The sequence below is a fragment of the Cervus canadensis genome, chromosome 6 (genome assembly GCF_019320065.1).
Source record: "Cervus canadensis isolate Bull #8, Minnesota chromosome 6, ASM1932006v1, whole genome shotgun sequence".
Lineage (NCBI taxonomy): Eukaryota > Metazoa > Chordata > Mammalia > Artiodactyla > Cervidae > Cervus > Cervus canadensis.
Window position 1 is genome coordinate 90,733,546 of NC_057391.1, and position 72,089 is coordinate 90,805,634.

The following is a 72,089-nucleotide window of genomic DNA, read 5'->3' on the forward strand; positions in this document are numbered from 1 at the left end:
TTTACTACAATAGATTTGCATAAAATCTAAAAAAAGAGGAATTGGCTTATCATGTTCAAGTTCAAATCTGTGGACTTGGTATTTCTCATCATTTTTAAATCTTCTTCTTCCACATCTCTCAGCAAATATATTCAGATTAGTTCAGTTCAGAAGAGTTCTTATTACGATCACTTGCAAGCATTTTTGTTGTGGCTTCTGTGTGACTGGAAATTTTTTCCCACATGCGTTGACTAACTGATTGTTGATTACATAAGACATCTATCAAGTTTTGTACCTTTGTTACTTACATAGATAAAACTGAATTTACATCTTAGTTCCATTAGATTGATTCTCCTGAATTTCCCAGAAAGAAATTCTTGTCAAATACAAGAAATTCTTACCAAATACAAATACTTTTATATTTTCCTGCTATTAACCCATAAATATTATTTCCATTTCATTTTTATTGCTAGACAGCCCATAAAAGTATTGCATAACAGTGGACATCCTTTGTGGTGATTTTTGTGAAATAGCTACTGTGTGAATGCTGACTTTTATAATTATATTGAAATGCTTTCTACTTTTTTCTTTGTCCTGGAAAGATGGTAAAGCATGAGAGTTTCATGCAGTGTCAAACGTTGAAAGAATGTGTCTCTCAAACTGCCAGTCTAGCAATGCCAAAGGGCTTATGGCGCCTGCCACAGTGCCTTCCTTCAGCATTTTTCTTCCCCCAGGATGGCCTTCCCTGGATGGCTCCCATGCTTGTGGTCCTCTAAGCTAACCTCTGCATTGCTTCCTTAAAAAATCATTCATAGATGGCTGTTTCCCTCACCCAGTCCAAGACGAGAGCACTTCCTGCATGGGCTGAAACACCTTATAAATAGATCTAACAATGCAATTAGCACATACATCTGAAATTGTCTGCCCATCCCCTCCTAAACCATAGCCTCTTCAAGAGAAAGCAATTCATATTATTACTAATTTTTGTCTCTAAGAATTGGTTTTACTGACAATTCCAAGGGATGCATTCTAGCAGAATGACTAAATGAAAAACTACATATACCCACTTTATACTACTGAGCTACAAATTTCCAGGGACAACCATAGTGCCTGGCAAAAGGTATTTTTGAACTGTTTCTTGAGCAAAACAGTACCCTGATGATGCTATATTAGAATTATGGTCAGTCATACATACTACATTCTGCTTGGTGTATTCCCACTTTAGGAGTTATCATTTCTCCTTGCTTACATAGCTTTTATCTCAGTATGATGATTTATTTCACTTTGCATAATGTCCTTAAGGTCCACCCAAGTTGTTGCAAATGACAGGCTTCCTTTCTATGGCTTAGTAACATTCCACTGTGTATATATGTGTGTGTGTGTGTGTGTGTATGTTTGTGTGTATCACACCTTCTTTACCAATTCATCTACTGATGGGTACTTTAAGATGCTTCCATATCTTGCCTATTATAAACAATGCTGCAATGAACATAAGGATTCATATAGCTTTTCTAATTAGCCTTTTTGATTTGTTCAGCTAAATATTCAGGGTAGACTTACCGGATCATATAGGGGTCCTAGTTTCAACTTTTTAAGCACCATCCATTCTGCTTTCCATGGTGGTTGCACCAATTTACATTCCCACCAACAGCGTCTGAGGGTTCCCTTTTTCCACACCCTTGATAGCACTTGTTTCCTGTCCTTTTAATGACAGCCATTCTGACAGATGAGCGATGATATCTCATTATAGTTTTGGCTTGCATTTCCCTGATGATTAGTGATGATAAGCATCTTTTTATGTATGTGCTGGTCATCTGTATGTCTTCCTTGGAAAAATGTCTAGTCACAGCTTCTGCCCATTTTCTTTTAATCAAATTCTGTTTGCTATTCTATTGATAAACTATGATTTTGGTTTTATAGATAAGAAAGAGACTCAGAAAGTCTTTGTGAATTAGAGACTTTAGAATTGAACCTAGAGCTTTTTCTGACTTCAAACCTGGGCCCTGGAACCTGTCTGTTCTATATTCATCCACTGTAGTACATTTTCCACTAAATCAATGACTGTTGGAGTTCACATTATAAATGCGGCCAGAGATTGCACTCCTAGAGTGCAGTCTAGAGAAAACCTCTTAAGTCCTTGAAATGTGCGAATTCACAAATCAAAGGGAAAAAAGTATCATGTTATTCTTTGGGATTGTATAGAAATACCATCTACTACACTTCAAGCAAAAATCTAAAAAGCAGATTAAGTCAAGTTCATTTGAGCTTAACCACACAAAAGACTTTCATTTATAAGGCTAAATGATTGTCTCAAATAGTTTAAGAGAATTTCTATGTTAAAATAATCTCTTTTAATCTTAAATACTTGTGCAATTATTGGAATAAACTTGACTGAATTTTTTTTTTAAAGCTTATACTGCAAATTCATATTATATATTTTAAAACCACTATTCTAACTCTGAGAGATCCCAGACTTATCCTGGCCATTCAGAATCGATGTCACATTGGAGTTGGAGAAAGTGTCAGGCAAAGGAAACTTGCTCCCTCAACCGATCATGCTCTGCTTTTATCTAAATTACCAGTAGGAGTGAAATGTTCTTATTTCAGCTGATTTTCATATTCTGATATTCTCAATTTAAGCTCATGTCTTATCTGCAACCTGATTTTAGAACAAGCTGAATTTTCTGCCAATTAACTTAAAAATCCCTAATAGCCATTAGTTTTCAAATTTATTTCATTTTTCCGTGTTTAATTTGGTACTGAATAAGATTTTCTCGTGAACTTCTGTAGCACCTATTAGGCACTGAAAGAGCTTTGTTGAAATTTTAAAAATTTGGTCATTTATTTTATCTCACCTATTCTTTTATTAGAAATAAGAATAATATTGCTTTTGAGGCCATTTCACATCATTTTACCTCCATTCTTCCTCTGTTTTACATGTGCTACTTTTTTTTATTATACTTCACGTCTATACTCAGACTGCAAGTAATATCCTGTCTACTTTGTTATTGCCCTTGTCCTGGCAGAGAATCCTCTTTAGGAACAAAGGATGTGTCTCACTGGACCCTACTTATATCCAGTCCCAACTAACTTTGTCTCTCTTAGTGGACCTGGGCAACAATGTTTGTTGTTATGGGTTAGCCTCTAAGTCATGTTTCACTCCTTTGTGACACCATGGACTGTAGCCTGCCTAGCTCCTCTGCCCATGAGTGGGTTGCCATTTCCTTATCCTGGGGATCTTCCTGACCCCAGGATCAAACCCACATCTCCTGCATTGGCAGGTGAATTCTGTACTACTGTGACACTTGGGAGCTTGGGGAAAACAAGGCCCAGGGAAATGCAGGGTATCTTTAAGTATATAAAAGGCTGTCATGCAATAGATGAAATAGCCTCATCCCATGGTTCTGGAGATCTGACCAGGATAGAATTTAGAGGGAAGTAGTTTTTATTTGATTATATGGAAGAAAATATGAACTGTAAAAAATACAATGTTCTGCCTCTGGAAATTAAATTTGTCATCACTAATGTTTTCAGCCACTTGGAAAGACTACTTTTCAGAGTTCTTTGCATTTAAGGAACAGATGAGTCTGAACAGGGCTTCTGCTCTGCTCTTGTTCCCGCTTGTCCGTGTTTCTCTCTCATTTTCTCTGTCTGCAGATTAAATCTCCCCAGCCGTATGGACTATGGCTGCTTGCAAGCTTAGGCATAATGATCCAATGGAGAAAGCCTTTCTTTTTTCCTCGGTGTCTGTATTTCTTCCATGTAAAACTTTCAAGCCCTGACTGATTCTTGAGCTCACTTCTGGAATCAGTTGTTATGAATGGTGGTAGCCTGCCAGGCTCCTTTGTCCATGGGATTCTCCAGACAAGAATACTGCAGTGGGTTGCCATTTCCTTCTCCAACTGATGGTAGATAGAGTAGTTAATGGTTTTCCTGGTGGCTCAGTTGGGAAAGAATGTGCCTGCAATGCAGGAGACCTGTGTTCAACCCACATATCAGGGAAATCTCCTGGAGGAGGAAATGGCAACCCCCTCCAGTATTCTTGCCTGGGAAATCCCAGGGACAGAGGAGTCTGGTGGGCTACGTCCACGGGGTCTGTGTCTACTGCAGCTCCTGCATTGCAGGCAGAGTCTTTACTGCTGAGGCACCAAGGAAGCCCAATTTCTCCTTACGAACTGTCAAATGCTCACTTGTTCTCTCGGACACCAGTAATTCAGAAGCACTAAGAGCATCTGATTTGAAACAATTATAATATCGCTTAAAACACTCTGAGCCTGAGAACGAGTCCCCATCTTTGTTTTACCTGAATTCCCTTGATAAACGCTTTCCAGTTTGTACTGCTCTGGGTGCCAGACACAGGCTGGGTGTAGACGCAAGCCTGAGTGTCTTTCTGTCCAACTCTGAGCTTCTGCTTTGTTGGCATCCATTGATTGACCCTGGGCCAAATTAGGGAAAACAATATGCAAGCCATCTGATTATTTTTGTTTGCTCCACTAGGAAATACAGCACTTTGCTTTCAAATGAACAAATGATTAATCAAGACATGACACTATTTGTGAGAGTTTAGGGCTCTGGTTGACATTTAGCAGATTGAGAACTGAACATCACACAGCGTGATAAAGCTTGACTTGAAGGTCTCAGGGTTTCTGGTAAGTGGCCAGGTTGAAAGAAGGGCAAAGTGGTTGAGGAAGCTCAGAAGAAATCTGTGAGTCGTATTCAGCACAGCAGGTTCTGGACTGGTTTTTTTCTTCCTTTCTTTCTTTTTTTTTGCAGGCTGTTAAAGGGAAACCTTTTTGAAGAAAGTTTAATTAGCTTTTGCTCAAAAGTACCAAAATGTGTATTTAAGATACGCAAGAGAGCTACCATATTTGTTAATGGTATCAAAGTTATCAAGGAAATATTGGCCATAGGGAATACAGGGTGGATTATTTATTTTAATGGTTGATAATGGTATCAAAAAATACGGAGAGTATTGTGAACATGAAATCCACTTACACATGAAGACACATAACCTATTTACTGCACTTGGACCTATTTCTTAATAAAAGAAACTGTTAATCCATTAAAAGAATACTTTTTACTTGGCAATTGATAAATACATAAACCCTCTTAGGTTCTTATTCTTGTCATTCATTAATATTTTTAAATTCATGCATTTTAAAATTTTATTTTATATCTACATGTATTGATTCTTTTTCAAATTTGTTTCCTATCTAGGTTGTTATAGAATACTGAACAGAGTTCCTTGTACCCTACAGTAGGTCTTTGTTGGTTATCTATTTTAATATAACAGTCAACCCCACACATTTGTTGGAAATGGGGGCTGGAGTTATGGGGAATGGAGTAAGTATGATGTCCTTGGAGATTAGCATTATTATTTACGTCTTTGTTTAAATAAAAAAAAAGCCCCAATAATACTTTATCCTTCAAGAAAGGCAGAAACAGAAAGGCAAGATGGTGATTTTGCTGGAAAGGTTTTAGATCATTATTTTAGAAGGCACATAAAAGTCATCTAGGACTCTGTCTATATAAGCAATATTTTTGTACAATTCTATTTTTCAAAGTAATAGTCTCAATATCCTTCAGGTACTATGAGATTCCCACAGGGGCTTCAATGTTCCACTTTCTCATAGGGGTGAGCCTCTCAAAATGACTTTGCAATGCTTTCAAGAGAAGGCTTCACACAGACCCTTATAAATGCTTCGTCTCGATACTATATACTGATCTGATCTGAGTTACTCAAGCTTCACCCTTTTATTGCCGGGTAACATGGAAGTCTCTGGAGGTGTGGCTTCTGTTAGGTTTGGACATACTTCATACCAAAGCTGCCAAACATAGTTGTAGTGATCCTAGTGTTTAGTTCTACCGGCATGCATGAGAAGAAAAGCTTGATTCACAGCCTTTGAAATGTGAAGGTTTCAGGGGAATAAAATGGCTCATGCCAGACCCTCTGGCCTGTAGTTGACCTCAGTTTAAGCAAACAGGTTATATATAACTCATGGCATAATATTTGTGATTGGATACCGATAATGAAATGTTCTATATTCTTTTTTTGGAATTCCATATAATGTTAAAAGTTTGGTAAGGAATCGTAAACTTGCCCTTAATTGGAAATTCCTGAAAAGTTGAAGAATTCTAATATTTAGTCACACACTCAATTTACCTGAAGATTTTATCATAATTGCAAGCAATGCACACACTGAATTTAGAGCCTTTCTAGAGGGTATATGAGGGTAATTACAGATACACGCACACACACAATTTTACAGTGTCTGCTTTTTTTCTCTCTGGCTCACCATCATATTTGTGAAAGTTTCTGAATTACTATGTGTAGTTTATTCTTTGTGCTGTATACTGTTCCATTTTGTACACATATACCAAAATATACTTATCTCATCTACTATTGATGAGTACCTGGGAAGTGTACAGTCTGTGCTGCTCGTGTATTTTCTTGGTGAGCATCTGTTCGCATTTCTGTTGGGCATCTACTTAGGAATGGTGTTGTTGGGTTTTAGCTTGAGCATATGTTCAGCATTAGTAGTTCTGTCAACAGGCCACTTAGACCACTCAAACTTCCATGTTAGATGGTGAATTTCCAGGGTGTCTAAATTGCTCTTGCTTAATCTCCTTACTGATTCAATAGATGCATCTGGGTCCCATCACTTCATGGCAAATAAATGGGAAAATAGTGAAAACAGTGACAGACTTTAATTTTGGGGGGCTCCAAAATCACTGCAGATGGTGACCGCAGCCATGAAATTAAAAGACACTTGCTAAAAAAAAAATAAATAAAATAAAAGACACTTGCTCCTTGGAAGAAAAGTTATGACCAACCTAGACAGTATGTTAAAAAGCAGAGACATTACTTTGCCAACAAAGGTCCGTCTGGTCAAGGCTATGGTTTTTCCAATGGTCATGTATGGATGTGAGAGCTGGACTATAAAGAACCCTGAGTGCTGAAGAATTGATGCTTTTGAACTGTGATGTTGGAGAAGATTCTTGAGAGATTGAAGGCAGGAGGAGAAGGGGATGATAGTGGATAAGATGGTCGGATGGCCTCACTGACTCAATGGGCATGGGTTTGAGTAAACTCTAGGAGTTGGTGATGGACAGGGAGACCTGGTGTACTGCAGTCCATGGGGTCGCAAACAGTCGGACAGGACTGACTGACTGAGCTGAACTGAACCATAATCCCAAAGATTATAGGAAAAAAGCAAGATCAAACCAGTCCATCCTAAAGGAAATTAACCCTGAATATTTACTGGAAGGACTGGTGAGAAAACCACAACTCCAATACTTCGGCCACCTGTTGCAAATAGTTGGCTCACTGGAAAAGGCCATGAGGTTTGGAAAGATTGAGGGCAGGAGGAGAAAGGGGTGACAGTGGATGAGCTGTTGGGATGGCATCACCGACTCAGTGGACCTGAGTCTGAGCAGGCTCTGGGAGATGGTGAAGGAAGGGGAGCCTGGCGTGCTGCGGTCCATGGGCTGCAGCTGTTGTTCAGTCACTTAGTCATGTCTTGACTTTTTGTGCAGAGTTGCAGTCAGACAGAAACTAGTGACTGAACAACAACAAAAGGAAAAAAAAAATCATCTTTCTGGGCTTTCTCCTTCTGTTTCATAAAGACCTGAAATGCAAAAAGCAATGAATTAGTGCACTTACTTAAGGGAATTAAACACTGTGTTTATATAGGAATATTGCTAACTTTTGATCTTTCACCTTTCTTCGTTAATTTCTCTTCTTGTTTTTTTTTTTCCATGTTGTTTTGAAAATTCAACTGAATGCTTATTTTGTGAGTCAATATGTGAGAGTCTTTTGACATTAAAATATTAATTATTTAATTAAACTTTTTGAGTAGGCATACCACTGAAATCCATCAGGCATTTTGATTGTGGTGAAATTACTCATTCTTGGGCTGGGCACAGGCTTTCATGTGAGGATTTTATACTGAGAGGCATTTGAAGGATCATTTGATGTGGCAGAAACTCCTTCATTTTTAAACTACCTGAACTCCTGTCTGCCTATTGCCCTGAGTTCCTGAGTAATTTGGAAGGCAGAATGTGTGGTCTTCACTGAAAGAGAGAGGTTTCACAGGCCCCAGGAGATTGGATGCTTCCTCCATACCATGGATGAAGGTGATGAAATAGACATTTCTTGATGGCATCGGCATGGTGTCATTGATTTCCCTGAAACCAGTTATGAGGCCACAAAAGCTTGATAAAAACAATAAAGAGAAGGGAGTGGCGCTATTAGTTTAGAGAGGATGCTGAAATCATCTCTCCATGTAAAGCATTGCACAACTAGTAAGAGCTTCTTTGGAAGGTAAGGGATTACAAGCAAGAATTGTAAATACCTTTTTGCAGCAGTACAATATTATGCCATTATGAACATCTCAATTTTATAACAAGGCTTGTGTGTGTGTGCTCAAATGCTTCAGTAGTGTCTGACACTTTGCAACTCTATCAACTGTAGCCCACCAGGCTCTTTAGTCCATGAGATTCTTCAGGCAAGAATACTGGAGTGAGTTGCCTGCCCTCCTCCAAGGGGTCTTCCCAACCCAGGGATCAAACTAGCGTCTCCTGCATTGCAGGTGGATTCTTTACTGAGCCACCTAGTAAGCTGTTTATAGCAAGGTTATTTATCCTCAAATTCACTTTCTAGCCAAAAAGTAAGGCTAAAATAATTTTAGCTTTGGGGGGGTTTGTATGAAAAAAGAACAAGAAAACAAAATAAAAATAATTTACCAAATCAATAATTGGCTCTCAAATTATTTTCTAACAGCTTTTTTCAGTTGAATTTTAACAAAAAATAAGTTAGTCTATTATGTAATATATTTATGAATTCTATTTCTCATTGGGATAATAGTTCTTTCTTTTTCAGATGTTCAATAATACTAAATTAGTATAGAATCTAAATGTTGGGAATTAATATAATCTATACATATTGAGAAATTTGAATTTTCATGAATCATTGAATCATTTAACAATTAGTGAATACATATTAAGTGCTTGGTATTGAAATTTGCAAAGATAAGATCTGATTCCTATACTCATGTGGTAGGAAAAAGATACTAAATAATTTACAAGAAAGTAAGAGAGTCCTATTGAAGTATAAATAAAGAAACATTCAAATAACTACAATGGGCTGTGAATAACAAAGAAACATTTCCAAAAAAATGATGATGTTTGAGCTGAATTCTAAAGGAAGAGTAGAATTTTTCTACTCTAATGATGATGTTTGGAAGATTATTTCAGGTAAAGGATTAAGACATAGTCTTCTGAAAAAGAATGACTTATAGAAGGAACCAAAAGTGGTTAATATGGCTGAAAATGAATGGACAAGTAATGACAGATGAGATTCAAACAGTAATTAGTAACCAGGCTGTGAGGGGCTTAAAATGTCACACTGACAAATTTAAATTTTATTCAATAAACAAGGAGAAATAATTAATGGATTTTTAAGTAGGGGTTATCAGCTGTGTTCTATATCATTTTTAGAAGGAAACATAAAACTTTGGTGTTAAGTGATGACTAGCTTGTAGGAATGAGAAATAACACAAGGGGAAATGTCAGGAGGCAAGCGTGGTCCTTCAGATGAATGATGCTGGAAGGCCAGTCATTCTAGATGTAAGGAATACAAGGGCCACAGAAGTCCCACCAGAAGAGCTACTACTCTCGTAGTTCACCCCGGAATCAGAATCCTGAGGCAAAGAGCTACACTTTCCTAGTAAGCTTATATTCTCATCTTTACGTTCCAGCAACGCTGCAGGACTTACACTGCCCAGGCTCACGCCAGCAGCAAAGAGGCCAACTAGGTCGAGAAGTTCTCCAATCACTAAACACCTTGGACCAACAGTTCTCACATGGTAACAGGTATCAGAACCCCCTACAGGGGTTGTCATAAGCAGGTTGCTTGACTACACCCCCAGAATTTCTGACTCAGTAGATCTGGGATAGAGTCTGGTGATGCATCTTATTAACAAATGCCCAGGAGAAGCAGATGCTCTTAGTCCCGAGAACGAGAACATACTGAGAATGACTGGTAGACAAAACTGTGGAGAATGGGAAGCTATAAATTGAAGAAAAAAGCATACACTTCAGCGAAAATGTAGGGATATGTTAGAACATTCCTTGCAGACTTCTTAATAGAAGAACCAAAAGATGAAATAGCATAAATATCCAAAGTTATAGGTTTAACTCATGAAACAGCATGTCTACGGCTGCACAGTCATCAAAAACGATGCAGAATAATAGTTAAAGAAATGGCACATTGGTAGAGTGTAAGCTAGAATTGAAACTATAATTCCTTTGAAAAAAATGTATCTCTGCTTGTATATATACATGTGAAAGCTTGTATAGAACAAAAGGCTAGAAAGATAATGCCCCCCATGTTAGCAGTGGTCATCTCTGAGTCATAAAATATATGACGTATATTTATCCTCCTTAGGTTTGATACATATCTTCCTAGAATGTTAATAAGTACAACTAACTTTAGGCTCACAAAGGTATTTTTAATACTGATACGGGTATGCATTTGCATTGATATAAAATGAAGGAAATCAAAGGCAAACAACTGACCTTGCAGTCACTAAACTCAGGGGAAGTAGAAAAGTCATTCTGATAGATCAGATTTTGCCTCAAAGGAGTGACTAGGTAAGCTTACTCTTTGCAACTTTAAGGACACAGAAAGACCTGAGACAAAATGGAACCCATTTGACATGAACTCACCTTCTATCTAGACAGCAGAATGAAATCCCCAGGGATAACCTTTGGCAAGACAATGAGAACCACACGCTAAGGCTGAGTAGCTTAGGTTCATGTCCAGAGGAAATGGAAACAGTTCAGGAAGGGCCTAAAGCCACAAGAAATGGGAAACCAGAATCCCTGAAGGAGAAGAGAGAGTCATGAGAGAGAGAAAAGGGCAAGCCACGAAATCCTGGGGGAGAATTAAGGTCCTTGTGGCACTTCAAATTGTGTTAGCTTGACTTTCTCACAAGATTGAATTTAGCTGCCAAAAATGAATCTACTTTTTTTTTTCCTTTTTTTCAAAATAGTATTAAATTTATTTCAACAGGCTGTCCGAGTTATTCCGCTTTGTTACAAGCTGATGAAAATCCATCATCAGCCAATGACAGACCCTTGCCTTTCCCTCACTCCAATTTAAGGTCTGAGCACAATCAGTTGCAGCATTCATGGCAAAAGCCAGGCGCGTCTCGGGCAAGTCTCCCTCTCCTGAGATTAAAACTTGCCGTCTGCTTCTACAGCCCAGAGCCAGCCGTCAGGGAATTTGTTCTCTTGTCACCTTTCCCAGGGGAGAACCATTCCTTCCATCAGGGAGGTATGTCAGTGACCGTGAAGGCAGACACACTCTGGCCCTGATCGCACCTGTCCCCACAGGCTAATCAGAACCAGACTTGATCTGAACTTGACCTAAAGGTCGCAGGGAAGAGTGGTGATGGCCTGTGACTCATTACCTGGACTGTGCCTTTCCTTGTATGCAGTGGAGACTTCAGGAGGGATCATTTCCAGAAATGTACACCCTTCACCTCCCTGCCACGGTCACCATATGGCATTTGCAGTCTGCTCTACCGGAATCTGTAACAGAACGCAGTGCTTGGCACTTACCTTGAAAAACCTTGGGTGAGTTGAAATGCAGATAATCTATGCCCACGGAATCAAGTCTCTGGAAGGAGGACCAGGCAATCTGGAAACTGGAAAGACTTCTCAAGTGATTCTGATGCAACTAAATTTTAAATACCATTGACAAAATGACAAAGAATTTGAGTGTCCAGTTGAGATAGTTCTGCAATTTTTTTGTTTTCAGAGTTTGGAAAAAACTCTTCTCTCAGAACCTCAGCTTAATCATCTATAAAATCAGGGCCATAATACCTGAACTCCTATAACAATTGTGAAATTCAACTTTTTCTCTCTTTTTCAAACCCACAGCAAATCAATATGCATCAGTTATTATTATTTATTGTGATAATAATAACATGTATATAACAGTGTGGCAAAAAGATGAGATAGGTTTTGGAGTCAAACTGAATTCAAATTGCAAATTTAATATCTGTGCCTTCCAACAGGGATCAGGACTATTCCTTTTAAGAAAATGCGTTGATTGAATGCCTAATGTGTGACAGGTACTGGTCTAAGCCCTGGGCAGATGGTGATGAATGGGATATGACGTGAAAGTCAGTCAATGGTGTCGACTCTTTGAGACCTCATGGACTGTATAGTCCATGGGATTCTCCAGGCCAGAGTACTGGAGTGGGTAGCCTTTCCCTTCTCCAGGAGATCATCCCAACCCAGGGATCGAACCCTGGTCTCCTGCTTGGCAGGCAGATTCTTTAGCAACTGAGCTGTCAGGGAAGCCCTGATGAAGGGGGTACATAAAATGTTTACTTAATCTCTTAATCCCAGCGAGTGAGGAAGCAAGCAACTCACAAAACATACACAGAGACACACACAGATTTTGAAAAGCCTAGGGAGATAATAAAGCAGATGTTTACTAGAAGGCACTAACTAGATGGGAGATAACTTTGGGTGAAGTAGATCAGAACATTCACTAAGGATGTCACATTAGGGCAGATCTCCAATGATAAGGAGGAAGTGGCCGCATGGAAGGAAGTCTTTGTCACACTCTCAGCACAGCTTATCACTAGTGACCTTAATCCTGACCACTTGGTGAGTTTCCGCACCTGGCCAGGTTTCTGCTGTGGAAAGTTACTGTATTCCCCCATTTGTATTCTGCACAAGTGAGTGACTATGTTTGGTCCACTTTCCTCTCAAGATGTTATCCTAGAAGAAATCTCACTCAAATGACACACAGGCAAGAACAGTCCAACAAGAAAAGGGGTGAATGTAAACCCGGAGGAAAAAATCTCCCATCCTGAATTACACTTTGCATGCTCTGAAATTTGCCTAAGATAAGCATGTTGACTTTATTATCATCATCAAACCTCAGACAAGCTATTTCCTGACCTTATTGAGGATTGTTAAAGTGGAAATCCTTGTCACTCTTAAGGCTGCTTTATTTCTGCCCCTTGATTCCCCTGAAATAAGATGTTTCTCCCACGCAGCTGAGCACTTACTCAGGATGTAGTCAAACATACCACAAGTCTGGTCTTTCCCACAGAGGCATGGCCCTCAGATCAGACATCCAGATGTCACTTGCATGCATGGCCAAAGCCAGGTGAGACAGACACAGTTAAGAAACGATGAGTAAAATTCACACCGAGTAAAACCTAACCCTGAATGTGCTTCTACCTGTTCTCTCATAGTTCCAACCCAGCCCTATAATTTTGCAAAATTTTGAATAGCTTTCCCCCTAATTATTGAATTATGTTTTAAAGGTACTAGATTAATGGTTCTCAAGCTTTATTTCCTGGAGGACTAGTTAAAACATAGATTCCAGAGCTTCTGATTCACTCGTTCTGGGGTGCAGTGCAAGAAATTACATTTCCGGCAAGTTCTCCACCAAAGTGGGTGCTGCTGGTTCAAGAATTATACTAAGATAAGCACCGTCCTAGATAAACCATTTGCTTCTAAGCCTTTTTATTTAAAAAAAGAAAAGAAACTTCTGGTTTGGGCATTTTCATGAGCTTAACTTTTCAGAGGCTATAGCTTTCTTAAAAGATATGTGTGACTGGATGGTGTTGGGAAACAGGAGTGGGGGAAAGGCAGGAGCTGGTCTCAGTCTAGGACAAGTCTTAGGGCTGATCCAGCATCTGAATTCACTGTGGGCTGAGCTAGAGCCTAGGTTGTGGGGGCTTCAGGAAAGACTAAAGTGTGAATGTTGCAGGAAGGGGCACCCCTTCCAGGGCCCAAGAGTGAGCTCTTGTTTAACACTCAGACATGAATTATCCGAGGAGACACGGGCTGACAAAGCTAGAGACTCTATTGGGAAGGGGCACGTGGGTGGAGAGCAGAGGATCAGGGAAGCCAGCAAGAGTACTCTGCCATGTGGCTCGCAGTCTTGAGTTCTGTGGCGTTGGGATTCGTTTCTGGGTTTGCCTGGGCCGATCACTCTGACTCAAGCCCCTTCCTGACAGTGCTCATGTTGCTCAGCCAAGATGTCAGCGAGAAGGATTCTGGGAGGTGATCAGACATGTAGCATCTCCTTCTGGCCTTTCCCAAACTCTTCTGGCTGGTGGTGGCTTGTTAGTTCCATGTTCCTTACCAGGGCCTCCTGTCGTTGAAAAACTCACACAAATGATTACTCGGGTGCTTGGCCAGGGTGATCGGTTTCAGTCAATGGGCTTCCCCTACCACCAAGGAGTCATTGTGACCTCTGCTCACTTCTTCACCAAAGCCCTTCAATCAGAGGAGTCCTCTCTATACCCAGGGGAGAGGAGCATCTTTATCTCTAAAGACAAAGACACAAGAAGCATCCAGACAGACCTTGTAAGTTTTCCCCAGTTTACCACAATGACCTCTGCCCCTTACCCTGTCCTATTCCTCCAAATCTGCACCCTTTGCCAAGCTGAGCATCAGTACCCAGGTCTGTTTCTTTGAGTTTTTCTTTCTTAATGGAAACCCCCACATCACACAAAACATGCATCAGATAAATTTCTGTGCCTTTCCCCCATTAATCTGTCTCATTTCAATTTTCAGATCCAAACTAAGTACCCTCAGAGGATAGAGGGAAACTTTTCTTTCCCAGCTATTACAAACACTTTGCTCTCTCGGCTCCAGCCTGTTTCCTCCATGCTCCCAAATGTGTGGCTCTCCAGAGTATCCCCCAGTATTGCTTTCTGTACAGAGATGCAGGCTTCAATCCAGGGATGAAGGCTGATCAACACTTGAATGGGTGGTGACCGTTTCATGTGTGCTTGTTGCTTGGTGTTTAAGGTTGCGCAAATAGACACTGAATTCCTACAACCCTAACAAGAAGCAATAGATTTTAATCAAGTATTAATAAACTCATGTTTAAAAATCATCCTACTCTGGCTCAACATAGACTAACGTCAGAATTCTTAGGTGATGGTATTATTTTTACATATATCTCCTGACAAAACAAAATGAGTGTGTGCATGTGTATGTTCATTCATTTCCGACTCTTTGTGACTCCATGGACTGTAGCCTGCCAGGTTCCTCTGACCATGAGATTCTCCAGGCAAGAATACTGGAGTGGGTTGCCATTTCTTTCTCCAGGAGATCTTCCTGACTCAGACATTAAATCCACGTCTCCTGTGTCTCTTGCTTTGGCAGGCAGGTTCTTTACTACTGAGCCACCCGGGAAGCCCGGCAAAAGAAAACAAATGTTATCTATTCCTACAGACTACTTCTGTCCACTGCTGGCTTCACTCTGTACAATGATTGAGCATTTTAATCATCTGCTTTAATTTAAAATAGATAGTTGATGAGAAACTTTTAAATAACATATTAGGCAAACTGATTGATTTTTAAAAATAAGAAAAGCATTTCAAGTTCTGAATAACTTGTGATATGTAAATACTCCCCCCATCCAGCAAATATATTTAACCATTCATTTGGATGAAGGATTTATTTTGTGTTTTTTAATTGCATTCATGTTTATAATTTGCCTCCCAAAGATTTTTTTTTTTTTTGCCTATTAAAAAAGAAGCTGTTTTATATGCCAGCCAATATGACCTGTGTGTGACCACAAATCTCTCCCTTGAGAAGGAGCTGACCTCTGCTGTTCTTTCTTCTTCTTCATTTTTATCCTGAAAGCAGGTGTCACAACTGTCACTACTCGGCCACAGTAGACCGTGCTAATTAAAACTTATAAATTACATCCATGTGCCATTGCCTCTCTCCTGTGAGGCAATCCTATTTGTTTGTTATGCTACAGGGGAGTAGGGTTAAAGAGGGCCACCGATTTTGCATAAACACAGACCTAAATGTTTGAAGGCCAGAGAGCATGTACTGCACATCTTTGTATTCCCCACTATGTTTTTTCATAACTGGGAGAACGTGTGCATTGATACTTGTTGAATGATCTGAATCGTCAAGGGAAGGATCTTTGAACACACTGGACAGCGCAGTTTAGAGAGCAAAAGAGGTCAGCCATAAGAACACAGGAAACAAACAAACAAAAAAATTTAAAAATTTAAAAAAATAAAAAAAAAGAACACAGGAAACACGTAATCCCTGATAATTTGGGGAAGAAAAATTTGATCACACATTTTTCGCATTGCCGCCAACATTGCACTGCGCTGTGGACCCTCCTTCAGCACTTTGCTTTAAGCTGAGAAACAGTAGTCTAACTGAGGCAAGAGCCCTGTGCATGGTTAGTAGTTGAGACCAGTTAGTGCATTTCCTCTCCAACTGAACAAATCCAAAGCACAGAAATCCCATTGTGCGCCAAAGCATTGGCCAGGGACTGATGGTCTTTAAGATGCAGGGAATTGAACTATTTAGCTATCTTTTCTGACCTATTCTGACCAGCCAACCAACCAATACATGGACTGATATCGTTTTACCAAGGAGTCATATCAACCTACTGAATGTTATCTAATAGTAATCCTTAGAGGTACTGCAAATGACCAATTGAGTCTTAAAGGTTGACATGGTTGAAAAAGTAGATAACTCTCCTCTTAGTGCCAGTAAGTATGATAAACCTGTTCTAGCACAGACAATACTTAGCTTTGTTTCCCAAACTGCTTTCAACGTAACACTTGCTTGGAAACAGGACAATGGAAGACAAATGTTGAACCTTAAAAAATATCAACTTTTTATTATAAAATTTGTAAGTGATTTGCAAGTGATTGCTAAAAAATGATATTCCATGGCCTAAGATTGATGTTATGTCTGAATCTTTTGTGACCCCATGGACTGTGGACCACCAGGCTCCTCTGTCCATGGGATTTCCCAGGCAAAAAATACTGGATGGTTTGTCATTTCCTTCTCCAGGGGACCTTCCTGAATCAGGGATCAAACCTGCATCTCTCCTGCCTTGGCAGATGGGTTCTTTACCACTGAGCCACCAGCAAAGCCCCATGGTTGTGATACACACTGGAAAAACATAAGTGTAAGTACTACAATTCGACTTTTGCTGGAACTGAAAGGGAAAAAGGGCTTGCGCCACTTGTACTAACCAAATCCAGGCAAATGTGAAGGTTCAGAGAGTTTGCCTGCTTCCATTTGGATTTAATTATAATTTATTTGAGAATCAACTCTTTTTCCTGCTCAGATATTTTTCAATGCTTGTTAAGTTAATCTTTTAAGAAAGGATTAACAGATGTTGATAGAAGTATTCCATCAAGGCTAATTTTGAAACAATATCTATCATATTTGACAAGATTCGTATCAGTTGAAGTCCTCTATCAAATCTTCAAATCTAGTGATAATAAGCTACAAAAGCCACTAGTATAACCCACTTGATTTAGCAAATTCTTCATTATACCACAGCATATTTTTAAAAGTTCATGCAGTGTAGTAGACTGTGTTCTGAGCTGGGCTAAGAACTATTTACAGAAAGAAAGGTGAATCGCTCGAGCTCTTTCGAAGCCTCTACAACTTCATTCAAAAAATGAGAAGGATAAGAGCTACTCTAAGTTCATTGGCTTATTTTAAGAAATTAATAGATTAGAACACTTGAAATATTGGATGAGATTTATGAAACTATGCAAGTTTTGGATAATCTAATATTATAGTTTTTGTAACACTATAAAACTAGAGAATTTTCTCATCTATGAAAACATACATTTTGTAAATTTTTACTCTATTTCTTACATACATAAAATTTCCTTGCAATTATACTTCTCCATTTAAACATCAAGCATCCCTGATGCTCTTGACAAGTCAGTGTAAATGAAGCAGTAAGACTTGGCTTCATGAAAGCTGAATTACTGAAATTGCCCTTTATTGCAGAAACCACATAAAGCTTGATGCTCTAAATATTGTAAACATCCTGATGACTTCGGAAAATATAACACTGAATCTATTTACCCCACCAAATAAAAGCATCAATACATTGTTTTCACAATGATCACATTCACACCAAAGTGCAAAATGTCCATGGAACTTTATGTACTTTTTTGCAACTTCCCATGAGTCTATGATTACTTCCAAATAGAAAGTTTAGAAATAGAACAAAAACAAAAGCAAAAACTCAGGTGCTTAAAAGAGTGTACCATCGTGAAATAAAGATCAGTATAAACTGGTGAAAATTTTAAATTATTTAATATTTTAATGAGGTACAATTATATTGGGGCTTCCCAGGTGGCTCAGTGGTGAATTCACCTGCCATGCAGGAGATGCAGGTTCAATTTCTGGGTTGGAAAGATCCTGTGGAGAAAGAAATGGCAACACACTCCAGTATTTTTGCCTGGGAAATCCCATGGACAGAGGAGCCTGGTAGGCTGCGGTCCCTGGGGTCACAAAAGAGTCAGACATAACTTAACGACTAAACAACAACAACAGTATTGGAAAATGTCCTAAGTTGAAGACTTTTGGAACTTCTTTCAATTAGAATTCAAGAATGATGACATAATTACCAGGTTATGCACTGATGCTTCCAGGAATGAGGTGTCAGATTAAGGCCTTTTGTCTTGTGGAATATAAACTTTTATAAGGAGCTGTTGCTCATATTTGTCTTATTTAGTTCTCAAATGTTTCATTTGGATTCATTCTTGAGCTTTGGAGTCAAAGGAGAAAGAAATACTCTTGTTACTCTTGCTCTTTAGCTAGTCTTTTTTTTTTTTTTGGTCTTAAAATGCCTATTCCCTTAGTTGTATCCTCTTGACTGACAGTGATGAGGGTGAAAAGTGGTTACTATACTCTTCATGATTAATTATGGTCCTTGAGATACTTGAGAATAGAATAAAGCCTTAGTTTGTTTTGGCACAATTCCTAGTATAAAAGGATACTAAATGTAACTTTTCCTAATTTTTTCAGTTTAGTATGAAAAACAAAACATTAAATACCCAGTACTCACTCATTTCAAAGAACGATGTTAGCCCATCTAGGCATAGGATCGAGTTGCTACTACTGTTATTATCATCATTGCTGTTAATAGGTTGTCACCCTTTTAAAAGATTTAATAGATCATTAAAGTCTGGTTTTGCAACCCTTTGCTCACCTTCCATGCTGAAAATATTAAAAAGGATGGCTAGAGCTGGAAAATCCAAAGAATAACTACACTGGGGCAAGTTACAGTTCATACACGACAAGGCTAAGGGCTATGTTTTTCATGAACCAGATATTAGGCAGATGAAGGCAGACTCGGGACTGCCAGAGGAGTGATGCTTAAAACTGGCTAGCCAGAAAATCCCTCCCATGTCATAAGAACTCCAAAAAAAAGCCTCTAGAGTTCTATCAATAAACCATGAAAGAGGGTGTCAGTACACTGACACTATCAGCTCTGTACCAATCATATAAAATATCTCCTTCTCTCATCTGTATTTACCCTCTACCTAAGTTCAAGCTGGTTTTAGAAAAGGCAGAGGAACCAGAGATCAAATTGCCAACATCCGCTGGATCATTGAAAAAGCAAGAGAGTTCCAGAAAAACATCTATTTCTGCTTTATTGACTATGCCAAAGCCTTTGACTGTGTGGATCACAACAAACTGTGAAAAATTCTGAAAGAGATGGGAATACCAGACCACCTGGCCTGCCTCTTGAGAAACCTGTATGCAGGTCAGGAAACAACCGTTAGAACTGGACGTGGAACAGCAGACTGGTTCCAAATAGGAAAAGGAGTATGTCAAGGCTGTATATTGTCACCCTGCTTATTTAACTTATATGCAGAGTACATCATGAGAAACACTGGGCTGGAGGAAGCACAAGCTGGAATCAAGATTGCTGGGAGAAGTATCAATAACATCAGATATGCAGATGAAACTACCCTTATGGCAGAAAGTGAAGAAGAACTAAAAAGCCCCTTGATGAAAGTGAAAAAGGAGAGTGAAAAATTTGGCTTAAAGCTCAACATTCAGAAAACTAAGATCATGGCATCTGATCCTGTCACTTCACAGCAAATAAATGGGGAAACAGTGGAAATAGTGGCTGACTTTATTTTTATGGGCTCCAAAATCACTGCAGATGGTGACTGCAGCCATGAAATTAAAAGACACTTACTCCTTGGAAGGAAAGTTATGACCAACCTAGACAGCATATTAAAAGCAGAGACATTACTTTGCCAACAAAGATCCGTCTAGTCAAGACTATGGTTTTTCCAGCAGTCATGTATGGGTATGAGAGTTGGACTGTGAAGAAAGCTGAGTGCCGAAGAATTGATGCTTTTGAACTGTGGTGTTGGATTAGACTCTTGAGCATCCCTTGGACTGCAAGGAGATGCAACCAGTCCATCCTAAAGGAGATCAGTCCTGGGTGTTCATTGGAGGGACTGATGTTGAAGCTGCAACTCCAATACTTTGATCACCTGATGTGGAGACCTGACTCATTTGAAAAGACCCTAATGCTGGGAAAGATTGAGGGCAAGGGGAGAAGGGGATGACAGAGGATGAAATGGTTGGGTGGCATCACCGACTCAATGGACATGGGTTTGGGTGGACTTCGGGAGTTGGTGATGGACAGGGAGGCTTGACGTGCTGCGATTCATGGGGTTGCAAAGAGTTGGACACGACTGAGTGACTGAAATGAACTGAACTGAACTGAATGCTGTGGGACCCAAAGGGAGTTGAAAGTGAAAGTGTCTCAGTCGTGTCTGACTCTTTGAGACCCCAAGGACTATACATACAGTCCATGGAATTCTCCAGGCCAGAATACTGGAATGGGTAGCCTTTTCCTTCTCCAGGAGATCTTCCCAACCCAGGGATCAAACCCAGGTCTCCCGCCTTGCAGGCGGATTCTTTACCAGCTGAGCCACATGGAAATCCCAAGAATACTGGAGTGGGTAGCCTATCCTTTCTTGAGCAGATCTTCCTGATCTAGGAATGAAACCAGGGTCTCCTGCATTAAAGTCGGATTTCTTACAAACTGAGCTCTCAGGAAAGTGCAAAAGAGAGTTAGGGAGTGAAATAAAAGATAAAATGAGGGCAGGGAAAGGAAACCAATCACGCATGTGATGCAGTGTACATTTCCAAGGCACTGTACACAGGCACATAGAAGGCACTGCACAGATTTGAATTGAATGCATTCTTTCTTTATCCCTTAAAAAGAAAAATCTTGGCCATGAACAGGACATGTGAGATCTTAGTTCCCCAACCAAGGATCAAACCCTTACCCCTTGCTTTGGATGTGTGGAATCTTAATCACTGAACCACCAGCAAAGTCCCCTTCATCCATTTTTTTCTTTCAATCTTATATATCTGTGCTTTGCCTCTATGCAACATTTTATCATCAATGTTATTTTCTCATCTTGATCTTTTTTTTTTTTTTTTACTTTAGTGGAAAGAAACACTCTTGTGATATCATTGAGTCCTCGTGGAGTATCAGTACCTGTCCACCTGACTATCTAAACTGGATGCAGTTTCACAAAGACTGGAAACCTCATGAGAAGACTGAGTGTCAACGGGAAGAATTGAATCAATGAACTGAGAGTTGGGATGAAAGATACTAAGGGAATCCAGGTGCCTGAAGCTACAGATGGACCCTGGCAAACCTGAAACCTGACTTTGCAGTTAACCACATTTCAGACCTTCCTTATTACGAATGGTCTTTAACTTATTTTGGCCTCAGTTCGTGCATCATATGATGCTGTGAGACGTAAAGTGTTCATATGAATGAACAGCGTAGTTACTGGTTTGGGGTGCCCTTTCTGCACCCTGTCATCCTGGTCTTCAGCTCATCTTTTCAGAACCCACATATTAATGGTATATTACTGATGGAGAGGAGAAAATGTACATTCTGTATATTAGTATTTGTGAAGCCTGACAGATACTGAAAGCTCCTTGAGAAACGAGATATTTCAGAAGAATCACGTCAACTTAAGGTCATACCGTTCCCTAGAGGCTCAGGTAGTAAAGAACCCTCCTACCAATGCAGGAGATGCAAGAGATAAGGGTTCAGTCCCTGGGTTGGGAAGATCCCCTGGGGAAGGAAATGGCAACCTGCTCCAGTATTCTTTCCTGGAAAATTCCAGGAAAGGAATTTGGTGGGAGCCAGGTGGGCTGCAGTCCATAACAAAGAGTTAGAGATGAAGGAACACCCATGCCTGAGGGGGATTCCATGGTCCAAGGACACCTTTCAGAAAGTTAGGAAAGAAACAGACGTGTCCATAATAATCATTCTCTCTTTTTCATCTTCCCTCTTAAGACAGGCATTGCGGTGCTTTTTGGTTTGTTTTTTGGTTTTGATTTCTTAATTCTTTTCTCTGGGAAAAAGAATTTGACCAACAAATTCTCCAGGAGATGTAATAATGATGGAATCGTATTGTGAAATATGATCCTGCCCAGTATGCTTGAGCTTAATTACAAAGAAAAGGTTTCCAAGATGACAGTTTCAAGTTTAAGTCACATACTTTGAGCCATTTGAAGGCGGCTGGGGAAGAGCTACAGAGGAAGAGGGCTTTTCATCCACCCTAGTCATCGGGATTGTAGTCCCATGCTTTGACCTCTGGTAAATGAAAATGAAAGTGAAGTCACTCCGTCGTGTCCGACTCTTTGCAACCCAGTTGACTGCAGCCCACCAGGCTTCTCCATCCATGGGATTCTCCAGGCAAGAATACTGGAGTGGGTTGCCATTTCCTTCTCCAGGGGATCTTTCTGACCCAGGGATCGAACCCAGGTCTCCCAAATTGCAGGCAGACGCTTTAACCTCTGAGCCACCAGGGAAGCCCCTTACGTGACCTCTGGTAAGGCCGGTCCCAAAAAGAACAAAAGACTTAGTGTTCTAGCATCAAACAGGCCTCCTCCACTTAGCAAATACTCACCTGGGTTAATCAATCTAAATCTCAGTTTCCTCATCTGCCAAGTGTCTATTACTTTCTTCAAGGAAATAATTAAAAATGAAAGATCTTAGCCTTTCCTCACACACAGTAAATTCGTGATAGATGTTAGCTGTTTTCTCAAAATCAGCAGCATTCAAAGGGCCATGGGAAGAGGGGCCCAAGGGAGACTAGAACTGCATTTTCATGGAGAAAATGGGAGAAGACATCGGGCAGTCAGGAGGAAAAAATCTAGGAGGTATGAGAGTGACCCGGGAAACACCGCATTCCTTCACCTGAGGTCTTCCACCTCACCCAGTCTCTGACCGCGGCAAATGTAAGAGGACTTTTGCCTGGCTCAAATCATTTGTATCTTTCTGCAGGATTAACTCGAGGGAGGACACAATGCCACTTACCACCAGGAAAGGTGTACCTGTGGAATCCTCAGAAATTAGGGAGGTTGCACAAATTAGTATGTGCACCAAACAGGTTCCCATGACATCCTAGGAAAGAATAATTGGGCACAGGCTGTGGGCAAGCTGGATGGACTGACAGTGACAATGGATTCTCGCAAGTTCGATATGTATTTCATCTGGGCTCATGGATAATTTAAGGATAAGCTTTTGAAAGTTACTTTTCTAAAATAAAAAAATATATGTATTGTAAAAAATATGGAAATGCTTTACAAAACATAAAGGCAAGTAAGAAGTTAGATTTGGAGATGGAAAGCCAGCAGGATCGTAGACAGTACTGTTTGTCTCGACTTTCTCTGCCCTGGTTTAGTTGAGTTTCTTTCTCTGGCACACAAGACTGCCATCCCATAGCCCCTGGGTTCCTGTCTCCTCTACTCAGGGACAGGCTGCTTCCAGGTTTCAATTCCAGTTTCCCAAGAGAAAGACTGGGAGAGGCTCAATTTACATTTCATGTCCACTCCTATCTTCAGATTCAGAGATTTGTGTGTGTGCCTGTGTGTGTACAAAGTTGCCACAGACCCAACTTCATGGAAGCAGTTCTGTAAGAGAAAGAACCTTTGTGAGTTGGGCATATGAGATTCTCTATTGCAGCACTCCACACATCACTTAGGGATATTTTGTCATATTGTAAGCATGAAGCCTCGCATTACCACTTAGAATAGACATGAAAGTCAAGCACAGACTCAGCTATGTTTGGTCCATATTAATTTTGCATCGCTTTCCATAAGTACACAATATATCTAAACTACCCTACTAAATTAATTACCTGTGATGCAAGATTGTCTTGTCAAACCTGTTCAGACTTTTGTTTTTCTTTCTGTCTCAACCAATTTCTGTGCTGCAGTTATTATTTTTTACATAATAAGAAAATGATTAATTGAGAAAGCATGAAAAGCAGTTTATTTTAACTTTAAATAGCTTTAAATCCATACATAGGAATGAGCTATTTGATCATTTGATTTCCTGAACTAGAAGGCTCATTTTTTATTTTAAGCTGCTTCGATTTGTATCCAAAAAGAATGGTATTAGCCCGTCTGTAAGAAAGCCTCTTTTCCAAAGCCACTTAAACTACTAGCGTGCTTTTACGAGCAGTGTTCATAGTAAAGACAACCTCAGGGTCATTCACCTCACCCTGATGTGGTTCCATAAATGCACATGTAGCTGTTATGTTTGGAACCCTAGAGCTTGTTTTAGTGAATCCATTTTGGTCTCTTATTTGCAATAACACCACTGCATATGGCACTCAGGCTTTCGTGTGATTCTATGTGTGCCATTGTTGAGATTCACTGACTTTCTTTGTTCTGCCAGTTAAGTTAGAAACTTCCCAAGCAAAGATTGGACAAGATTACCCAAGATGATTCATGTGTAGTGCAATGGTTTGAGATGGAGCAGTTTTTGTAACTTGTGAAGGCTAAGCATATTTCCAGCCATGACAGATGCATTCCAAAGAGCGGTTCATGTTTTATTCTGGCAGTGACTTTTAGTGTATTAACTCAGCAGTCTCAGTTGTCTGAGACCCTCCAACAGCTGTGAGAAGCTGGAGAATCCTAGAGACAGAACAGAGTATGCATGAAGCACCACTTCAGAATGTATTTATGGACTTTCAACTTTCACATTCTTCTCTACTTGATAACTCTAGTGTCCTTTTGTTTTTCTTCTTCCGACTTTAGGTTCTCTAGTTGGTTTATGTCTAAGGGACAGGAAGTCTGAAATTTGAAACCCACCCGGTTCACTGTCCTTTCCCTTCAGTGACTGTGAGAGGAAGCTAGAAATTTCAGTAACACCATGTTTCAATTATTTTTCTTTTAGACCACATGGGCAGAGACTGGTCACCACTGTTTTACAGGATGTTGCTGTGTCTTCTTGGTAGGGGTCCACTGCCCTTCAAAGAGAGAGATTTGGATTCTTTTGACTCTTAAAAAAAAAGGAAAAAATGTTAGCCACACACACAAAGAAAACACCACACAGGGATACATGTCTGGGTGAGAACTTTTGAATGAGGCAAGCTCTCCAGTTAAATTCTCTTGCTGAAGAAGGGAATATCTCATTTCATGTGAGTTCAAGAAGCTCAGCTGCCTAAATTATGAAAGATATAGACCCACAGTCCCTTATCCAACAATCCTGAGGTCAGAGGTAATCCCTAATTCAAAGCTATTCAGATCGCATGTACTGCATGTTGCACAATATACCAGGTAGATCTGAGCAGAGCTACAGTAAAGCACATTCATGATTTCCTCCTAATGTGACTAATAAGGGTAGCTAAAGATTAAAGCTACTCTCACATAACTTCTGCTTGAGATTTCCATAAAATTTGTTCCTTTCAGATCAGATTTTGCCTCCACTTAGGTCAAAAAAGCTCTTGGTGTTCCGAGTTTGTTGGATTTTGGATTTGCAAGAAAGGGATTGTGGTTCTATCTTCCTAAATTGTAGGCATATTGTAGATAGATATGAATGACTAGTTAAATGAATGACTGACTGATTGAATAAATGAGAGAATAAATAGTCTTTTTTTATAAAGTAGAAAATAAAGAAGATAAGTTATTTTATGATTTAATAGGCTGCCTAAATGGGGAAGCAAACTTTAAATGGGAGGTTGTCCCAAGTGAAGAGGCAACTTATCTCCTAGCTCATCACTGCATACTGCACTTGGGACCAGGGTATTCAGGTTTCATATTCAACTCTGTGCATCTTCAATTTACTCCCATCACCAGTCTTCCTAAGCTTTCTCCTTATAGCTCATTGTGACTATTTGACCACAGGTTACATTTTCACCCAGAAAAACAGGAAAACAGATGATTGCGAGGACAGGCTTTACTTCTACAGAAACAGATGCTGCTTACTTTTGAAGAAATTTTGCCAGTATTTCATCATTAAAAAGTGCCTTTTGAAAAAAAAAAAAAAAGTGCCTTTTGGCTTATAAAGTTTGTCACACCCCCTGCGATTCTTTGCCTTGTAGAGTGCTCTGCACATTTAAAGGGCTGTTATGCTTTGGAGATTTGCTGTATTGAATGTTTGATACCATTAAGAAGAATGTGACTAGAAAACAAACGCACACTGGAACGAGCTATATATGTGACCTTCACCTTGAGGAAGTCTTGATGCCTTTAATTGCCTTCCAGCCGACTGCCTGGGAATAGGCGCTCCCTTCTGCCGAGTCAGCAAGTGAGTTACTCCAGGGCTGCCGTCTTCCAGCTTTGCCAAGGACTGTCCTGGATTGCACCTGCTGTCTCAGCCACTCCCGTTCTCAAAAACAAAGCAAACAAACAAACAAAAAAACAGCAAACACTACTTTGAATGGGTTGCCATTGCCTTCCCCAGAGTGAAAAATTATATAATCATAATTAAGAAAAAGTCTTGTAATTTTGGTCAAAAATCTCAAGTTTCCTCAGCAAATTCATTCCTTCCCTCAACTTTACTGTTCTATCACATGATGGACATTTTTGCTTTAAATGATTATCTTAAACTCAGTTTTCCAAACAATATTTAACCTTCTGTGGAAAGGATTAGAAAGTCATTTTAATCCATGTTTATAGTAAGTTGGCACATTTTCCTCCACATCAGAGGGGGAAAAGTCTCTTTTTTCGTTCATAGGGGCTTTTAAAATATGTTTCTTCCTTGTACTGATGTCTTTCACTAAAGCACCAGTTACTCCATGGAAAAAAAAAAACCCTTTGAAACTCCAATAAGTTCAATGTGACAGAGGCCTTGCACACTCCCAAAATGTTTGCCTTGCAAAGCCACATGAAAGGCATCTTCCCTCCCCCTAGCCAGCTTGTTTCAGCATCCCTGCAGCCTGCCAAGATTAATAGAGGTGTAAAAGTCATGTGTTCAACACTGAGCCTATTTATTAAGGAGAGAGGTGAAGAGAAATAAGTGCTAGGAAGGAGCTGTTGAGAGGCAGGATGGTTCTGTTGCTGATAAAACAGAGGGGGAAAAATATTTTTTTCACTTGAAAGAAAGCAGGATTATCTAAACAGATTGATGCTTGCATTATCTACAGGCTATACAGATGTGTTTACTACCGTGATAAATGAATAAAACACTCAAAAGCGTAAGTGGGTGGGCAGAGTAACAGTAGCTCAGGTATTTCTTTCTTTCTAAAAAGAAAAATTATTTTGACCTCCCAAGTGCCGCATAGATGGCTCTAATCCCTGTGTCCATATTTCATGATTAAAACTAGAAAATGGACCCATTGGCTAAATTCCTTGGCTCCCAGAAACACATCCATTTACTACTAAACAGATTAATCCCCTTACCTGGAATGGGAGACAGATAGATTAACTATACGGATTTTACCATTAAGACCAACAAAATGAGGCTTTGTCCAAAAGAAGGGAGTTTCCTCAACATGGACTCTATGTGGAGTCATTCTAGACGTCAACACTCCATGGTTGAAGCTGGTAGGATTTGCAGACAAATATTGGCCGTGATAACTACTGTCCCTTCAGCTTCAGTCACACAAGAGCAGTGCTGTACCAAATGCTCTCGACAGATCCTAAAACCTTTTCATCAACACCAGAACCAACAGGCACCTAAGGTAATGTTCAAATAAACAAAACAAAACACACACACACACACAAAAAAAAAAAAAACGGCAGCACTGCCTGCAATGAGAAATAAGTCTTCTCTGTTTTAAAATGAGACAAAAACAATGTCCCAAACTTTCTGGTCTGTCAAGAATCTCGAGCCTTTAGATTTGGCTTTGAAGATAGACTGATGATATATTGACCGTGGTTTGCTAATTCAAAATTAGCAATATACGACTTGTTAAAAAGAAGTCTACAACCAACATGTGAAAACACAGGACTGGGCAAGAAAATTCCAGACATGTGGCCATCTCAGACTGAGATCTTTTCATCCAAAAACATCATTTTTAAAAGGAGGAAACTGAGATAAGTCAAGTAGCTCTGCATTGACTAGCCTGGGACCAGGAATCGTGCTCTCTACTCTACTGAGGACTTCTCTCCTTTATTCTTGACTCAAAAAAAAAAAAAAAAAGTCCAAGTACCAATGTCATGAATATATCAAGTAATCAGAGCCACAGGGAGAAGAAAACAATGTTCAGAGCCAGGAAGAATTCAGAGGTAACTCCTGGCTGTAAATACAAGAGAGAAGAACTAGAGGAGGATGATTTTCTCCTCAGACACAGCAGGGAAATTATCCAAGGCAAAGTCAAAACTATGCAAATGTGATTGGGTGCTGAATGCAAAAATCTTTGAAAGCAATTCTGAGCAGGAGCTAGTGGCTGGGGTCTTAATGAATTTCTTGCTGGATTTCCTGTAGCTTAGGTAAAAGACATTCTTAGTTCTCAGGCATTTGCTGGGGTGACTCATCAGTGAAGGTCAGCAGATAGAAAGGTGTTTGTCTTTTTATGCTCACTTTTCCAACGCCTTTGCAGAAACTAAACGCACCTTGATCGGGAATGCATTTTTCTTCTTGCCTTTTGCAGATTCTTGCTGAAAAAATCCTTATTTTCTTTCATCCTCTTCCATCCCCAGTCCTTTCTGCACTGAAACATATTGCCTTCTTGTCATATTTCCCAGGGAGAGAGCCTCTGAATAAGAGTTTTTAGGTGTTTTCAGGAAGGGGTTCAGTAATTGAGAATTACAGAAACTTTGAGCTAGAAGGGGCTGCTAGTTTAGTGATTCTCCACAGGGATGATCCCCACCGGGAACAGTTAGCAAAGTCTGGGGACATTTTGGAGTCACAGTTTGTTGTCTCAGTGGAGTGGGAGTGGCCATAGCATCCAGCTTGTATAGTCCAGGCAGCCTGGACTTTTGTGGGCAGCCCCCACAAAAAGAATATTCCCCTCAGCTGACAGCAGTGTTTAGGTTGAGACATGACACCTTTCCTGGCGTCTCAGTGGGTAAAGAAACTGCCTACAAAGCAACAGACCACTTGCAGAGCAGGAGTTCGATCCCCGGTCCAGATGAGCCCCTGGAGGCGGGCATGGCAACCCACTCCAGGGTTCTTGCCTGGAGAATCCACGGACAGAGGAGCCTGGCGGGCTGCAGTCCACGGGGTCACAAGGGTTGGACATGACTGAGTGACTAAACCCGCAGAGGTTCAGGGAGGCTCAGCAGTGCTCACCGTGTTAAGCCCAGCCCTGAACACTTTATCCCACTCCTGTTCTAGTGCTCTTTCATCTAATAATTGGAACTACTGTTAATATTTGCTTTGCTCATTCTTGAGGCTGGTTCCGATTTTCTACTAACAATCCTCAATATTTTCAAAAGAAATGAACTCCACTGTGTTCTCTCAATGTGTTAACATTTCTGAAAATGACTAATTTACCAGCTTAAAAAAAGTTAAGAAAAAGTAAGGGAATTGAGTTATACCTTTAATGGTCTCTCATTAACATCTAAGGAAGGTAAATTCAGAGGGGGGTCGTAGGCTAATTTATATACCTGCTGCTATTGATACAGTTCAGAAAATGTAGAGCAAACATCTCAAATTTAAGAAACATGAGAAAGGAAAGCATGAAGAGTATGGAATGCAATTCTCTAGGTTTTTCCTAATGAAGCAGGCATAAATCTCAGCATCACTCTTTCCTTATCTCTTCCTTGCTGCTCATGCAGGGGGGAGAAATAGACAACTGGCCCCCACTGTGTAAACATCCCCAGCCACTATCCCTTGGCCTCATGGAGACCGTGTGTTCACGCAAGCTTAATCGTTCGTTTTTTTGCATCCCTTTGGACTGTACCCCGCCAGGCTCTTCTGTCTATGGGTTTTTTCAGGCAGGAATACTGGAGTGGGTGGCCGTTTTCCTCCTTCAGGGGATCTTCCTAACCCAGAGATCAAACCTCAGTCTCCCACGTCTCCTGCGTTGCAGGAAGGTTCTTCACCTGCTGAGCCCAAAACTATGTAAGTTATTGGCTCAAAATAAAATTGTATTTCAACCAAACCATATTATTGGAAGTTTCAGAAGATTTTGCTTCCTGATCTGAATTTCCTGGGTTTTGGTGACCTGGTACTTTTTGCATGATGTTAAAATCACGTAGATGTAAGAGTCTCCCCTCCAGTACAGGCAGAAACAGCATGGATTCTACACGTTTGAACATATTCATTAATTTCCTGGCTTCTCATGAGTCAGGGTCCTTCCAAGTTTCAACTTGTCAAATTAAGGATGGAGAGCAGAATGAATTTTCTTTTCTGAGAGTGGCTCCTGAATAATCTCTAGTCACTTAAATTTAAAAAAAAAAAAAAAGTGACCTATATTTTAGCTGTATGTCAGCCTTTATACAAACACATTGATTATTCATCTATAACACGTCCACAATAAGTATTCATTAGATTCTCTCCCGATAAGTTACCTGTCCCTAGTTATTTGCAAGGGCTTCCCAGGTGATGCTAGTAGTAAAGAACCCACCTTCCAATGAAGGAGAAGTAAGAGACATGGGTTTGACCCCTGGGTCAGGACGATCCCCTGGAGGAGGGCATGGCAATCCACTCCAGTATTCTTGCCTGGAGAGTCCCATGGGCAGAGGAGCCTGGCTGTAGTCCATGGGGTCGCAAAGAATCAAACGTGACTGAAGTGACTTAGCATGCACTCAATTATTTGCATGCAGTTTTCTACAGAAATTATTAAGAACCTGAACTTGCAATTTGCCACTGACGTGGTGGGCTCTGTGGACTAAGCCTTTTACTTGCAGGATCTGGTGCTGTCTCTGGATCAACATGTTCAGAATGGAGTTGAGTTTGCAGACACCAACCTGAATAGCTCAGCTCTCATTCACTCTAGCACCTAATGCATAATAACACACGAAACATTATTTGTTAAATGAATAAATCTGAATCTGCCATTTCGTGTTAGGCCCTTAGAGGAGATTGATGTTGGTTAATGTGTGACTCTAATTCCAAGTACAGTGTTTGGCGAATATCTGAAGCACAATTAAACAGCCCCTAAAATGAATTTCCCAGTTACAAAAAAATGTAATTCTTTTGAACCTCTAGTTTCCAGTAAAAAACCTTGACTCACATGGAAAGAGTTGAGAAAATGTATATAAAATTGAAAGTATTAAACAGCAATAGATTTATTTGTATCTTTTTGTTTCCAAAATGTTACATGGTATCTCTAGAATGTCATTCCTGGCCACTTCCTAGCCCTTTCCTTGATCTTACCAAACATTCAGTGTGACCACCAAACATACTGAGGCTAAGGCTAAGCTGCCTTGGACCAAGTCTTAGGTCTCTGCCCCTTAAGAGCTGTCATCAGATATTAATACAGTGCTTGATTCCTCTTGTGTGTGGGTTCTTTATCATCAAGTGGAGATAATGTGTGTTCCCACCACAGGCATTCACTGTAAACATTAAAGGACTTAATACAGCTAAAGCACATAGAATAAAACTTGGCACAACAAATGCTATATAGATTAGCCGTAATTCCCGAAGTATTTGAACAATTTTCCCAGATGATATTCACACATTCAGGTCGTAAAACTCTGTAATGATTATTTAAGGATTCTTTCTCCTTTTACTCTAGCATCTTGCTCAAAGTCTAAAATATTGCATCATTCACTCAAAACTGAGCTCTTATGTGCCAGCTCTAGATTCTGTAAAGCTATTATCCTTCTATCAAAAATAAAGAAATTTTAAAAATTATAAAAAGAAAGAAAAGGTAGAATATAAAGGAAAATGGACATGGTACTATGGGAGCAGGAAGCAAAAGGCAGAAAAGCTAGTTCATTTTGTTGGTGTGTGTCGTGGCTATGTCTGTGGGATGGTGGGAACATGGACTGGGGAGTGAAGGGATGAGTAGGTGGGGAGGAGGGGGTGAGGCACAGCTTTTGCAAAGGAAGTAGCAGTTGAATTGAATCCTTAAAGACTGGAGGAGAAAAGGAAGTGATTATGGAATTTTTTGTGCGTGTGTAATATGAGCTTTGAGTGGGGAGGTGGGATTGTGTAGGGAGAGCTTCTCCAGGTGGAGCTAACAGATGTTTGAAAACCCAGAGATAAGAAAGAGAATGACTCTTTTCAAATACCATATTTTCTTCCCTTTAAGTTATCAATAATAAGAAAAAAAATACAGCAAACTTGTAACAGTTTTCTAGAATAATGTATTATCAAATATGTTGTTTTCACTTTTTAATTTTAGTATTGGACAACAGGTGCAGCATGCATTTACTCGTTCAGTCACTTTCCGCTTTCTTATTCAGTATCACAGTCAACATTTAAGTCTATACCTTTATGATATTCACGCACTGAAAATCAATGTGGACAGCTCTGGTTATACATAGCCTAATGATCACACACTGCTTTTCAAAATCCTTGCTTATGATCACAGCATCTTTATCACTTCTAAGATCAAGTGCATAATGTGGAGGCTCATAGAAGAACATTAGTGGTTTTTCTTTTTCTTGTTTGTTAAAACTTACAGTTAAATTTGTTTCTTTATTTAAATTATGTATCTCTGGAAGTTGAAGGGCTTCTCTTGAAAATCAGCTACAAGCTTTAGACTGATAGCTATTCATGCCTGAGTGATGATCCATTCCAGCATATGAATTGATCAGACCAAACTTTCCAAGCTGGGGAAATTCTGATTTGTTTGAGACACTACTTTAGTTAGTTGTATGATTGTCATGTGATAAACCAGGCCTCTATAAAGAAAAAGACTTTTTGTTTCAATGCTGTATAACCTCTCAGAAGGGTTTTAGTCAACAATAGGAGATCCAGTTCCAGGTCCAATTTAACTGGGTGTAGTTATTTTATTAATTAAGACCCAATCAGGAGCTCAGATGGTAAAACATCTGCCTACAATGCAGAAGACTCGGGTTCAATCCCTGGGTCAGGAAGATCTCTGGAGATGGAAATGGCAGCCCACTCCAGTACTCTTGCCTGGAAAATCCCATGGATGGAGGAGCCCGGTAGGCTACAGTCCATGGGGATCATAAAGAGTCGGGCACGACTAAGCAACTTCACTCAATCGGGAGAGGGAAACCACATGGTAATTTGAATAGGAAAAGCTGAATATAAATATATATATATGTATATATATATAAATTATGTTGTGTGATAGTCGTTCAGTCATGTCCATACTTTATGACCCCATGGACTATAGCCCACCAGGCTCCTCTGTCCATGGAACTCCCCAGGCAAGAATACTGGAGTGGGTAGCCATTCCCTTCTCCAGGGGATCTTCCCCACCCAGGGATCAAACTCAAGTCTCCTGCATTGCAGGCAGATTCTTTACCATTTGAGCCACCAGGGAAGCCCTTTATTAACTATACCGGTGGAATAGTTATAAAAGAGCGAAAAAGAACACTCTAAGGAATGTTTGAGGGCTGAGGGCTGGTATCTAAGGGAGGAACAACTTGGAGGGCAGAATGGGGGCTGACGGCATCCTTAAGGCTGGGGTTTGGAGATCTTCTCACAGAATATGTGGTTGCAGCTGCAGTAGGTTATAAAGGAGTGCTGTGGGTTTCCCAGGCCCGAAAAAGCCCGATCAATAACAATTAGGAGACTCCCTTCAGGGGTGCAGGCAGACCAAGGTCCACGGGTGTGCACACAGCAAGATTCTGGGTTTTGGAAGTCTGCTCACCAGTGGGATGTGCAAGAACTGGTGTGCAGCTGTCTGGGGAGGATCACAGAGAAGGATCACTAGGCTGGGTCCAGGGCCATAAGCGCTTTGAGGATTGCATGCTCTAGAACAGAGCATCTCTGGCAGGGGTATGGCAAAAGCCAGGGAAAACAGAAATGACAGCATGCTATACCCAGAAAGATAACTGGTAAACTTCCCCAGCACCTCTGCTGCAAGTTTAGCATTGTGCTCCTTGAAAAAAAATATACATTTGGAGGCATTCAGCCCAATATCACAGTGTAGGTAGTGAAAGGACTGATTCTGATGTGAGAGACAATAATCTCTCACAGTGATCTCCTCAGCAATCTTCTGAGGAGCAGAGATCTCCTCAGATTGCCTAGGTGAGGTAGAAATCAACAGCAAAGGTACTGCCTTGCATATTATTATCATATTATAATATGTTAGTGATTATCATTAATGTTTACATAATTATTGTATGTTATAATTATTGAAATATATTCATATATTGTCAAATGCAATTACATATTATAATATATATGAATTATTATTAAGGCTTATATAATTATAATTACTGAAATATACTCATATATAAATAAATGTAACTATATATTATAATATATATTATTATATCGGCACTTGTATCAACTTGGGCACCAACTTGTGCTTCCCAACTTACACCTCTTTTGCAATGGATTACACAAGATATCCCTGATTACAGAAAATGAGAAAATTTAAAGCAACATGCATCACAGTATTAAGAACATATGACAGTTCCATGTGTCTGTAGCATAGTATGAATTGAGGGCAATCAAAAATTGAGTCAGAAAGAAATCACGGGGGCTTGATCGCAAGCTGTTTCCTATGCTTTATAAAGGAACTTGATTTTAATGTCAATATAGAGAATATGGCAGAAACTCTTAGAGATCAACAAAACATGTGTGCAATCTTCTGTATTACGCTCAGGTGAAATGCAACTAACTTTTATAAATGGGATGTCAAAGTGATGCCATTCTATTTTGAGGCAAGTGGGAGCTGGTGTAACTCCTCCAACCATGTAGTTTGAAGCCAAGAACGTTAGAGGTAGAATTGCAAAGTGGCACCCACTCCAGTGCACTTGCCTGGAAAATCCCATGGACGGAGGCGCCTGGTGGGCTGCGGTCCATGGGGTCGCTAAGAGTCGGACACGACTGAGTGACTTCACTTTCACTTTGCAAAGTGGAAACCATCGGGTCTCTGAGTCATGGCTTGGAGCAGGGACCTACAGAGGACAGTGAATCTGGAGCATGTATGATTGTGACATCGGTGATAAACCTGCATTTTGCTTGTTAAGTCCTGTGATTTAGGAATTTGTTACTGGAACCACAAGCCAACAATATGTACTGATTACCTTATTCCTATAGGATTCTGTAATACTCTTTGCGCTGTGGTAAGCGTAGTGACAATGAAATGTTACTAATAATAAGAGCTTCTACTTGATATATAAAAAATTACAATAATATAACATCCAAGAATTTCTCTTATGTGTATTAAAAAGGCATCCAGTGCAAGCCTCTTCTTGGCATGCTGACCGCTGTAGATGAACCCTGAAGCATATTCACAAACGTGGAGGCTGAGACAAGCTTCCTGAGGGTCACCGAGTTTTATGAAGACAGGCAGGCGTGACGCGAACAGTCCTGGCGGGGGAAAGTGGTTACCCCACTGATGATGAGTTGAGTAGACCCCTTGTTTCTCATCAGGCCCCTGCATGTGTTCTGTCTAGTCATTGTTATACAGAATGAAGCAATCACGGTCCAAAACCCCAACGCCTTTGCGCAGATATTAATTATTTCTTACTGCAGCCACTGAGATCTGGAAACACGGATATTTTCAAAGGTCAAGAAGATACAGTAAGGTTCCTGGGAAAGGAATTGCCGACACCTAGCACAGGAAAGCTGGGCAGAGTTTACAAATACCGCTCTCATTTCAAATTATTCACAGGTATGATCTGCCTTTCTGCCTCCAGAGTATTCCAAGATCTTTGTGCATGCTTGTTAAGTCACTTCAGGCATGTCTGACTCTTTGCATTTCCGTGAACTATAGCTCACCAGGCTCCTCTGTCCATGGGATTCTCCAAGCAAGAATACTGCGGTGGGTTGCCATTCCCTCTTCTAACGGATCTTCCCAACCCAGGGACCAAACCCATATCTATTATATCTCCTGCATTGGCTGGCAGATTCTTTATCAGTAGCGCCACCTGGGAAGTCCTCCACCATCTTCGTTGCTTCCTTAAAACAGTATACTTGCTGCGTAACTGTAACAAAAGTGAAAGTCCCTCAGTCGTGTCCGACTCTTTGCGACCCCATGGACTATACAGTTCATGAAATTCTCCAGGCCAGAATACTGGAGTGGGTAGCCATTCCCTTCTCCAGGGGATCTTCCCAACCGAGGGATTGAACCCAGGTCTCCTGCACTGCAGGAGGATTCTTTACTGGCTGAGCCACCAAGGAAGCCCGTGTAACTGTAATAATCATACATCATTTGATGTAATTAATAAATAGTGTTTCCATTAAATTTTCTCCTGTATCCTTTCTGTTTTTTTCCCTAGTTTTTTACCTGTCTCGAATAAAAGGTAAAACTTTGAACCAATATTTAGAAATGTATTTCAGCATTTATATATTTAGACATATATTTTAATAATAAGAGCAAATATTTATACAACACTAGGTGATAAGCACATTTTAAAGCACTTCACACGTACAGATTTATTTACTCTTCACAAGCTTATAATGATAGGCAGATACTATAATTATCTGCATTTAACATATGAAGAAAGTGAGGTACCTAGAAGTTAAGTAATTGGCTCAACTCACATAGCTACTAAGGGGATGCTGCTATGATTTGAGCCCTGATAATTTTTACTCCAAAATTATTTCTTTTAGTTATAGAATTTGGCCTCTTTGAGAGTCTAATAAATAAAACACATGACAAATTATCACAAAACGAAGGTGAAATCGCTCAGTCGTGTCCAACTCTTTGCAACCCCATGGGCTGTAGCCTACCAGGCTCCTCAGTCCATGGAATTTTCCAGGCAAGAACACTGGAGTGGGTCACAAAGTATAGCCTTAAAATTCTATCTAATCATCTTACATCAAAGATTCTATTTATTAATTGGTCTTTCTTTAAAATGTCTTAACCTTTATAGTTTGAGACATGGAATCTTTCCAAAAGCTTAAACATACCCAATCTTCAGGTCATAATTTGGTCACTGCCATATGTTCAGTTATCTTTCTTTTTGCCCTCTCATTTTGCAACTCATTGAAGTCTTCAAGATTTGTGATAGGGTTTAAAACATCAGGTATATCTTTGCTTGATTGATCATTTAATTTTTTTTTTTTAAGAAGAGACATGGAGAGAGCTTGGAAATAGATTTCACATTAAATTATTAGATTAGAGTAGCAACTGTGAAGGTTTCCATGCTTTCTCTGAAAGGATATTAATCAAGACAGGCACCCTCATTATATCATCCTATGATATAAAGATTTGTGAGTGTGCACATTTTAAAATATACATATTTATTTATATTTACATATATTTTTTGGGCTTCCCTGGTGGCTCAGTGGTAAGGAATTCACCTGTGAATACAGGAGATGCAAGTTTGGCCCTTGAATTGGGAAGATTCCCTGGAGAAGGAAATGGCAACCCACTCCAGTATTCTTGCCTGGAGAATCCCATGGACAGAGGAGCCTGGTGGGATGGTCCATGGGTTGCAAAAGAGTCAGACACGACTGAGTGTCTAAAGAACAAAACATTAGTAAGGAAAAAATTTTAAAAATCCACGCAACTGAATTCATGCACAAGCACAAAACAATTTAAAAATTAGAATAATTCAGTAAAGAGGAATGAAATTCTTCAAAACAGTAAGTACCCTGTGCTAAGTTGGGGCTGAGGTTGAGGGTGGAGACAGAGCGTTTGGAGAAGTGCTCTTTTCTCAGTTGCTACATTAAATTCTATTCACGTAATTTGTAACTTTGCATTTTGACACTGAACAGCTTCTGCTGAAGAAATGACTTCCTACCACCAATTGTTACATCATCAATTCATAAAAGAGACTAGTCTATTACATAAAACAATGCTTTTTAATAGGCTTGGATTGCTTGTTTTTAAGCAAAGGAATTATCACAAAAAAATTATGGCCTAAAGAAAATATAAGCCATAGATTGGGCAGGTATTGTTACTGAATAGCTTGTCCATTTCCTTTAGAATGAATAATTGTAAGCGTTTATTGATTTAGTTTTCACCTGTTTGAAAATGCTTTCCCCTCCTTTTTGGTTGGTCTGTTTGTTTTAAAGACCAGCACCACAGGGAGAACAGTCAAGGAGAGCTTTTCTGAAAGTCTTTTGTGTCTGTTCATCTTGGTTAAGGAATTAATCCAAGACCTGACTGTATGACAATGTTGATATCTGATTCTGTCACTCAAAGGAAAATAGGAAATTTTCTCTTGGCATCAGTTATTTCTGTACTTCCCCAGATCGAATAAGATACAGACACTACAACTCTGAATTTTATTTTTCTCTAGGAAGAATTACTACCTCTGACAATTTAAAACCTTATATTATTAATACACCATAGAATATTTATTTGAAACGACTCCAAATTCAGGTGGAACTAAACCAAAACTTTCTGGGTCTGGTCTTCTAATTAGCATTGTTAAATTTTAAGTTATGTTGCCTGTTATTCACATCCTGTGCTTTTATTTTTATTTCTGCTACCTTTCTTACTGTTTCTAATCTTCTTCTTCATCTGTGCTATTTCAGATATCTTTATTATAAAAAGGTCACTATTAACATAATAGCATCATGAGTGTTAGAAAGAAAGATGCGATAAACAACCATACTTTCTCCTATAATAACTTTAGTTATTTCATTTACCACCTTTAAAATTAGAAGAAGTAGGTTCAAACACTTCTTGATTTCACTGTCACAACTACATGAAAATTATATGTAAACTGGGGAATAATCTGAGAAATAGCTTAGTAACTTGCAGTTTGGAAAAAAAAAAAAAACTCAAGTAGACAGAAGTCTCTACTTGCACATGAAAGCCCAGATCTACTTATCTCTTACAAAACTTATTTATTTTATCTGATAAATAATGTAAAAGAACTTTTAAAGTTGTGAAGTGTTATATAAAGCAAAAGAGTTTTTAAAAACGTTCCCAGTGCCAGCTATGTAAAATCTCCATGCGTATATTTAGCCCATAAAGAAGTTGAAGATTCATTAACTTTTATTTAAGAATTATATTTTATTCCTTTGTGCTTTGCAAAATTTCACCAGTTTAATTCCAAGGTTCTTTTCCCATTGTAAACTCCTGGAGTTCGCATATCAAGTTTTATTTACTAATTGACTATAGTAAGTAATCAGCAATATTTTCAGAATAAATGAAAACCTGTTGTTGTCACACACGGCATGTATATATATTTCCCTCTAACTTCCTCCATGTTCTGTCAGGAAAGCACCAACAAATTGCTATGTTCACAAAAATGAACAGAGGCCTTAATCTGGGGGAATAGTCCAGAATGGAAATGATGATTTAACATGGTAGTTACACAATAGATAGTTCTTAAAATACTGCTCAAAAATAATTGCTAATAGATTTGCAGACTTTTCAAAAAGGCTGTTGAGCATTACTCTTCATACTTTTATCTCCCATCACTTGGGCAAACTTTCTTAGTTGGGGGAAGGAGAGTCAGAATGAGTAACTGTCAACAATTGCCTCCTAGACAGGAAGCAGGGAGATTTCCCTCCAGGAAGCACGATCTTGGCTCAGGATAAGCATTTCCTGTTTCTCTTGTTTTGTAGCCTTTTGTTACTCATGTTTGGTTAGGTCATCTGTCTGGATATCCATATCCTCTGATGCTCAGGTTTCTAGGTTGTGCCCCAAGTCCTGAACAAATGACACTGACCACATCTGACATTTGCCTACAGTTTGAGCTTTCTGGCTTGCTGTTGAGATTGGCCATGCTCAGATGACAGGCTTTCTCAGCATGCATGATTCTGACCTTGAGGCCACTCTTGTTCTCTCTGAACTCAAAGCCATTCTAACTGGCTCCCTCTAAACTTAGACTGCTCTGATTGGTTCCCTCTGATTTTAAGCCACTCTGATTGGGTCCCCCTAACGTTAGACCGCTCCGATGGGTTCCCTCTGGTCCCAAAGTCAGTTTTCCCTTCCCTTTATACTCCTAGGCCTGTGGTTGGGTCTGCCTTCCTATCCTGGCTGAAATGGGACTTGACTCATGGAGTGCACATGGAAACAGCTTCATGCCTGGTCTGCCTTGTATCACATCTTGTGCAGACGCCTTCAGAGAACCATGAGACTGGTTCACAGATTAAAGAATGAGAGTAATAAGGAAGGTTAAAGAACAGAAATTATTTAGCCTGAGAATGTGAAGTCTGAAGGACAGCTTAATAATGGTCTCCAATTATGCCACAAGTTCTGTTAACATCTTAGTGCTGCCAATTGCAACCAGCTGCTTTTATTCTGTTTTGAGGATGGAAATCATGGGTATGAGTGTCAATTATAGCATAAGAGATCAGGGTTAGACAAAAAAAAATTAAATATATATATATATGTATATATATACATATATATACATATTATGTATATATGTATATATACACACAAATTTCCTGTTAGAATTAACTTATAGCTGTCTCCATACAAACAAAAAATATGGATTGGCATGAATTTAATCTCATATTCTTCATTTTCTTAGAGTGAATAGGAACATTGAACTCTGAGCTACTATGATTTTCAGCTGGCTCACAGTAACAATGTTCAAGGTCATCTGCTTTCCAGATGATACAGAGATCGAAGTGGATGTGGACACTTGGAACTTCCACCATTGGCTCCTCTCATTTCTCCAGCCTGCCCTCCCCCACCCCTTCATACTTTTACTTTTCTGCTTCAAGTACTGTGCTCAGGATATAAGAGCTGAATAAGATAATGTATCTGTTCTTGGTGCCAATAACGTGGGGCTTATTTTCAAGTTTTGTTTGGTCACTCAGTCATGTCCAACTCTTTACAACCCCACTGACTGCAGCATGCTGGCTTCCCTGTCCTTCACTATCTCTCGGAGCTTGCTCAAACTCATGTCCATTGAGTCAATGATGCCATCCAGCCATCTCATCCTCTGTCACCCTCTTATCCACCTTCCCTCAATCTTTTCCAGCATCAGGGTCTTTTCCAATGAGTTGGTTCTTCACATCAGGTGGCCAAAGTATTGGAGCTTCAGCTTCAACATCAGTCCTTCCAATGAATATTCAGGGTTGATTTCTTTTAGGATTGACTGGTTTGATCTCCTTGCAGTCAAGCTGAAACTGTTTACCATAGACTGGGACTTGAACCCATGTGACTGACACTTGAACCCAGCCAAAACTCTGCTTGGGACTCGAACTCAGTCAAAACCTGCTTGGGACTTCAACCCATGTGGCTGGGAATCAAACCCAGCCAAAAGGCACAATACCTTGTTTCAACACCTAATGAAGTTCAGGTTCTTGATGTCTCTTCACAGAAAGAATTCAGTGAGAGCCAAAGTGATAGGTAAGAAGTGGATTTATTCAGACACAGAGAGACGCATACTCCACAGATAGAGTGTGGGCCATACCAGAGGGCAAGTGCAGCAGCCCTGAAATTTGACATTGTTATCTTTTATAGGTTGGGTAATTTCATATGCTAATGAACGTGAGGATTATTCCAGCTATTTTTGGGAAGAGATGGAGAGTTCCAGGATTGGCCACCACCCACTCCTTGGTCTTTTAACAGTGCCTTGGAACGGTCACAGCACCTCTGGATGTGTCATTTCACTTGATTGAAAATCAAGGTCTAGTCTTGTCTGCCATCTTGATCCCATTTGATTCTAACCAGTTTTAAGTTGTGGCCTTGGGCTATGTCATTCTTTCAAAAGTTGTGCCCTGCCCTTTTCCTCCTGTTATATAAGAGTCCTGTTATGGGACTGTTAAGAGTCTTCTCCAGCACCACAGTTTGAAAGCATCAGTTCTTTGGGGCTCAGGCTTCTTTATGGTCCAACCCTCATACTTGTACATGACCACTACTCAAAATAATAATGTAAATAGAAATAATTGTCCTACAAGACATTTTTCATTCATTTCATTTAAAAGATATTTTTTTATTTATTCATTTAAAATTTAAAAGATATTCTCCAAGCAATGCATATGGTCCTAGGCACTGTGTGATAAGTGCTAATAAAAATTGTATGAAGTTTTGGTGCCACTCTTTAATTCAGTTCAGTTCAGTTTAGTCACTCAGTCGTGTCTGACTCTCTGCGACCGCATGGACTGAAGCACACCAGGCCTCCCTGTCCATTGCCAACACCCAGAGCTTGCTCAAACTCATGTCCATCGAGTTGGTGATGCCATCCAACCATCTCATCCTCATCCTGTCGCCCCCTTCTCCTCCTGCCCTCAGTCTTTCCCAGCATCAGGCTCTTTGCCAATGAGTCAGCTCTTCACATGAGATGGCCAAAGTACTGGAGTTTCAGCTTCAACATCAGTCCCTCCAATGAACACCCAGGACTGATCTCCTTCAGGATGTACTGGTTGGATCCCTTGCAGTCCAAGGGACTCTCAAGAGTCTTCTCCAACACCACAGTTCAAAAGCATCAATTCTTCAGCACTAAGCTTTCTTTACAGTTTAACTCTCACATCCACACATGACAACTGGAAAAACCATAGCCTTGACTAGACGGACCTTTATTGGCAAAGTAATGTCTCTGCTTTTAAATATGCCATCTAGGTTGGTCATAATTTTCCTTCCAAGGAGTCTTTTAATTTCATGGCTGCAGTCACTATCTACAGAGATTTTGGAGCCCCCCCCAAAATGCCATGATCTTAGTTTTCTGAATGTTGAGCATTAAGCCAACTTTTTTACTCTCCTCTTTCACTTTCATCAAGAGGCTCTTTAGTACTTCTTCACTTTCTGCCATAAGGGTGGTGTCATCTGCCTGTCTGAGATTATTGATATTTCTCACAGGAATCTTGATTCCAGCTTGTGCTTCATCCAGTCCAGCATTTCTCATGATGTACTCTGCATATAAGTTAAATAAGCAGGGTGACAATATACAGCCTTGACCTATTCCTTTTCCTATTTGGAACCAGTCTGTTTTTCCCTGTCCAGTTCTAACTGTTGCTTCCTGACCTGCATACAGGTTTCTCAAGAGACAGGCCAGGTGGTCTGGTATTTCCATCTCTTTCAAAATTTTCCACAATTTATTGTGTTCCACACAGTCAAAGGCTTTGGCATAGTCAATAAAGCAGAAATGGATGTTTTTCTGGAACTCTCTTACTTTTTCGATGATCCAGCAGATGTTGCCAATTTGATCTCTGGTTCCTCTGCCTTTTCTAAACCAGCCTGAACATCTGGAAATTCATACTTCATGTATTGCTGAAGCCTGGCTTGGAGAATTTTGAGTATTACTTTACTAGCGTGTGAGATGAGTGCATTTGTGCAGTAGTTTGAGCATTCTTTGGCATTGCCTTTCTTTGGGATTGGAAAGAAAACTGACCTTTTCCAGTCCTGTGGCCACTGCTGAGTTTTCCAAATTTTCTGGCATATTGAGTGCAGCACTTTTGAAGCATCATCTTTTAGGATTTGAACTCTTTAGTTACCTTAATTGAAGCTTCTTCTATCAATTATTTTTAACGTACATGAATTTCTAAGTATTGATTAGGATTTTCACTTTCTCCTTTGCCTTTCATTTCCCTTCTGTTCTCAGCTATTTGTAACGCCTCCTTAGACAACCATTTGCCTTTTTGCATTTCTTCTTCTTGGGGAAGGTTTTGATCACAGCCTCCTGTACAATGTTATGAACGCCCATCCATAGTTCTTCAGGCATTCTATCTATCAGATCTAATCCCTTGAATCTATTTGCAATCTCCTCTGTATAATCATAAATTGATTTGATTTAGGTCATATCTGAATGGTCTAGTGGTTTTCCCTACTTTCTTCAATGTAAGTCTGAATTTTGCAGATAAGGAGTTCATGACCTGAGCAACAGTCAGCTCCCAGTCTTGTTTTTGCTGACTGTATAGAGCTTCTCCATCTTTGGCTCCAAAGAATTTAATCAATCTAATTGTGTAGAGTTGTCTTTTGCATTGTTTGAAGAGGGTGTTTTCTATGACCAGTGTGTTCTCTTGGCAAAACTCTTGTTAGTCTTGGCCCTGTTTCATTTTGTACTCCAAGGCCAAATTTGCCTGTTACCCCAGATATCTCTTAACTTCCTACTTTTGCATTCTAGTCCCCTATGATGAAAAGGACTTCTTTTTGGGGTGTTAGTTCTAGAAGGTCTTGTAGGTCTTCATAGAACTGTTCAGATTTATTGGCATTAGAGGTTGGGGCATAGGCTTGAATTACTTTGATACTGAATGGTTTGCCTTACAGTTGAATAGAGATTGTTCTCTTGTTTTAAAGATTGCACCGAAGAACTGCATTTTGGATGCTTTTGTTGACTGTGAGGGAAATAAATCACTTTCTTCTAAGTGATTCTTGCCCACAGTAGTAGAGGTAATGGTCATCTGAATTAAATTTGCCCATTCTGGCCCATTTTAGTTCACTGATTCCTAAAACGTAGATGCTCACTCTTGCCATCTCTTGCTTGACTACGTCCAATTTATCTTGATTCATGGACCTAACATTCAAGGCTCCTTTGCAATATTGTTCTTTACAGCATCAGACTTCACTTCCATCACCAGTCACATCCACAACTGGGAGTTGCTTTTGCTTTGACTCATCCTCTTCATTCTTTCTGGAGCTATTTCTCCACCCTTCTTCAATAGCATATGGGGTACCTACTGACCTGGGGAGTTCATCTTTCAGTGTCATATCTTTTGCCTTTTCATATTGTTCAAGGGGTTCTCACAGCAAGAATACTGAAGTGGTTTGCCATTTCCTTCTCCAGTGGAACACATTTTGTCAGACCTGTCCACCATGACCCACCCATCCATCTTGGGTAGCCCTACATGGCGTGGCTCATAGTTTCATTGAATTAGACAAAACTGTGATCCATGTGATCAGTTTGGTTAGTTTTCTGTGATTGTGGTTTTCAGTCTCTCTGCCCTCTGATGGATAAGGATAAGAGGTTTGTGGAAGTTTCCTGATGGGAGGGACTGGCTGTGGGGGAACCTGGGTCTTGTTCTGATGGGCAAGGTCATGCTCAGTAAACCATTAATCCAATTTTCTGTTGATGGGTAGACTGTGTTCCCTTCCTGTAGTTTGGCCTGAGGCCAACCTAGGGTAGAGGTAATGGCCTTAATGGCAACCTCCTTCAAAAGGGCTTATGCCAGCAAGCCCAGTGGCTCCCAGGACTTGTATTCACTACATGGTGGAGTAGAAGGACACGGGCTCATTCTCTCACAACGAATAGCAAGGAGAGACAAGAAAGCCTTCCTAAGCTATCAATGCAAAGAAATAGAGCAAAACAATAGAATGGGAAAGACTAGAGATCTCTTCAAGAAAATTAAAGATACCAAGGGAATATTTCATGCAAAGATGGGCTCAATTAAGGAGAGAAACATTATGGCCCTAACAGAAGCAGAAGATATTAAGAAGAGGAGGTAAGAATACACAGAAGAACTATATAAAAAAGATCTTAATGACCCAGATAACCACAATGGTGTGACCACTCACCTAGAGCCAGACATATCGGAGTGCAAAGTCAAGTGGGCCTTAGGAAACATCAATACGAATAAAGCTAGTGGAGATGAAGGACTTCCAGCTGAGTGATTTCAAATCCTAAAAGATGACGCTATGAAAGTGCTGCACTCTATAAACCAGCAAACTTAGAAAATTCAGCAGTGGCCACAGGACATGAAAAGGTTAGTTTTCATTCCAATCCCAAAGAATGGCAATGCCAAGGAATGTTCAAACTACCACACAATTGCGCTCGTCTCACACACTAGCAAATAATGCTCAAAATTCTCCAAGCCAGGCTGCAACAGTATGTGAACTGAGAAATTCCAGATGTTCAAGCTGGATTTAGAAAAGGTAGAGGAACTAGAGATCAAATTGCCAGCATCTGCTGGATTATCAAAAAAGCAAGAGAGTTCCAGAAAAACATATATTTCTGCTTCTTTGACTATTCTAAAGCTGTTAACTCTGTGGATCAAAACAAACTAAAAAATTCTACAAGAGATAGGAACACCAGACTACCTTACCTGCCTCCTGATAAATCTGTATGCAGTTCAAAAAGCAACAGTTAGAACTGGACATAGAACAATGGACTGGTTCCAATTTGGGAAAGGAGAACATCAAGGATGTATATTGTCACCCTGCTTATTTAACTTATATGCTAAGTACATCATGCAAAATGATGGATGGATGAAGCACAGGCTGGAATCAATATTGTTGGGAGAAATATCAATAACCTCATATAGGCAGATGACACCATCCTTAATGCAGAAAGTGAAGAAGAACTAAAGAGCCCTTTGATGAAAGTGAAAGAGGGGAGTAGAAAAGCTGGCTTAAAACTCAACATTCAAGAAACAAAAATCATGGCATCATATCCCACTACTTCATGGCAAATAGATCGGGAAACAACAGAAACAGTGACAGACTTTATTTTCTTGTGCTCCAAAATCACAGCAGATGGTGACTGCAGCCATGAAATTAAGACACTTTCTCCTTGGAAGAAAAGCTATGATCAACCTAGACAGCACATTAAAAAGCAGAGACATTAGTTTCCTGGCACAGGTCCATCTAGTCAAAGCTATGTTTTCTCCAGTAGTCATGTATGGCTGTAAGAGTTGGACAATGAAGAAAGCTTAGTGAAGGAGAATTGATGCTTTTGAACTGTGGTGTTGGAGAAGATCCCTGAGAGACCATTGGACTTCAATGAGATCAAACCAGTCAATCCTAAAGGAAATCAGTCCTGAAGATTCATCGGGAGGACTGATGCTGAAGCTAAAACTCCAATACTTTGGCCACCTGATGTGAAGAACTGACTCCTTAGAAAAGACCCTGATGTTGGGAAAGACTGAAGTCAGGAGGAGAAGGGGAAAACAGGAGATGAGATGATTGGATGGCCTCAGCTATTTGATGGATATGGGTTTGAGCAAGCTACGGGAGTCAGTGATAGACAGGGAAGCCTGGCATGTTGCTGTCCATGGGGTCGCAAAGTGTCATACTTGACTGAGCAACTAAACTGAACTGAATTGATTAGGAGTTTAGTTCTGAATTATTAGATGCCCAGTCTCTGCACAAGAACATTCTCTGACTCCCCACCTTCTTATTTTTCTGTTCTCATTTTAGGATTTTTTTTTTTATCAATTCATGTGAATTCTGAAAATATTTTTGAGGATTTATAATCTAATATCTATCACCTATTGCATGAGAGCTAGGCTGAATATATATACACTTTCTTCTTCAAAATTACCTGTTAGATTGCATTGAGCCAACTCTCAAAAATCAGTAAAAGCTATTTCTTTAAGTGACCTGAAGGAGTATCACCCATGAGGTCAATGATGCTGTTATGCTAATGTTCTTTCTAGCACTCCTAAGGCAGCCAAGGTCCTGCTCACTAAGGCAAGTCAAAATGGTGAGTTAGTTCATTACCATATAGAGAGACTTGACTCCTCTCTATCATAAGTCTTGCTTTGTTTTCCAGAAAATTTGGATTAAATCCTTCACTATCAAAAAGTATTCTGTGGCTGATCCATATCAATGTATGACAAAACCCACTGAAATGTTGTGAAGTAATTAGCCTCCAACTAATAAAAAAATTAAAAAAAAAAAAAGTATTCTGTCTCTTCAGCTTCAGTTTTATAGGCATTTGTGGTTAAAAGGATGGATTCTCTGTTCCAATAGTGCAGGGCATGGTGGCCTGGGGATTACCTATCAGTGTGGATTGGAGTAGATCACAAGCAAGGTTTACTAGGGGCTTCAAGGGGGCACCTTTGTTTGTCTTCTACCTGAAAACACTCCCTCCTCTGAATGTGATGTTCAGATTCAGAGTTCCTCTGTCCCCTTTCGCTTCCATATCTACAAAATGCCTCTCTTTTGAGGATAAACCAGGTCTCTAGAAAGGTCCCAACATTTTAGACTTTTCAGACTTAAGGCCATACTCAGCACCTTTTCAAAATCTCTAGATTTGTATTGTCTCTAGAGGTTTCCCCAGTTCTGTTGTTGTTGTTCAATTGCCCAGTTGTGTCCGATTCTTTGCGACCCCATCGACTTCCCAATCATGATTATCCATCCAAGCACACCAACAATTACAGTTGTGCTTCTGGGAATGTGGTGCACTCAAGTGCTTAACAAGTTTCCTAGGAGATTCTGAGACTCACCCCAGGTTTAGAAACTGAGGCTAAGGAACCTTTTACTGATCATGAGCCTTTTAAAATATGACTGAATAGAAATGAACCTATAAAGTTCTGTTAGTGTATTTGAGGATGTTCTACCATTTTGTGCCAGACATCCCCGCTATTTTGGTTAGGTTGGCATGTGAAAGTGTCCATCACTCTTGTCCTCCAATCTGCAAATTGCTGTCTCTATCTCACCCTCATCCCTTCATGTTCTAAGAAATAATGGCTGCTCTGCAAACTTTTGGGCTTGAGCCACACACCTTTGTCCCAGAGCTGTATGTTCTGCCGCATTTCATTTGGGTTGGCTGTCACACGTCTTCTAGAAGAAAGATGGTGTGTACAAACATTTAGCATGAAACGTTATTTGTAGTAACATCAAGAATAAAAGGAAATATATCCATTGGATATTTGGTCTTTGGGAAAATCAAATTTTCAAAAAAATTGAAAATTATTAATTATTGCTTGTTCATGATGCACAAGGGCTTGATCTTTAAGAAGCTTAGAGTCTTACTGCATGATATAATAAGCAAACAAAATGACATTTTTGACAACAACAACAGCAACGAAATTCAGCACAATAAAAGAGGTCCTGGAACCAAAAATATAGTAGGCATTTTATAAAAGTCTATTAAGTGAAAATGAACAAGTACATGAATGAGTGAACAGCCTGAGGTAAATAGACCAATCGATGGTAGGGATAATGTTATAGAATTTTAGAGTAAAGAAATAATATTTTAGACTCTCAGATTCCAGAAAGCTTTCAGGAAAAGGCAAAAAGTCAAGTGGAAAAAATACAAAATATTAGCATAGATAGGTTAAAATACTATAAACGTTCAAATTTTTTGTAGGACTAGTTAAGTCTTGGCCAGTTGTTTGTAGTGTCCATTTACCTAATGAATGTAAACAAGTAGTTAATATTTACATACAAACAGAACTGAGCAGAGAATTAGAAAATGCAAAGACAGTCTTTTTCAACCTAAAATATTTTCTTGTCTTAATTTTGGTTTTGGATTAACACACTGTGGCAGAGAAATATTTTAAAAGCATCATTTGTCAAAGTTCCCAACAAAACCCTTCACACATAAACCGATCAAGGGAGACAAGACAGTAATGGGTCTATCGTTTCAGTGAAAGTTATATTACACTTGCTGACTAAGTTATTTCAAATTGCTTAAAGACCTTTGACAAAATAACATCTTGAGTCACTTTCACCTAAGTGTGTACTTCTGAGCACCAGAACAAAACTAAAATGTTATGGTTCCAGAAACGCCAGTTTTTACCTGCAAAACATACTCAGCACACCTAAATACAGTAAAGGAAAAGAGAAAGTAGAAGAAAATGCAGCCTTCAAACAGCTATTGCAGCTTTCTGGCTAATGGGTCTTATTTTGCAAAAAAAAAACAGCAATTATACAGTAAGCTCTGCATGTAGGTGGTGTGTAGGGCAGATTAACAAGTGTCAGAGCTAAAAGAAAAAAAAGAAAAGAAAACGCCATTGTACCCCTCCCCTAGCTGTTTAGTATGAAGAATTCCCCTCTCCCTCCCATCTCCTCTCCCCTCCAGAAAAGAAAGGAGGAAGAGGGGAAAGAAATTAAACTCTTAGACTAGGTATGTACGCTTTCCTGTCCAACACTAAGAAACTTTGATGACTTGCTACACACTACACATTTTCATCACACAAAACATCATTTACAGCACTTATGTGATTACCTAATTAAGTCATTAGGCACAAAGGTGGTTATCATGAGATAATTACATCCTGGGGATATAAAGAAAGAAAGAGAACCCAGCTTGAAATAGGAGTCCTTCCTATTATAAGGGCTCCTTCATTATGGAAACGGTATCCAGGGAGGCAGGTGGAGAAGATGGGGGCTGTGTGTTTCTCCACTGAGAGCACTGGGGTTGGAGGTCAGACTGAAAAACTCTGACATCCAGATTGGACATCCAGATTTGGACCCCACTAATCACTGCCAGGGCACCCGCGGGGATGTGTTCATGAGCTCAGAGAGCAGAGGGCTGGAAAAGTGCCCCAGAAGGATGAGAAACACCAGCCACAGAGCTGAATACCTCTGTTGCAACTCCCCTGGAGGTCCAATTGCTGATGAAATTAAACTTACATAGAGATACCTCTGCCTGGCAAACTTAGAAGTCAAAGATGTCTTAAAGTTATTTTGAAAACTCTCAGATTCTATCACTTGAAGGTAACTAAAGGGGTTGAATTTCCCCCCAAGTGTTTGTCTCAATTACATCACATATATCATATATATCCACAAATTCATATCTCTGTGTGTGTGTGTGTGTGTGTGTGTGAATATAGATGATTTTACAAACACATATCTATATACACAGGCACAAAGTATGAAAATAAAGATGGCCAACACTGAACAAAGGTACTGAAGCCTGAACATCCTTTTAAATTCTCTAACATGCTGATAAGTGGTTGCAGATATGAACAGAAACATTCATATACACATATTAAGCTGTCTTCCTTTATGAGTAGATTTTCTGATACTTGTGGTTTTATTTTCACAAAGGTACCCTATAGCTATTGTTTAGTTGCTAAATCGAGTCATGTTGTTTTGACACCCATTGACTGACCACCAGTCTCCTCTGTCCATGGGATTTCCCAGGCAAGAATCCTGAAGTGGCTTGCCATTTCCTTCTCCAGAGGATCTTCCCGACCCAGGGATTGAACCTGCATCTCCGGCACTGCAGGCAGATTCTTTACCACTGAGCCACCAGGACAGTCCAAGATGCATGGCAGAGCCTCCTGCAGCAAATGCAATATATCATCACAAAAAAATAATGAGTGCGATGGTAACCCAAAGTCATAGTGCCTAGATATGTAAATAGGAATAACATTTTTGAATGAAGGCGATAATTAAAAAGAAAACATATGAAGAAAAAACAAGATGGATATTTAGCTAGGGAAGTTATTTGCTTTGGAAAAAATAATGAAAAACGGAAAACTTGTGAAGTCCCCTGTTTCTCTCTGGCTCAGTCATTTAAGATTACAGAAATGTTTACACTTCAAGTTTAAGACTAAATTATAGCCTTTATAAACATCTTCCGAGTACATTATACATGAACAAATATAATTGAAAATACATACATTTTAAAGGTGGAGTCTGGTGGTGTAAAGATCAGTAGACCTACGTTCTAGATCAATCTTTTTCATACCACATTTTTTTTTTTGCAGCAATTCAGTATTTCCTTAATTAGTTTTCATAAATAGGTAAAATAGGTCATCTAGATCTTTTTTTCCTACCTCTACACTACCCACCCCCTACAACATAAAACACATACATACACACAACTCCCCTTTCTAAATTCATTCTGCAGGAAATTCAATTAAAAACCATATGCAACTAGATATAAAATGTTTATAATTTTTTTTCAGCTAACTTCTACTTTTCTTTGCTAAAATACACAATTAGCTAGTTGGCAGAATGCCAGCAGGGTGGCGATTCTGTGCTATTTCCCTCTGTATTTCCCACGTGTCTGCCCAGTCCCATGCAAGGACCGGTTCATGAATGACAAGTGTAACAGAATAAATGACATTTTCTTCACCGTCCAGATCTTGTTACCCAAGGAAGAGGAGTAAGTGGATATACCATCCAGGACAGCATGTAACTGAGTGTTCAATTGTATATCGTGTGATAGGCACCACAGCTTTCAGAAATAACTGGAAGAGAGTTACAATCTTGGACAAGGAGAAGAGAGAGAAGAAAGCTGTCCAAGCAATGGATATGTACATCAGTTTGAATACAAGTACATAAGCGGAAGTAAGGCACAGTTGGGTAATAACAGAGGCTGCTCACAGGAAGCTGTGATAATCTGACTGGTCAAAAAAAGCTGTCACCTGCTGCCTCAGTTCATTCTGGTTGTACATCTAGTTTATAACATGAGGTAAAATCATTTGACTTTAAAATCTGTCTTTAATTGAAGGTGATAGATCTATGAAAACTGTATTATTCATTTATATTTTTATTGGAGTAGAGTTGATTTGCAATGTTGTGTTAGTTTCAGAAGTACAGCAATTTTTTTAAGTGGAATATGAAAACTACTTTAAAATACAGATGCAATTGCGGAGCCACGCCACACTGCTGAAGTCTTGGAAAATAAGCATCTTTTAGAGAGCTGATGGAAATCTAGTCAGGCATACATTTTTGGAAAACATGCTGATAAAATGTGTCAAAATCTTAAGTGTTCATATTCATTAATTCAGCTAATTTTACATTTGGAATGTGTTCCAAAAGGGCAAAATGCAAATTATGTACAAAAGTTTTAAGTTCATAATTGTTTTGTAGCAATTCTTAAAATAGATAAAAAATAATGATAGTAAAGTGTCCAATCTCTTGAGAAACTGTATGCAGGTCAGGAAGCAACGGTTAGAACTGGACATGGAACAACAGACTGGTTCCAAATAGGAAAAGGAGTACGTTAAGGCTGTATATTGTCACCCTGCTTATTTAACTTATATGCAGAGTACATCATGAGAAACGCTGGGCTGGAGGAAGCACAAGCTGGAATCAAGATTGCCAGGAGAAATATGAATAACCTCAGATATGCAGACGACACCACCCTTATGACAGAGAGTGAAGAGGAACTAAAAAGCCTCTTGATGAAAGTGAAGGAGGAGAGTGAAAAAGTTGGCTTAAAGCTCAACATTCAGAAAACTAAGATCATGGCATCAGGTCCCATCACTTCATGGCAAATAGATGGGGAAACAATGGAAACAGTGTCAGACTTTATTTTTTTGGGCTCGAAAGTCACTGCAGATGGTGATTGCAGCCATGAAATTAAAAGACGCTTACTCCTTGGAAGGAAAGTTATGACCAACCTAGATAGCATATTAAAAAGCAGAGACATTACTTTGCCAACAGGGTCCGTCTAGTCAAGACTGTGGTGTTTCCAATGGTCATGTATGGATGTGAGAGTTGGACTGTGAAGAAAGCTGAGCGCCAAAGAATTGATGCTTTTGAACTGTGTTGTTGGAGAAGACTCTTGAGAGTCCCTTGGACTACAAGGAGATCAAACCAGTCCATCCTAAAGGAGATCAGTCCTGGGTGTTCATTGGAAGGACTGATGCTGAAGCTGAAACTCCAATACTTTGGCCACCTCATGCGAAGAGTTGACTCATTGGAAAAGACCCTGATGCTGGGAGGGATTGGGGGCAGGAGGAGAAAGGGATGACAGAGGATGAGATGGCTGGATGGCATCACCGACTCAATGGACATGGGTTTGGGTGGACTTCGGGAGTTGGTGATGGACAGGGAGGCCTGGTGTGCTGAGGTTCATGGGGTCACAAGGAGTCAGACACAACTGAGCGACTGAACTGAACTGAACTGAAAGTGTCCAATAACGGGTATCGATTATACAAATTATACTATAGTCACATGCTGAATAGTATATAGTCATTGAAAGATTCGATATCTAGTAGAATGCACTTCCTCATAATGAAACATATTTAATTTGTATATGTGTACACATACCCACACACACAGAGTAGTCATAAAATCATAACAAAAATTGAAAGGCTAACAGCTATTGACTCTGGGAAATGGAATGAAAAGATTCAAAGTAAGCATGACACTAGTTGGTTTATCTGAGTTCCTTCCAAGGAGATATATTTTTTAAATAAATGGTAATTGCAATGAAAAAATAATATTTACATATTTGTATCATTCTTCCAATAAGTTCACACTCTTTGTGCACCGAATTTTTCTAAAAGTGAGAACACCAATTAAGATGACATCTTTAACATAGCTTGCAGTGAGAGAAAAGCACCATATTTTAATTTTAGGCAAAAAAATTTCAAAATGGCAACTGCATTTCATTTCGCAGTATTGACATTTTTTCTCAATCCTTGCTTTTTAAAGGTCTTTCTTCCTGGGCTGCAAGCTTCGTGTTCTCCGATTTGCTTCCCATCTTTCTGCTCAGTCCTTCTGTTTGCAGGAGTGGGTCTTATTTGTCTGCTGATGGCTCCTCAGGCTCTGCTTTCAGCCCACATTCTTTACTGTTCCACACTGTTTCCTCTAGGGTTCATCCACTACTGAGGTTGCAACTACCACCTAGATATTAGTGATCCTCTAGGTTTTATCTTTAGCTGGACCTGTCAGATAGTTCCACATAGATGCCCCACAATAATTGATATTCCACTCATCAACCTTGAGTTAATCTCCATACCCCTAAAAGATTTTCTTACTCTTTCCCTCCATTTCTTGGTCATGGCCATGAAATGACTAAGCTGAGCTAGAAACCTGGAAGCCATCACGGATTTCCCTCTCCATCACCTCTGCCCACTTCTAATCCATCACCAGATCTGCTGATTTTACCTCCTAAACATTTCTGGAATCTGTCACCTCTTCTTAAATGCAGCTCTCTGGAATAAGCTTATATCATCGCATCCCTGAACCATTACAACCGGCTCCTAACGGGTTTATGTGTCTCTAGCCTTGTTCCTGCTCAAATTCATTCTATAAGGATTGGCCAGAAGATCATGCCTCAGCCATAAATATGAATAATTCACTCACTGACTTTAAATCCTTCAGCAGTCCCCCGTGGCATGTAGGATAAATTCCAAGCCCCTTAATGTAATTTGCAGAATCTTTCTTATCATGGCGCTTGCTTTCTGAGAATCTCATCTCAAGCGGAGAACTATTTAAATTTCTATTCACACATCATACTCCCTTCATAATTACATGATCCCTGGGCCTTCATGTGATTATCTGCCTTTCCATCCCCAAGGCCATTTGGCAGTTGATTCCTTCTTACCTGTTAAGACTTACCTAAGGTTTCACCTTCTGCAGGAAGTGTTACTGACTCAGAAGACAAACAGTGGTGTGCTGGCATCAGCTCATATAACCTTAGGAGTAATAACTATTAAATTTTCAGGAATTTTGTGAGCTAGAGTAAAACACAGCCATTAATAAAAATTAATTTAGATACATTCATGATGAATTTTGTGTTCTCTCTCTCTCTCTCTCTAATTTTAGAACATCTGTTTCTGAGGTCAAAGCAGCCTATGTGGAAATAATCACATAATTACATTGTCTTGGACAATGACCCTATTTCTCTAAGCCTACTTCTGCATCAATAAAATTGGGATGCTAATGCCTATCTCAAAAAGTGAAAGTGAAAGTTGCTCAGTCATGTCCAACTCTTTGTGACCCCATGGACTGACTATACAGTCTACAGAATTCTCCAGGCCAGAATACTAGAGTTGGGTAAGCCTTTCCCTTCTCCAGGGGATCTTCCCAACCCAGGGATCAAACCCAGGTCTCCCGCATTGCAGGCAGATTGTTTACCATCTGAGCCACCAGGGAAGCCCGAGAATACTGGAGTGGGCAGCCTATCCCGTCTCCAGTGGATCTTCCCGATCCAGGAATCAAACTGGAATCTCCTACGTTGCAGGTGGATTCTTTATCAGCTGAGCTAGCAGGGAAACTACCAGGGAATGCCTATCTCAAGGTCTTACTCAAAAGTTTAAGTAATAAAACACATTAAAAGAGCTTAGCTGAGTGTCTTAAAGTAAATCAACTCCTAATGAGTGGAATGTAGATGCATCACAACTCATTCCAGTACTCTTGCCTGGAGAATCTCATGGATAGAGGAGCCTGGCAAGCTGTAGTCCATGGGATCGCAGAGTCGGATATGGCTAAAGTGACTTAGTTGAAGTAGCAACAGCAACAACTAGTAGTTACAGGAAAAGGGCATGGGTGTAGCTTCAGCAGCAATAGGAAGATTTCTCTTTCTCAGGCTACTGCCATCTGCCAGATACAGTTCAACAACACTCCTTGTCTCTTTGCTCAGTTATACCCATAATGAATACCTGTCATACATGTATTTATGGCATTTCATTTCTCTCTTCTCTAGATTTTCCTTCCCCTCTTTTCTAACTTAAAGTCTCCAATACCATTCTACGTGCTCCAGCCCCTGATCCTTTCTCAAATCTTTTCCCATCATTCCCTTGGTCTTAGGGAACCCTCTCTACTCCCTAGAAACATCTGCAATCTGGAGAGGTTTATGAGCAGATTAGATTGGAGACCTGAAAATGTCACCTTTGTCAGCTTGACTCTGATCATGCATATCAGCAACAAAGTGAACACAGCTTGCATGTTTTATTATTATTTGATATTAAGGTTTATTTTCAGACAGCAGCCTTCTGTTTGTAAGTAATGAGCTCAAATGCTTTTAAGCAACCTTATTATAATCTATCAAAGCAACTGTGTGTAAGTTGGCAAAGAAGAATTTCATAAACATAAAAATATGAAAGTATATAGCTTTCTGTGTACTAATGCTATAATGGATGAGACAGTTTTTGGACAAGTAGAGAACTAGGTTACTCTATTTATCATGGGATATTTAAAACTTTAATACTCCTCTAAAATCAAATACAATACATGGCACATAAAGAAACAGTGAACTTTTTTTTCTGAAGCCTTGGAGAAAATGTCTGTCTCACAAGCTTCATTTTGTAAATGGGCTCATTTCTAGCTTCCTATTTTATGCCTCAATATGTGTTATAGTCCCAATAGTAGAAAACTGTCTAATGAAGCCAGACTTAATCCTAAGTAATTATGGAGGACACACAGAATTAAACTAAAATAGAAAATAAGACAAAAGCCCTTGTCTTCCAGGTGAAGAAAAATGGTTGGGGTAGGAAAAAAAGAATTTGAGGCAAAAGTAGGTTGTAAGTAGACCAAGAAATGAGATCCCATTACTTATTAAGCATTTTCTCTATATCAGTCATTGACCTAACTTATTTATATTATCCCCTCTGAAAAACATACGATGCAGAAATGTTGTCGGGCTGTTTTTTGGTTGTTGTTGTCATTTTTTAGGTGTGAAAATTGAGACTCAGAAAGATCAAACAGCTCAAAGTCACCCAAACTGTAGGAGAGTTTTACTTTCCATATGAATTCATTTAGAAATTATTCTGAAAAAGTCTTAAACTATTCCATTAACAAAATACTACTCAAAAAACAATACTATTAATACCACATGTCTACCTCAACAATAGTTTAAAAATGGAAATGTTGAATGAAAAAAAGGAATATGATCGTTAGGTAATCATGCAGCACTTTCCAAATAAAGACTGACTTGAAGAATTAGAATAATTTCTACGTTGTTTTCTAAAACAAATAAATAAACAACAACAACAAAGCACACTAGACTTGAGAAAGAAATAATTTAAGATTCTTCTAATTCTGCAGTCTTTCCATGAGGTTCAGATGTGCCCCAAACAGCGTTATTTCTAACTGCGTATAACAGTAATATCATCACTACTAATCAATAAATGACAGAAAGGGAAACAGTGAAACTATTAATATTAATTCATTAATTCAGGGAAAATACAGTAATATTTAAGATTTATTTGAATGCAATTCAAATTGGAAATATGTCATGGTTTCCTTTATCTTAAATTCCGATTTTGGCTTTTTGACTGTTCGTTACTACAGGAAAATCCAAAATTGATGTCAATTTTTAAAAAAATGTTTGGCAAAATGCAAGAGAAAAACTCATGTTGTTTCCAAAAACAATTGAAAAGCTGATGAGGAAGCTACACCAATTCAGCCTAGAGTTCAAGAATTTTCTTAGACAATAGAAAAGATGGGAAAATCATGGAACTTTAACTGAAGATCATATGCTTTAATCTTTGGAATATCAATCTATTTCAAATGATAATGGAACCCCATTTTCTCTAGCTCAAATATAATGGTTTTCAGAAAGACTCTGGGACAATATTAACATCTTCTATATTATGTAAATTAGAAGTTAATGAACATAAGAACCATTAGTCTTCATTTATGTTCTATAATTGAGTCAATGCAATTGATTTTAAAGTTTAGAAGCACTCCACATTTCAGTAAAGCATACAGAGGCTTTTAAGATTCTGAGTTAGCTCCATAAACAAGACTATCAGATTGATAACAATTCCCATAAGAAATGAAACGCAACATTTACTGTGCTCAGAATTCTACATTCATGACATGAAACCCTGTTTTTTTCATAACCTCAGTCCTGACCTGTTGAGAGGGTAAGTTGTGCAAAACAAAATAGGAGGTTTGCATGTTCAGATGACGTCAAATCTCTATTCTTTCACAAAATCACAAACATGCCCATGCCCAACACACACACACACACACAAACAGAAACAACAGTTTAGGGACTGGAACACAGTCAATAACATATAAAACAAGGTGAATTTTCCTTTGAGTCTGAGGAGCAATGTTATGAAATGATATTCGATGGCAACCCACTACCTCTTTCTGAATGATGGTGCTTTCTGCTACCCCACTGGGACTTTGGGAAGCTCGGCGCTGACTGCACAGTGGTTTGAACCCTGTGGTCACATCCTATAAAGTCATCACTCTCTAAGGTCATAAGATCTATGGAGAAAAGGCCAAGAAGCCTCCTTCCTGAAGTCTTTACCCAGAAAGCAACAGCACTGCAGCCATCAATTTAGTTAGAAAAAAAATTAAAAATAAAAGAATGACTTAGCGTCCAATTTCTGAACAGTTGTTTTTCTTGAATTAAGCCTCGCTTTAATGAAAAAAGAACCCTGCCTGATTGGATGGGTAGTTTTCTCTTTTAATAGATGCCATTGATTTTCCCCAATAGGTACTATATCTCTGAAGTTTAATTATCAAAAAGTAGCAGTTCACAATGTTAACCAACACCATTGTCATTGAATTGGTTCTCTAGTCACTTTATTTTCCCCTTTCCCCCCAACCACGTGGCCATAGAGGAGTTTAAGGAGAACAGAGAGCTAAAGTTATGAAATTTGGCCATCTGACCATCTCAAAAACAACCATAAATTCAAGAGTTTTTAGCTTCTATATATTCTACAATCTCTGTCACAAAAACTGATGAAAGGGAAGATTTTTAAAAATCAAAAGATTTCTAGAGGAACAATCAACACTATCCTGTTAATAAGAATCACAGACACACACACACACATGCCTATACATGTATGTATTACATAAAAGACATTTTTTTCTCTTTTAACTATCTTTATTCAATGTAAAGTTTCACCAGTTCCAAAGGATCAATATTCATTTTATAGTAAAAAGAGTCTATACATGAAGCCACTAGCTACAAGGTTTCCTTCAAGCTTTGTAAAGGCCATCTCCCCAGAAATATGAGGAAGGAAAAGTATGGAGTTATGTCAGATATATGCACCCAGCAAGCAAAAAAGGAAATTATTTCCCCCACCTGCCTGCCCATACATTACTGACAATGACCTGGGCATTCAGAGCTACTCTGAACTCAAGTGTCCACACATTGAGATTCCCTCAACCCTCCCAACTGTTCAGACCCTGATATTCCTCACAGCAGTGCAAGGCTACACCCCTCGGATTTAAACCACGCATCACTTTTTCCTTTCATTTCTGGGCAGCCGCCCAAAGCCACGCAGCAGGTGCTGTCTCGGGAATGTCACCGTCTAATAAAAGTATCGTAACATAACACAGAGACAGTGGCGTTCTCTTTGGATGCACTTAGCTTTTCTTGACAGATTGAATTCCTAATAAGACCATGTCTCAAATCTCCAGGCAGAACAGTATATGTGTTTTATCATTTAAAAAAAAAAAAAAAACACTCAATATGACTTTGGCTCGGGCAATGAACTCCGGTTCTGGGTGACAGGAGTTTAGGAAGCACTGCGCAGTGTTAAAGGAGGAAGGTTCATGCAAAGTTCTTCAAAACGCTGTGTTCTGCATTCCTCTGGTGCCTCATAGAATGACACATTAATTGCTTTTCTAAGTGGGTTATGTGGGAATGATATAAAGAAAAAACAGCTTTAAGGGAGTGTGAGTGATTTAAGTGATTCGATTCAATTCAAGTGACTTCAAGGCAGTTAGAGAACAGAAAAGTTAAATGATGTAAACTAAAGGAATCAGAACCAAGACAGTAACAATTTTGAAACTAAATCCAACTTTGGGATCTGAAAGCTTCGGATCTGAGGACTAGATGCTGTATCTGCCACCAACATCATCCTTACCTGAACAATCACGAAGTTCACATTTTTATGAAACTCTTCTTGGGACTATGCTTTGAAAACAGAAAGCGAAGTCTCAAGAAAAAGTAATAAGTTGGATTATTTGTCTTAGGACCAGATATCGCGTTCCAGAAAACTATACAATAGTGTACATACCAGATATAGATAATATAGCCCTAAAATTCAAAGAGAGAAATTTTATTTTCAGTTAAAAACTGGCCTGAATTGTTCTGTCCTTATTTTTGGTGTTCTTTGGGAGAAGATCCTCTTTGGGTCTGGGTCAAGGGCATAGGAAGTGATCCACTAAGGCCCATGCAAGAAGTAGACTTCTACATGGATTCATTTATGTCTCAGGTCAGGTCATGCCCTGCTCAAAGCATTATTGTTTCACGCAGTGAAAGATTTCAGAACGTCGCCCATGGGAACTGAGTAGGTAATATTCCTAATGGAAAATATCATCATTACCTCTCAGGCTTACGTGAGTTACATCCCAGAGTTATCCTTTCCTCTTTCAAGGGGTAAAAAATAGCTGACGTAAAAATCGCAATGTGCTTTTGTAATAGCCAGGCTCTTAAGCATCTGCCCTGCAGCTGTCTCTCATTTTATGATCCTCATTTGCAGCGAGTGTTGGTAAGAAGACCGAGCACGTGCTATACTCTAAGATTTTATACTCAATAGCCCATGGATCCTTTCAACCTGGTAAAATAATTTATTTTATATTTTTTAGGTGAAGAAATTTAAGACTTGAGCAGTTAGTAACTATCCTTCGGTGTAGAACTAGGTTTCAGATCTAAGTCTGACACGAAATCTTATATGCCATGCATTACGGGACACTTTCTTTAGCACAAAATGTGTGGTAAGTTTCTCCTTAACATATGAGTTACCATACAGCAGAATCCACCAATTGAACTTATCTCCTACTTAGAGGTTTTTTTTTTTTTTTTTTTCCTTCAATAGAACTAAATTAAGCTGAATAAAACCCAAAGTCAAATAAATCTCAGAAGGCTTGGGGATTGAATGAAGTGGAAATGGTGCCAAGTTTAGCACAGCCCACTCTAAACCTTCTGGGCAGTAACTTTACAGCGCAGATTGAGTCTTTTAAGATTCAAGATTCCTTGTACGCATTTGACAAGCTGTGCTGTCCTGCCTAGAAGTGGAAAGGCACATAAAAGAATTCTTTGGCCATCAAAAGGCTCATAAACAGGACAATATCAGGTAGTGTTGGCCCTTTTACATGTACTCCATAAAGACTTTTTAAATCTAGTGCCATCCATTCAATGGGTCTGCATGATACTTCTTTTTCACAATCATTTCTCACTAGAAATTTCAAGACTCTACTTATCTATAAATATTTTCTTAAAAATTTAGATACAAGCAGTTAAAGATAAAAAAAATTAAGTATAGAGGGAATTGTAGTTTATAAAGAAATTGGATACATTTAGGAGGAACTGGTAGGGTGTATTTTTTTCTTTTTCTTTTTTTTATTTCACAAGCTATCTGGTAAACCCCAAACCCAGTCCATCCTCTCTTTGCCCAGTATTTAAACCTGGACAGTAGTTTAATTTCAGCTACTTTTCATTTTAAACTCTTTGGTTTGACAAACTGGGCTTTGTGTCTTATGAAAACAGCTTTTCTTAAGAGATTTCTGGTACTTTCTGATTCTGGTTGGACTGGAAATACCACAAAAACAACTTTCCTTATGGTATTTTGGCACTTCGACCATCAGGACCAGATGGTACACAGAAGTGCAGAGGAAGCATTGAATATGAATAATGATACGTTTTAAAAAATCATCCACTCTTCTTTAACTTTATTGCATTTCAGATGAAGGTTCATGCCAATTTACACTCTGATCCGAACATGCTCATCCATTTCCAATGCAGGAAAACTGAATGGCAGGGTTGTATAATGGTTTCAATTTAGCAGAATTCTTACTCTTGGTTTTGCCCCCTGAGATTCAAATCCCCACAGTAATACAAGGAGGCAGACCCCTAAAATGTGACATCAGAAGAAAGTGTGAGAAAGATTGCAGATGTAGTACTAAATCTGTCAATCAAATGCGAAGAAAAAGAAAAAGCATCATTTTCATCCATCAAGAACAACGATAATGTAACTGTAGGTGAGCATTAAATTTAGTCACGAATGTGTCCAACATATATTTGGTGCAGTGTGTGCTGAGTTACTAAAAGTGAAATGCAACTAAACTATGAAATATGGTGTGTTATGTTGTACAAAAGGATACTGAAACGTTGCATTGGATGGTGTTTGTTTTTGCTTGTCCGTATTCCTCATCATTTCTGTCTCAGGCTATGGATTCTGGGGAAGTAAAAAAAAAAAATTCAAAAGTGACTTATTCTTTCTAAGCCATTTATAAAAAATAATGGAGACAAATCTAAATTCAATCTCCTTGCAATTTAACCTCTGACAGAAGTGCTTAAAAAAAAAAAGTAGCTGATAGTTAGGAAACAAGACCTAAGATTCAATTAAACCAAAACAAAAATCAATAGAAGGTTGAGACTAGATATTCTAAGTTACTTTTTTTTTCAAAAAAATTATGAATTCACTAGATGTTATGGCTCTGAGACATGACTGGATAAATCAATGAAGTTTTTATTGGTTTCTTTTTACAAGGTATTTTGGGACAAGGTATATTCTCCAAGAGAATGATGAACGGACTAGGTTTTCCAATCATTTTATGTCCATGGAATCTTCTTTACCAGGGAGTACCTTGCAGAACTAATGATCCAAGTTTTAAGCATTAAAAGGATAACCAAGTTTTAAAGATTCTGAGGTCAGCATCCTATTTCCATGTGTGTGTGCATGCTTAGCTGCTTCAGTCACATCTGACTCTTTGCAACCCTTTGGACTGTAGCCCTCCAGGCTCCTCTGTCCATGAGATTCTCCAGGCAAGAATACTGGAATCTGTTGCCATGCCCTCCTTCAGGGGGTCTTCCAGACACAGGGATTGAATCCATGTCTCCTGCATTGCAGGTGGATTCTTTACCACTGAGCTACCAGGGAAGCCCCCTATTTCTATATGGCTACATATTTAAAATTCTTGTTTTCAAATCCCTAGCAAAGAAGTACTAAGAAAAGTTCTTCATTTCTTCTTGTTGTTGTTCAGTCACTCAGTCCTGTCTGACTCTTCATGACACCATGTACTGCAGCATCCAGGCTTCCCTGTCCTTCACCATCTCCTGGAGCTTGCCCAAACTCATGCCCATCAGGTCGTGATACCACCAAACCACCTCATCCTCCGTTGTCCCTTTCTCCTCCTGCCTTCAATATTTCCCAGCATCAGGATCTTTTCCAATGAGTCAGTTCTTCACATCAGGTGGCCAAAGTATTGGAGTTTCAGTTTCAGCATCAGTCCTTCCAGTGAATATTCAGGACTGATTTCCTTTAAGATGGACCGGTTGGACCGGTTGGACCTCTTGCTGTTCAAGGGACTCTGAAAAGTCTTCTCCAACACCACAGTTCAAAAGCATCATTTCTTCAGTGCTCAGCTTTCTTTACGGTCCATCTCTCACATCCATAACAACTGGACAAGCCATAGCTTTGACTATATGGACCTTTGTTGGCAAAGTAATGTCTCAGCTTTTTAATACACTGTCTAGGTTTGTCATAGCTTTTCTTCCAAGGAGCAAGCGTCTTAATTTCATGGCTGCAGTCAGTTCATTTCTTAGGTGTTTAATATTGTTTTAATAAAATATTTTTAAAAGATCCAAGTTCAGGATTTTATTTGACAGGTGCAGTTATCTCATATTCTCTATCAGAGACCTGAGAACAAGAGCACATAGTGAACATCAGAAATTCACCAATCCCATTTGTCAGCAATGAAAGTAGAAGAGATAATCCCAGACGCCATTGTTATATCAGTTAATTTGATCTTTGAGAATTACTTTTGATAATCAATGTTGGTCCTTCTCTGTGCTTCAGTTATTAATACTTCTGCTATAAACAATACAGGTTCCTGTCCTTTTCTTAAGGTATAGGAATGATGAATAAAAATAAAAGCTATCTTAAGTAAAATCTTCCAGTAGAGATATAGAAATTACTAGGTTTCCTTGTGGTAATCTTTGATGATACCAAAGAGAATTTTAATAAACAGAGATTATCAAAAGTGAATGAATATTTAAAAAGGAGAAATTTTCACTCAGTAATTGTTCTTTTAATTTTTTATCACAGAGGACAAACAAATATTCCTACTCCTTTAGATCCACTAGAAAAACACATCTGACTACCAAAAAGTAAAAATAACTCTTTAGAGATGCTTAATCTCATTAAAAAAAAAATCTTGTCTCACACTCAGTAATGTTTTGATAACAAAGGTATTTTATTATGGATATCTGGAAATGAAATGCTTAGTTGCTTCATACTAGCTCTGATTAAATGATTTGCTTTTTTAAAAAAATTTAATTGAATTAGGTTGATTTATAATGTGTTAATATCTGCCTTACAGTAAAGTGTTTCAGTTATAACATAAATATACATTCTTTTTCATATTCTTTTCCATTTCGATTTATCACAGGATATTAAATATAGTCCCCTGTGCTATATTTTAGGACCTAGTTGTTTATCCGTTCTATACATGAGTTTGCATCTGATGAAATGATTTGCCCACTATTTAATTCAAAACAAAATTTAAAAGTGGAGAGCTTTTTGTTGGAACTTTATTAAAAATATCACTTTTATTTCAAGCATAAATTTGTTTAATAAGGCAATAATTTTTCACTAGCACCTTTCCAAAATGATGTAAATAGTTTAAAAAAAAAAAAAAAAGGCTCCAAAACAATAGGATTTTGTAAGATTCTGTTGACTGATTTTTCTAAGTCATGTATTAAATGACCTTAAGTATAATGCCCTGGCTGATATATCCAAATGTATGTGATGAGACATGAGGAAACTTTGGATTCTCATTCTCTTGAGAACAGGGAATATGATCAAATGTCTGAGGTGTGTAAAACAGAGTTCTCGGCTTCAGAAATACTGGCGTTTGGGCTGGGTAATTGTCTGCTGCACAGGGCTCTCCTGTGTTTAGCAGTATCTCTGACCTCAACTCACTAGATTTCAGTAACTCACTAGATTTCAATAACTCACTCTCCCACCAGTTGTGACAGCAGAAATGTCTCCAGGCTTTGCCAAGCGGCCCCTGGAGGGAAATATTGTCCTCAGTTGAGAACCACTGGTCTTAACGTCCTCTTTGGACTTGAATTTATAGAGAACTCATTTATAGGGATCTGGATACAATTCCAGTGTTCTTCCTGGCCTCTTGGAGTTTACAGAAAAGGCAATGCTTTGAACACTGCCTAAGGTTATTTACTTCAACTCACATTTAACTTCACTTTGTTTTACACTTTGTTTTCACATTAACTTTCACTGTGTTTCCAAGATTTGGTTATCATTGTTTTTTAAGTTCATCACGGTATAATAAGGATCTTCCGTAACAATATCCTTGTACTCTATAGCAGTCCCGAAGAAAATAGAAGCTGTTTCATTTCTGAATAACAGTGTACTCTAACAGACAACTTCTCTGCCCTCTGAGTCTTTGGATAGCTTCTGTGTTTTTAAAATGTATTATTTGTACAGATTTTAAACCTATAAATAAAATCAACACTGAATATTCAACTTTGATCACATCGAGGTCAAAGCCTATGTTTTTTCCTATGACCTTTGAGGTCCTCTGTGGTCAAGACCTAGCTAAACTATCGCTCCATCTCTTTCAACACCTTGTCTCACAAATCACACTCTAAAGTGAGACGCAGTTCATGTCAGGCTCTTTTTCATTCTCATTCCTTGATAATTTTGTTCCTGCCATTTTCTCTTTTAGGACTAAGTTTTTTTTGTTTTGCTTTTTAAATTCTTTTTCTATTTATATACACAAATGAACCACACATTGTACATTAGCTGAACACTACAAATTTAAATAGTACAATGTCTGTATAAATTGAAAGTACTTCCTCCACTGGCATAGAATTCAAGTAAAATTCTTTTTAAATCTTTTCTTTTTTTCAGTTTTTCTCTTCTGGTTTCCAACATGAAACTACATAGAGCTGATTCCTAGAAAAGTATTTAGAGTTTTCAGGGAAAATAAATGGAGATAATTACATAATTGAATTTCAAAATCAGCAAGAATCAAGCAGACACACTAAAGCACAGACGTTATCTGACATCACCAAGACCATCTACAGATAGTAATTAGAACGGGCAGATGAGAAATAATTTCTGATTTTTCAGTGTCTACTTAACCTCAATCTGGAATATCAGGATAAGTGATACATATAAAGCAGCTGTGATTGTTTAAATTGTTTGCTGTTTTTGCTTTCTTTGTCTAATTCATGTATTTGCATGTTTTCGTAAACAAAACAAGTCCCCTGTAGCAGTTGAGGGGACAAACCCACCCACGGTTGTTTTTTAAAATGAGCGGGTGGTGGACGGTGCTTTAGGAGCTGCTTCTAAGAGGTGAACCGGGGTGTGTGACTATTTTTCCATCTGCTCGTTTGTGATTTACACAGATTCCACGCAGATAAAGAGGAGCTGCTGCATCTGACAGGACTCCCCAAGCTGCACTCCAAACAGCAGGGAAGGCCACCTGCTACTCTGCAACTTATGTTACATCAAAGCGCCCGGACGGCTCACCCTGATTGGCTGACAGCAGGTCTCCCATGGCAAATGCCGGCCGGTTTCCACAGAAAGAAATTAGCAGGCGCCAGACCACTGAAGCATCACCCAAGGGGTCGTAAATTTGGAGTGTGAGGGGAAGGTGATTATCTAGTTTTTTTTTCATTGATGTTTTAGAGTTCCATGTGTTTTCTCAAATAGACTTGGTAATATTTTATTTTTATTTCATTCCATTTTATTTTATTTCACCTGCATCATCTCTCCCTCATATCTGGGTACCTTGGAGTGCCACAGAATACTCCTACAGATGATGAGGGAAAAGATGAGAAACGTTCTAAAATGAAGTCTAAAACAATGCCTTTCTCTTTTCCTGCTGTCATTTTCCTTGAGGACTCAGAAAAGGGAATTTGATGTTTTTGTTTCCTTTAATTTTGCTTTTGCATTATCTCCATTTACTTAAGAACAGTGATCTTAGGTGTGAAGAACTAGAATGGAAAACCTTGGAAACTGAAGAGGCTATTGACTTTTGGACCGAATAGTATCCAAGGAAGGATGTGCAAGTCCCTAAAGCTGCAGTCTGCACAATTCCACTCGGGCAATGGCCCCATCACCAGCTCTAAAAGTGTCTTCCTCTCAACAGCTCTGAAATATTTCATTTTCCACCCGGATAAGCTGATCAGTTATAGCAACAACCACAGAGATCTGGGGTGACTTTTTTTTACCACTATGATGTGAAATCAATCTGGAATAATTTTAAGACATACAAGCTATATTAATGCATGCATGACTCATGTTGTCCCAACGACAAGTGTACTAAACTCCTTTAACTTTAGCCAAGTGATGGCATATGCCAAATATAATTTAATATTTAGAATCATCCTTATAATGACTTCTCTGTTTTCAAGAGTATATTCAAATTTCCTGCCAATGAACTTCAACCACCAGATTTAATTTTCAGATACAAGTTGGCTCCCCTCACTGCTGAAGAGTAGAAGCTTCTCTTTCACATAACTTGGTATAAGAAATATTTATTGAATACCTAAACTCATGGATGGGTTTCCCATGTGGTGCTAATGGTAAAGAATCTGCCTGCCAATGCAGAAGACACAGGACACTCGGGTTTGATCCGTGGATCCGGAAGACCTTCTGGAAGAGGAAATGGCAACCCACTCCAGTATTCTTGCCTAGGAATTCCCATGGACAGAGAAGCCTGGTGGGCTACAGTCCATGGGTTGCAAAGAGTCGGGCATAACTGAGCATGCATACATGCATAAACCAGTGGATAAGTAGAAGTATCTAGATGGTAAAACTCTGCAAGAACATGCTTTGGTGTTATAATTGCCCATCTATAAGTAATTCATTTCAATCCAAACATTTAAAGCTGTCTTCTGAGAGTTAAGACTCCTAACCAAGACTTGTCAAGAGGCAGATGTTTATGCCAAGTTCAAATTTTCCAGATCGCTAGAAGGAAGTACAGCTTTGTCTGTGTCACAGACACCCCTCTAAATTCCTAAGCCGCCGCAGAACTGGCAGCGCCGCCCGGGGCTGTGTGTCTGTCCAGAGAGGCTTTGGCAGAACCGCAAAGCAGCTGCGGATGCGGGCGTGATGCAGGTGCTTGGGCCGCGGGCTGTAGGGGAAACTGACCGAGGTCCTCCCCTGCTTCCCGGCTCACACGTGGTCCTTGCAAAGATGGGCTCTTGAGTAGCTGGAGATCAAATCGGTCTGGAGAGGACGCAGCCGGAATAGCAACAAAAGAAATGCAATCCGATAAAGGTGAGTAAGGAAACTTCACTTGGAAAATGAAGTCGCTCAGTCATGTCTGACTCTTTGCGACCCCGTGGACTGTAGCCTGCCAGGCTCCTCCGTCCATGGGATTCTCCAGGCAAGATTACTGGAGTGGGCTGCCATTTCCTTCTCCAGGGGATCTTCCCGACCAAGGGATCGAACCTGGGTCTCCGGCATTGAAGGCAGACGTTTTAACCTCTGAGCTACCAGGGATTTATTCAATGTGATTAAGAAAACGTCACTTAAATAAGAGAATAATAGGTCATTATTGGATGTGGAAGAGGACCGTCAGGCAACCCTGGGATGCTTGCGGAACAGGAGCCTGAGTCAAGCAGAACTAGTGAATGGAAACGAAGAAGCCACGGCAACAGCGTGTTTCCGTTCTTAAGGGAAGTCTTCACTCTGCATCTTTGGAGAATTCACAAAGGTGGCCCTGGGGCGCGAACAAGGAGTGTGACATTCCTGGAAGGGGTTTCACCTGCAGACTGTGGCAAAGGGCCGAGAGAGGCAGATTAAGGGACCTGGAGATATCAAGTGTATTTATGCTTTGTGAGGTCACAGTGTTAGCCCCTCAGTGGTGTCTGACTCTGTGACCCCGTGGACAGAAGCCTGCTGGGCTCCTCCGTCCATGGGATTCTCCAGGCAAGAATACTGGAGTGGGGAGCCATTGCCTTTTCCAGGGGGTCTTCCCAACCCAAGGACTGAACCCAGGTCTCCTGCACTGCAGACAGATTCTTTATCAGGGAAATAGAGCACTGGATTTAAGAGATATGAGAGAGATTAAGCTTAAGAGGGGAAACTAAGGGTGCCAAGTGATTTTTGTCCTGTAAATAAATCCACAGTGAACGAATTATACTATTTCTAAGTGTCAAAAACCCTTGGATGTATTTATTTGTTCTTAGTAGTTATTTTGAACATTCTAAGAAATTAAAAAACCAGTTAAAGAGTATCCAGTGAGAACACATTCTCTCAGCCTGCTTTTAGAGTCCCCCTCTGAACACAAATTCGATATTTGAATTTTTAACCCCCTGCTAAGTTGTGGATTTAAGGTCATGTGTTCCTCTAGCAAAAATGTGTCCATTTCCTGGACTAAATCTCATCCTTGGCCATGGTCCCCTACACCCCGTGGCGATGCTGTGGGATTTAGAATGTCTTTTGTGTGACAGCTTCCTGCACCTGGGACAGTTCAGGTGCCTGCCTGGGAACAATGAGCAGGGGGCGGACAGAAACTCACCAGGGTCCTAGAGCATCCTCCCCAGTGGTGCTTATCTGCGGACCATTCCCACCTGAAAAAGTCCCTCTGTCCTCTTTGGAGAAGGAAATGCTGCCACAATTTATTAGTCACAGAAACAGTCCCTGGGAATTAGTGTGTTTAATACATCAACTGGTAATTAACAGAAAAATTGAAAGAAAATATCCCTTGATCCTCTTATATTACTTCCCAGGAAATTATCCTATGGATGTGCTCATACACATGCTCAAAAGAATATGTTCAGGATGTTTATTGCAGTACGGTTAGTACTAGCCAGAGAATGAAAAGCAAAATTGACCGTCAGCAGGAGACGTAATTGAATTATAGTACCTCTGTCTAGTGGAGTATTATGAAGCCATTAAATAAGCAGACAGGAACCCTACCACTGCTGCTAACAGAATGATCTGTTTTTAAAAAGATAGTTCTTTAAAAAGTCTGCATAGTGTGTGTGTGCATGCTTAGTCACTCAGTCATGTCTGACTGTGACCCTATGGACTGTAGCCCACCGGGCTCCTCTGTCTATGGGATTTTTCAGGCAAGCATACTGGAGTGAATTGCCATGCGCTCCTCCAGGGGATCTTCCAGACTCAGGGATGGAATCCATATCTCTTGCATCTCCCGCATTGGCAGTCGGGATCTTTACCAGCTGAGCCATTGGGGAAGGTTATTCATATATAAATAGAGTTGGCTCTTTATATCCTCAGGTTCTGTATATATGTATCCAATCAATCAAAGATCAAAAATATTCAGAAAAAAATGTCCAGAAAGACCCAAAAAGTCAAACATACATATGCTGCACACAGACATCTATTTACATACAATTTACATTGTATTTACATAACATTTACATTGAGTCAAGTATTATAAATAATCTAGAGATGATTCAAAATCTATGAGAGTATGTGTGTAGATTATATGCAAATACTTTTCCATTTTATATAAGGGTCTGGAGTACTTGTGGATTTTTACATCAGCAGGAGTCCTGGAAACAATTGCCTATGGGTACCAAGGGATGATTGTATATGGAAATTTTCTCGAAAGACCCAACACAAGTTCACTTTTTTAGCCTCTGAAAAGGAGGTCATGAAGTGAGAGTGTGAATTCACATTTTTTATAGCCTTTTGTAATTTGAGGTTTTTAACATGTGCATAGGGGAAAAAAAAAAAGGATTTACCCTGTGTCTCAGTGGTTAGCAATCCACTTGCAATGCAGGAGATGCAGATTGGATTTCTAGGTTGGGAAGATCCCCTGGAGAAGGGAATGGCAACCTGTTTCAGTATTTTTGCTGAGAAAATCCCATGGACAGAGTAACCTGGCAGGCAGTCCAGGAGAGTCTCCAAGAGTCAGACACGACTGAACACGCAGATTGAAAACTGCTGTCAACGTTCAATAGTAAGGCTGGCCTTGGGGGTAGAAAGCAGAGCTGAGACTGCTCCTGTGAGTCAGGAACACAGAGCAAATGAAAGATCTTGGCTGTGGCCTCTATACTGAGACTGTGGTACTTTCAAGGCATTCCCTAAGGTTGATCTTCTGTAATTTACTAAGACTCTCTGAGCTCATGTTTCCTCATCTACAATATGGTTAAAAATGTCTATTACCTTTGGACTCTGAAAACAAGTCAAGCTACTAATTATTTAAAGTGAATAATAGTGTAAGAAGTTCTATTGTTTCATGTAATTTTCCAGTGGAGTTATAATGACATAAATAAGTTTTCTAAACTTTAGCTTCCTTATTTCAGAAATAAGGATTTTAATGGAATCTAGCTCATAGTGTTGTCATGAGGATTATACAGAGTAATGCATACAAAGTATCTCATAGCTTTGGGCACATATTGAATTGCTAAATACAAATTAATGAAAGTTATCACTGTCACAAATTGGGAACCTACTGCTGTGGATTAGAGTTTTTTGTTGTGGTTCAGTGGCTAAGTCGTGTCCAACTCTGCGACCCCATGGATGCAGCACATCAGGCTACTCTGTCCTTCACCATCTCCTGGAGTTTGCTCAAATTCACGTCCATTGAGCCCTTGATGCTACCTAACCATCTCATCCTCTGCCGCCCCTTCTCCATTTCTCTTCAATCTTCCCCAGAATCAGGGTCTTTTCCAATTAGAGTTTAACCAAAACATAAATATACAGATGCACTAATATGGAAGGTTTATCTCAGCCAATCAGAATTGGCTGTTGTTGGGCTTCTTAAAAAACAGTGCCCCTCTCTTCCACACTGTGTCATCAAGGGACACTTTCTGCAACACAAAATGTCTTATGATTCTTTGGCAAATTCCTCTCCCTCTGCTTTTCT